Consider the following 72089-nt stretch of genomic DNA (forward strand, 5'->3'; position numbering starts at 1 on the left):
AGCTCATGCAAGAAATGTGAATTTGTATGTTTGCTATGAGTCAAAGTTGGGGCTATTTTACATTTCCTGATAACTTTAGCTTCCTTGGAGGGACGCCACTGGTGTGCACACAATGTGTGTCTTGACAATGAATGTCTCATTGTTTCATGAGTTTTCTTTCTGCCATGGAAGTGATCCTTAGCAAGAATGTGTGGACATAGAAGAAAAAGAAATAAAAGAAATATTGGGAGTAAGACTCCAGCAATTCCTACATAGTTACAAAAATGTCAGTAGCATTAAAATAAATGTTTTGTAGCTGAGGAGATGGCTTGGTTTGTAAGTGCCTGCCATACAAGCATGGAGACCTGAGTTCAGATCCCCAGTGCCCACTTAATACTGGTGTGATAGTGTGCATCTGGACTGGCGAGGAAGAGACAGGAGGATTCCTATAGTTTGGTGGCCAGATAGTCTAGTAATTGATGAATACCAGATTTAAGGAGAGACATGAACTCAAAAACAATATGGATGGACTGGGCAGATGGCTTAGCACTTAGGATGACTTGCTACTCCTTGGGAGGGCCCAAGTTCCGTTCCTAGTACCCACATCACAGGGCTCTTAATCATAACCCCAGCACGAGGAGATCTGATGCCTCTGGCCTCAGTGGGCACCTGCACTCCTGTCTCCATAGAAACAGGCACACCTACACCTTCATAGAGATACACACACACCTACACATAATTTTAAATAATAAAATTAAACATTAAAATAATAATAAGGTAGAAAGCTGCTGAGGAAGACACTTCATCCAGTATTAGCGATTGCTTTCACTGATGTACATTACTTTTCCCATGCACGCACATGCGCGCGCGCACACACACACACACACACAGCAAGCACTTTGCACATGGCTTCCCAAAGTTTCTCTTAACGCTCCACATTTGGCATGATGAGTGTGCTTGCTTTCTCTCCAGCACTTGCTCAGAATGATTTTCCAAAGGGAAGTTGTGAGTGCCTCCAGTGCTCTTCTTTCTGCATCGTCTTTTGTGAACCAGACACTTTACGTGGAGATTGCTTTTTATAACGGATTTTAATTACTGGTGACAACTACAGATGTCCTTCTCTCTGGCACAAAGACTTGGGTGGGGTAAAAAAAAATCACAGCTAGTAGCTGATAAGAACACCTGGTTAAGGCTGCAAGTTAACAGTTCAGGAACAAACGAAGCTGTGAGCTTACAATGCGACCCCGTTTATTCTTTTCATCCGGTTTCGGCAGCATTTCAAAAGCGATTCATTCTACAGGCAGGTGGCACGGCCGTCATGGATTATGCAGCATTTCTTTGTCAGCTTTTGAAACCTTTAGGGAATGTCTTTGTTGTAGCCAGTGGTGAGTATCGCATTGCATTCAGAATTGTAGCACTTGATACATTAGCTATCACATATTTTATTCCCCCAAATTACACTCTAGGCTTTTTTTTTTAATGTTAAGCCTGTGACTATAAGGTTTATCTGTTAAATTGTTCTTATAGTGAAGTGATGTATGTCCATCAGAAAGCAACCGCCCTCAGAGCCCCCATGGCTCACAGTTCCATGCTATGTGGGTTGGAGATAGAATCACATACTCTTGATGTGAGGTGCTACCCCACTGGTGCCCTGCTCTTTTTGGTGGGCCTCCAGGAGGAGGGATGATGTGGTCCTGTAACCAGCACACCTACTGGGCCATGTGAAGACCAATCATTACCTTTGGCTGACCATGGTTATGGATCTTTCATGTTTTCTGGTGACTCTAACTTCTCTGTCTCATTTCTTAGCATAATGTCATTGGCATGCACACAGAGTAGGCCCAGTGTGCATTTGATGAATGAATGTTTTGTGTTGTTTTCCTTCCTCCAAAAAAAGTACACTGGTTTAGTGCTTGTTGACTAATGATGCCTGGACATAGATTTAGAAAGTTGTTTCTTAACTGTTTCCAAACAGAGGCGATAGGTTGGTAAACCCCTAACTACAACTCTGAAATCTGAAGCTTTCTACATGACAAGTAGAAACCTCAATACCTTGACACGTGGTATATTTTTCAATTATTGAAAATAGTCTATCAAATCACTTTAAATTTGCATGTATAAGCTGTAGGTGAAGCAAAGGAATTTTATGTTTGGACTTAGGTTCTGTCTTCAAGATGGTATGTACAAATATTCTAAAATATGAAACTGGAAAACATCCCTCCTCAACTTGTTTCTCAGATCCAGGTGGGGTGCATGAAGAGTAAAGGGCACGCAGTAAGTTCCTGCTAGCATGCACTGGAGAACTTTCTTCATAGAGGTCGTATTTGTTTCTCCTCTGAGCAGAAGACACTGCTAAGGATTCTGCTGAGAATTTAAAATCTGCAAAGTCTTGGTTGAGTGTTCCATGTGCCCAGATTCTGATACCTAAACTGACAACCAGACCCATTGAAACTCACTGTCCAGACCTCATATGGCAATTTCCTTGATCTTAAAAATTATGAAAGTCATATTTACCAACTGGAGAAAATTGCAGCAGAGAGAGCTGTGAAGGGGCACGAGTTTTCTACCTTCATCTTCATGTCCCTAATACAAGTCCCCAGAGACAACTGCTACCAATGGTTTCTCCTCGCTCTCTTTCTTCCCTTTTCTCTCTTCTGAGAAGGGGTCTCATGTAACCTAGGCTAGCCTCCAACTTGCTCAGTAGCTGAGGATGACTTTGAAGTGATAGGATTCCAGGCATGTGCCACCGTGTACAGATCAACATATTCTTGATAAGTACGTTCTATATATTTTCTGTGTATGGATGGGGACAGCCTGCCCACCCCTTTTGTCTGCTCCCCTAACTTTGCTAATATAAAAAGGGATCTATTTATTCAAACTGCCCCTAATTATTTCTTCTTGAAATTATGTTTTCTTGTATCTTGAACACAATTTTCCTTACTCATGGTTGCTGTAGGAGCTCTTTCACTTATCGCTCACTTTTTCTCCTTGGTTTTAGGGAAGAGTTTAGCCAAAGGGCAGCCTCTGGTTCATTCCCCCCCCCCCCACCACCACCACTTTGAGGCAGAGCCTCTTTGTGCTGTGTGCATCAAGTCATTGGCCTACAAGCTTCCAGGGATTCTCTGTGGCCACTTCCTGTCTCACTACAGAGACTGTGGATTCCAGACGCACACTAGGGATTCAGACTCAGCCTCAGGCTTGCACGGCAAGCACTTTACCCACTAAGTCATTCCTCCATTTCTTACTTCCTATCTTTTCATGAACTAGTTATTTCTCCTCTGCTCATTCCTTTAATAATTGGGTCCCTTGCCAGGTGGTGGTGGCTCATGTCTTTAATGCAGCACTCAGGAGGCAGAGGCAGGCAGATCTCTGAGTTTCAGGCCAGCCTGCTCTACCGAACAAGTTTTAGAAAAGCTATGGCTACACAGAGAAACCCTATCTCAAAAAACAAAAATGAAAACAAACAAACAAAAAATGGGTCCTCACAGTTGCACTTTTGGTCCCTTCTTCTTACCCTACTTGCCCTGTGCAGACGGTCTTTTCCACTTGCAGTTGATTAACGCCCATAGCTCCTCATGGGACAGAATCAGCTGCATCAGGAACACCGTGGCCTCCTTATATTGTCTCCGACATGAGACTGCCGTGCCTGTTCTTTGACCCTGACACTTACTACTTCTATTTGGAAGTGTCTTCTTGAGTTTTTTTTTTTTTTTTTAATTAAGAATACTTTTCCACTACCGAGGTCTCAGGTTTTAAATAGCATTTCAGAGAGAGGTTTAGTCTTTTTCCATCAAAACATCTGGCTGACCTGAGTAGGTACCGTGGCTGACAAGGAGTCAACAGAGACTTATTCAAGCCAGTAAATCAAAGGGCATCAAGGGATACTCAGACAGAGGGATCATGGTGAATCTCACCTCTCACCCCATTCCTTTGTCTAGGTGGGAATCATTGCCCAACTTCCCCATGAAATGGTCTGTTTGGCATATAGATAAAAGCAAGAGAACAGTAAGGACTCCATGCTACTTGGTCACACATACCTCGAAAAAACTCTAGTTAGTTTATGCAAAAAAAGATAATATGCAAAAAAGATAATTTTTAGACTATCTGAAAGGACCAGAGAGCTAGGTTGAGAAGCCCTGTGACACCATAAACTGGTCTGGTAGAGAGCTTACAGCGGTTGGACCCGGCACAAGTGTTTGAGTTACCTCACAGACGCTGCCGATTTCAGCAGCAGGCTCTCCACCCCATCCGGATGCTGCTTCTTGTGAACCATGAATCTCCTCTCCAGTTTTTCATCAGACTGGATTCCACCCGCTGATTTCTTCCTTTATGTCACCCTCTTCTGAACTGAGACCTTGCTTGGATGTAACTTATCACCCAGATAATGTCCCCTCCTTTCTGTTGTCCTTTGAATGTGAAATGTTCCCTAGGGACTCGTATGTTTGAATATTTGTTCCCTGGTTGGTGCTACTATATTGCAAGGGTGTAGATGCTTTAGGAGGTGGAGTCTCGCTGGAGGAAGTCCCTCTCTTGGGGCAGGCTTTGGGGATTTATAGCCAGTCCCACTCCTGTCCACTCTCTGCCTACTGTTTCTCCAAGATGGGAGGTGGGGTAGGGTCTCAGGGGTGGGGTCCCAGCTGTACGCTCCATCCCCATGTCTTCTCTCTTCCATGGTAGACTTAGTTGCTCCTTAGTAGATACTGGGTCACAGTGACAACAAAACAGACAGACACACCTGTTTTCTAGCTGGAAGGGATGCAAGGAAAGTACATTACTGACTTCTTTAATGGGGGTGGGGCTCCCAAAGAAGGACAATTTCCTAGCCCTGTGAAGAAATATCTAGAAGTACTAGGAGTCACAGAGAATAGGAGCCACACAGAGAGATGCTCCTCCCGTGGAGGGGGCACTGACTCCACCCCAGCCCTCTGGTCTCATGTGTAGCGTCTTTGCTACCATCAGAACACTGAGCTAGCTCATGCTTAGATCCTTACTAATTAGGACTGGCAGATCCGTTCTCCATTTGGTATCAGTCAGTACGTATCCTGGCTGTGGTAAGCATAGCCATCACACATACAAATCCAGCCTCAGGCGTGTGCCAGAAGAGTTATGGAAGCTTTTCTTTCTGAGAAGCTAACGTTCACTGAACCGGGCAATGTGCTCTGCACACAGTGTTGAGGAAGCGCTGGGTTCATTATGTAAATTTACCAGGACAACAGCTTCATGCAAATATTGTAGGCAGGAAAACTGAGGACCAGAAAGCTTAACTAATGGATCCAGATTCTGGGCAGACGGTCCGCTCCCAGTGCTCTTCCTGATTACCCCATATGTCATAATTCTCTCTCATGAGGTTATTTGAGGATAATAGAGGCTTATTAAATATTATGAATACAATCTGGCAGAATTGAGTGATACCACTTATATTCTCCAGGCTCCTTAGGGGAGATGTGTTAAGTGAGCCTGGCCTGGGTGTTCTGACACCGGGACAAGTGACTCATCTCTCTGCAGGTCTTCAGTACCCTCAGGGTCACAGTCTGCTCATGAATAGTTCATCACTCTGGTTTATACATTTCCAAATGTATTTTTCCCTTTGAGCTAAGTGCCTGAACCTTGTGTGGTTTGCAAATGAAGAACCAGGTTGCCCTTCTCCGGTAGACTCTATTAAAGCCTGCTGTGTAATGTCCTCACTCATCTGTCTGTTGCTTTTGGATTTCTGTAAGCTCTTGAGGTACTTTGGTCTTGGGCTCAGGGTTAGAGGTGCATCACCATTCTGGTGTGACACATTTTTTTTTTTGTAATAACTCTTAGAGACGCATAAGCACTAATGGGAGGACTTAGGAGCAAAATTTATCAATTGTAAGAGCTCTGGGATATCTAATCTGTGTATCCCAGGTACCAAACTCAGTTCCTGTCACAGTAATTAGGGAGCATTCTTATCATAAGGAATGTAGGCATCATTTTCACTTTCAAAAACAACTGTCAAGTCCTAATAACCAAATGAGAGTATTGTCTGTTTCTGGAAAGACATTTCTGGTCCCTGCTATCATTTATTTATGCCAGAGCATAGGTAATAAGACTGGTATTAAAAAGACACTCTGTCAGACTGAGTGTGGCTATGTTCTTGTTTCATATAAAACAGACACATTCGTAGAGTTAAAGAAATTCAAAACTGAAGATCTATGTGAATCTGGGAAACCCAGGCCTACCCTGAACCTGAGACTTGGATATGCAGCTATCCAAGAAGGATATTAATATAAGGCTATTAACACAGGCATAGTAACAGCCAAGTCTGCTCAGATGGGCAGCATTTTTAAAGATTGTGCCGCAAACACTGGGGTCTGTGGATTGGGTTTCTCTGGAACTGGGCCAGGGATTCATGGATTTTTATTTCTCTGTCTTTTCTAATAATTGGAACGTAGTAGGTACTTAAATGTTGATTAGGTGCATTTGTGAGGAATAAATGAAAGAAAGTAAAAGGGAGCCCTTTTATTTTTAAATTGGAGGTAGGAGATTCAGTACTTGAATCTGTGCTATTTACTTCTTCAAGTACCAGACTAGCTGGCATGTTTTGGGTAAAGTTTCTGCCCCTGGTGGCATGGGCATAAGTGACCCGAGTGCTCTCTGGATAGGATAGGCTGCTCTGTCTAAATGCATCCTCACTCGGCTGCTTAAGGACTACTATGCTGTGGGTTGAGAGCTGATACGTTCCATTTTACTTCCTATTAAATTCCAATTTATTAATTTTGACCAATTTTAAGTACATATTTTCCCAAATACCCAGTATTTTATTTTTTTAAATTTAATTATTTATTATGAATGCAGTGTTTTTTTTCTGCCTGCATGTATGTATTCTGGGAGAGGGCACCAGATTTCTTTACAGATGGTTATGAACCAACATGTGGGTGCTGGGAATCGAACTCAGGACCTCTAGATGAGCAGTCAGTGCTCTTAACTGTTGAGCCATCTCTCCAGCCTCCTGACACCCAGTATTTACATGGCTATCACATCCTAGCTTTGGTGGAGGCTTGACTCCCACTGAGATTTGCATTTGATGAGGCGGGTACTGTTAACATCCAGTAGGTTTCCAGAAGAGTTGCATAGGAGTGGCTTAGGGTTCATCTGGCCTTGGGCCATCAAATCATTGGCCCCCAAAAGCAAGTTGTTCTTAATGCTGCAAAAGAAGATTTCAGCATGTCAAGAGGAATAGGGTCCAGAGATGCTGTATTGGATGCTCATCTCTGTCTAAACTAAAACCAATAGGAATTGAGAAATGTGTCTGGACTCCTTCTTTCTATTCAGTTGACAGGTCAGATTAAAAGGCAGAAGCCCCTGGCCCCCAGACAGCTATTGGTTTGAGCTTATTAATCATTTTGTTCAAATCATCGCTATCAAACAATGTTTATCTTTATCAAATAATGCTTACTCTTTAAAAAACTTGGTTAAGTGTTTCTGAAAGGATTGCATAAAACTCTTCAACTATAACTTTTTTTACTGTGTAGGATGACATTTTATATACTTATCAGACAGAGTCTCAGATACATGTATGTTAATTATTCCAATATCTTTTGTTTTATTCTTTTTAATATTTATTTATTTATTTATTTATTTATTTATTTATTTATTATGTATACAATATTCTATCTGTGCGTATGCCTGCAGCCCAGAAGAGAGCACCAGACCCCATTACAGATGGTTGTGAGCTACCATGTGGTTGCTGGGAATTAGAATTCCAGGACCTTTGGAAGAGCAGGCAATGTTCTTAACCTCTGAGCCATCTCTCCATCCCCATTTTATTCTTTTTTTGTCAACATAAAATGGAGCTATACAGAATAGAAAGTTTCTAGAGAGGACTTAGTGACCAGTTATACAGGAATGGGATTGTGGTCCGCGGATGACTCTCTAGATTTTGACCTGGAAATCCTGGTGGATGGTTTCTGAACTAGTTAGCATTTTCTCACCATGGTGACAGAATAACTAATAGAACTAAGGAGGAAAGGTTTACATGGCTCACTCTCTCAAAGTTATCAGTCCATCATGGTGGGGAGGAGGTACTGGAGCAGGTCTATATACCTCATGGATGATGACAAGCAGAACCAAAGAGTAATACAGGAAGGTACCAGTAGGATATGACCAACTGACCTACTTCCTCCTCCCAAATCCCACCTCCGAAAGTTTTTAGAACCTCTCAAAATCATCTAAACTAGCAAGGGATCAAGCTTCCAAAAATATTGGCTGTGGGAGTTTGATGTGGGAAGTCCTTCTGTATATGTGTTGCTTTTATTGGTTAATGAATAAAGAAACTGATTTGAGCCTATAGCAAGGCAGAAAAGAGCTAGGTGGGAAAACCTAAACTGAATGTTAAGAAAAAAAAAAGACAAAGTCAAAGAAAGCTATATAGCCCCATCAGATACAGACGTCAGACAGAACCTTGCTGGTAAGCCACAACCACGTGGTGATACACAGATTAATACAAATGGGTTAAAGTAAGATGTAAAAGCTAGACAATAAAAATCTAGAGCTAATAGGCCAAACAGTGATTTAATTAATACAGTTTCTGTGTAGTTATTTCGAGTCTGGACAGCCAAAAATAAACAAGCGGCTCCTATAACAGAAGTTGCCTTTGATATCAAACCATAGCAGATTCTGGAACAAAATAAGGGAGTAAGTAATTGCCAAAGAAGTAAATTATTTTCTTATAGTCTAGAGGCTGTGAAGTCCAAAGTCAAGAAGCCAGCAGATGGTTGAGTGAGAAAGGCTGCTCTTTGCTTCCAAGATGACACATTGCTGCTGGGCCCTCTGTAAGTGATGAATTCTGGGTCTTCTGATAGGATAAGGTGGAGGGGAAAGTGGGAAAAAAAGAAGCCCCTTTTATAAGATTTTTAATTCATTCATGAAAAGAGCCACCTTTATTACCTTAGCATCTCTGAAAGCTCCACATCTTAGTATCACATTGACTCACTGAGGTTTAGTGCTCGAGCTTCAGAGGGACCACAGCAGGGTGGTAAAGTAATTTTTTCACTATGTCAAACTAAAATTTATAAGGGAGGAGAAAAGATGAAGTAAGCTGACATTTATCCATTCATTTATTTCTTTAAATAAATATTTACTAGTTGCTTTTTCTGTGGCAGGCACTAAACTAGACATGCTGTCTCTTGTAGGTTCGGTTTGAGATGCATTCATCCCGAAGATCTTCAAATATTTGTTTTCAAAGCACCAGAGTGTAGGGACAGAGCATGATGTCCATATGGACAAACCTGAACGTAGAAGGCTTTGTAGACTATGCATGCATTGGACATTCAATTTAATAAAATCTCTAACCATGTTTGAAAAATTCCCCAGTGGTAGGTGGGCTTAGGACAACATGCGAGCATGATTTACAAATCCCCAGATTTAGAAAGCTATGTAATGTCCCCTTGTATCTGGAGCATCTTGTACATTAGACCTGGCTGTAACATAGCACACCCTCTTTAAAGGTGTAAAATAGTAGTTTTCGGAATTCACTGAAACCATGAGTTAACTTGAATTCTGAGACTGTCTCCCCATTTCAGGAGCTCTGGGCTGGTTACAAGAATCTACATTTAGCAAGCTCCTTGGCTGATTATGATACTGCATTTTGAGAAATGTTTCTGTGAACTCTATTAATTCAAACTATAGTGTGTAATAAACAACAACCCCCCCCCCATAAAACATACCATCTCCCAGGCTGGAAATGGGAAATTGGCCTATCTCTGTTAGCTTATTTGGATGTGATTTTATTTAAGTTAGTTTCTTAAATACATTTAAAACACTGTTTTTATAGTGTGTTGTTCAGCTAATGGAAGTTGCCTTCATAGACCACAGACCAGTCCCCCCCAAACCTCTTCATCTTATATACCTAGGTAGCAGACAATCTTCTATAGTCTTGTATTTGTAATTAGGCAGTCTTCTAGCTTGTCTTGAGTACGTGCTTACAGTGTTGGTTCCTCAATCTTAGTGGCTCATCCTAGTAATCTCTGGATGGCCTCTGGGTTGTTTGATAGCTCATTACATTAGGGAGCACCGTATTGAAAAACTTTCTAATCTAGGAAAAGGGGTGATCATGAACAATATTTCTGGTTATTCTTAACACAAAAGCTATAAGCCTATTTATTTTGACTCTGCTGACATTCGTTTCTTTTCTAAGAACCATGAGGAGTCTGCAGCAAAGTATAATGTCCTTTGATTTGTAGAAGCATTTGGAAGTGTTCTGGGGGAAACCCCTATGACCAGGTCTGATCCACAAGGAGGTCCCCCCTTCCCAACTCAGGAAAACTGCCATTCATTTACTTCTTGTTGATAACTGAAACAGGGTTGGGAGCTAATCAACTTTTAGAATAACGGACTCAATGTAGATTAAGAACTGATCAAACTCAGAGTGGCTAGAATTAAGAGACACAAAACCGACAACAAGGCTAAATGGGGCCAAAGTGAATCCTGACAGTATGAACCCCATAACAAAACTCATTATGTGTTAGATTATATAAGCCCTCTGACTAGCACTAGAAGATTGTCCCCAAACTGGATATCCAATAGATAGTATAATGAGGAAGGGTATAATGGAACATTTTATTTAAGCCAGTTAAAAAATTATAAAAATTTATGGGCAAGCAACGCACAAGTGATTTTTCATATAAATACCCTGAGTTGACAACTAGATTAAATGGAAAAACATGCAGGAGGTTGGAAGAGGGCCATTGTGAGTGGAAAAGTACACAGTGAAACAGAAATTAGTGTCATGAAACATGAGGTGGTTGGAGGATTTGGATGTTACCCAAAGGCAAGCAAAGAAATCCCTGCTGCTGCAGAATGAGAGCAAGGAGACGCAGGGCTGGCAAACAAGGGCGGACCCAGAGGAGCTGGCTATAAGCACCTAGGTGCACACAAGCCTTTCTCATAACCGAAAGCCACTGCCAAATGCTGATGACTGTATTTAGTCATTATATCCTACATTCCCACTCTTATCTTCCTGACCTAATAATGCCTTAGCAAAATATTAATAATCCCTGCTCAGTATGAGCTGTTGAGACCGAGCCCTGGTCAGCAGCCAGCAACACTGGCAGTTTTTAACAATATTTACTAACTGCTTCCTTGATGTCTTGCTCTGGGCTTTTGACAGGGATTGCTATTGACCTGACTGGATTCTCATGTTTATATCTCATTTTTTCCCTTTTCTTCAAATACCAGAATAATACTGGCCACTCTTAATTTCAAGTTACTATAAGATGCCAATTGCAGCTATGAGAAACTCCGTAAGAGAGCGGCCATATCAAGTGTTAGAACTGAACCTCATACAGCTAATGGATTAAAACCACTTTGCAAAGAGTTCATCAGTGCCTTATAAAACATTTGCCATATGGTCCAGACATTCTACTCTGAGTTATTTACCAAGATAATTGAAAACATATCCCCAATACAAAACGTGTATACAAATGTTTACAGTGGTTTGACTTGTAACAGCTAGGACCTGGAAGGAATCCTAGTGTCCGTCAATAAATGAACAGAGAGACAAACAATAGCACATCTGTGCAAGGAAGTCCAACTAAACAGTATAAAAGAAAGAGCTACTGGTACTTGGCAACACAGGTGGTTCTCAAAACGAAGAAGGCAAAACCAGGGAGAAAGTAAAAAGCATTTCTGTTGAAATTCCCAAGAGCCGATCACCCCAGCAATTTCTGGCAATGTGGACAGGAAGGGGAGGAAAGAGTCACAAACATGCACAGACATCAGGGCAGACAGACATCAGGGCAGACAGATATCTATCTTGATTTTGGCAGTGGTTTCCGGAACATGTTTATATGTCACAAGTCATCGGGTTGCAGAATTTAAATATCTTCAGTTTACTATGTGTTAATTATGCCTCAATCAAGGTAAGAGTGGAAAAGAAATAACTAGAATCTTCCAGAATTAGCTGGAAGAGAGAATGCGTATCAGAAAGCTATGTACAATTGTTCGGCTACACCCCACTAGATCTAAGGTCAACTGAAAATGCCCTGAGACAAATCGCACTGAATGGTGACCTCACATCCCAGTTTCTCTCCACCTCGTGGCATCTCTGTTTTCTCCCTAGTGACGCTGTGGTTGACCCTGAGTGCCAGCTTCCAGAATCATGACACAGGACAGATCTGTGTCATTAGCCAGGCAAAACATCAACAGTTGAAATGCACAGTGTAGCTTCTACTGAAAGCCCATCATCTTTTATAGCGTCATAAAGTGGAAAAGGCTGTACCGTTATAAGTGGAGATTGTCTGCATGTGGGAGTGACCAGTACCTACAGAAGAAGGGAAATGAGGCCAAGAGTAACCCTTCTCAGACCGATTTAAACTATATTTTGACTGGCTGATGATGGTATAGTGCTGGTCACAAAAACAAAGGACCATCAACAGGATGCTTACTACATGCTGGACCAAGAGGGAGAGGATAGGAGATCCACCAGGCTCTTCTTTTTCAACTGCTGGCGTTAATCTGGGTCAACCACCTTCTCGACTCAGAAATCTGATGATTAAGTATGTAACTGTGCATGGATATAACAGAGCACTGGACTGAGCTCCCAAGGTCCCAATGAGGAGCAGAAGGAGGGAGAACATGAGCAAAGAAGTCAGGACCACGAAGGGTGCACTCACCCACTGAGACAGTGGAGCTGATCTATTGGGAGCTCACCAAGGCCAGCTGGACTGTGACTGAAAAAGCATGGGATAAAACTGGACTCTCTGAACATGGCGAACAATGAGGGCTGATGAGAAGCCAAGGACAATGGCACGGGGTTTTGATCCTACGTAATGTGCTGGCTTTGTGGGAGCCTAGCCAGTTTGGATGTTCACTTTCCTAGATATGGACGGAGAGGGGAGGACCTAGGACTTAACACCAGGGCAGGGAACCCTGACTGCTCTTTGGACTGGAGAGGGAGGCGGAGAGGAGTGGGGGGAGGGAGAGAAGGGTGGGAGGAGTGGGAGGGAAATGGGAGGCTGGGAGGAGGTAGAAACTTGTTTTTTTTTTCTCCTTTTCTTAATAAAAAAAGTTACCTCAAAAAAAAAAAACCTTGATTTTTACAAAACTTCCTTGCTAAAAGCATTTTACATTCATTGGGTGCTGTTTGGACCCAGAATATATTGCCTGTCTTTGGTTCTGAAACTTATGGTCATAGTTTTAAATGCAGATTCTGGTGTTCTAGCCAAGATAATCAAAAAGTTTGAGGCCAGCCCCAACAATATACATTTTTTTTTTTAAATAAAGGGCATGATGAAAAGGTCTGAGGGCCGTGCTTTCTACTGTAGTTAGGGAACAAAAAGGATGTCTCTATTCTTATACACGTTAATGAACGCTTACTTCTACTAACCATCCTCTCAACACTACACCGGCTTACTAAATTACACGCACGGGTCTGTCAGCCTCATTATCTGCACGAAGAGCACTTTTAAAGCAGTTTATATGGTTTCATCTGCCAGAAAAATTCAGAGACATACTTTTCATAACGTTTGCTGTGCTAGCTTCAGCCTTCGAGGCTATAGATTATTGAAGTCATTTTGGCACCAGAGAACGGTACCTGGCCCGCATCTGCTGTGCGTTCTTCTGCAGGCATAATGACCTTGATAAGCACAGGCACTCGCAATTCCTTTTCAAATGTGGGTTGGTTTAGGAACTAAGCATCCTAAGTACAGATTCCAGAACATACTAGAAATAACCACTACCAGATGTTCTGGAACCGAGCTATGATATTAGACGAGCAGATATTGGCTGGCCTCCTTTTATTTGGTGAAACAAATAAAGCACTGAAATTTATTACACTGTTTAGTCAGGTTGGAGGAGGGGGCAAAACCCAACTAGAGAAAAGCACTGTTTCATTTTTATGTTTACAGAGGCATGAAAATAAACGCTTTTAAAAGGGTCCCTCATCATCCTGAACAATTTCCTCTGCCTTCCTCCAGCCAATCAGTTGTATCATCTGAATGAAAAAAAGAAATAAGAAGAAAAGGCCGTGACTGCTCCTAGAATATGATTGAGGAGAAAGTTTATTGTAGATAAAACGGAGAGCATAACCAGAGGCAGGGACATCTGGGAGAATCCAGATGGACATGACCAGACTGAGCTGTACTGTGTGAGGAGGAGGAGAGAGAAAAGAGGAGACAGGGAAGCCAGGTGCAGCAACCAGGAGACCCAAAGGTAGAAAGAGGGCAGGTAATCAAAATGGTTGGATTACATAGGGAAGGGCAGCCCAGTCCCCTGGGCTGGAGAGTTCAGGATAAAGGGTATGGTATGTCAGCCAGGAGGTCCTGTAGCAGGTAGGGACTGACGGATGCAAGGGTACCAGGCTGGCAGGTCCACTGTAATATGTTAAATAGGCACCCCAGCCATTGTCTTAGGTTTGAAACCTACCACCACCCAAGGTCCTGGTCTTACCAAGACATAGTCTCTCAGCCTGTTCCAATCTCTCTGTGCTCCTCACCTGTTTGCCACAGCTGGCATCATAGGTCTCGAAGCACAGCCTGCTGGTCATCAGGGTGGATACCCTGGGGAATGTGTAAGCAAAGCAAAGCCAAACGCTCCTCTTCAACCCGCTGAATCTAATTCTGGAGGGTGGAGCTCAGCAGTCCGTTCTAACAGCCCCCTTCCTTGGTGGCTATGATACATGCTGAAGATGGACACACTCCTCTGGTCATTCTCACAGGTTGTCTTCCAAACGACAATCACCTTGCCTACTTCTGCTAGACGAAATCCCTAATGCACAGGTATGGGCATATACCTCTTTAGCACAGGGTCTTTGACTCTGCTCATTGCTAATACAGTAAAATTTAACACTGGGCATTTCATGCGCTGGGCTCTGAGGCTTCCACCACCCACTCATCACACATTTCCCAAATATTTATTCTGCCCAGCTGGTCCATGACCACTTGTTCTCTCTGTGGCCTCAGATGGCAATGGTCTCCACCCGTGGTTATGAACCTCAGCCGCACTTTAGATTCACCTGGGGACTTAATAAAAACATTCCATCCTAAAACACTGACTAGGGATCTTTATGGGCTTGGCCTTGCATAGGGTCTTGAAGACTCCCTGACGTAAGGATGTGAAAATGAGTTGAGAGTCAGCCTGTGGCTCTGGCCTTCTTGGTTAGTTTGTCTCACAGTTGGGGTCACTTTGCCCCCAGCTGCAGCTGCCAAGGCCCAGCCCCAGGCTCTGTCATTAATCTTGTTCTTAGACAAAGGAATGCAGGGAGCAGGGATGGGTGGTGGGCAGTTGTTGGGCTGAGTCAGCATTGCATCAAAGGTGTTTTTACATCTATTCCTTGACATTAATCTTGTGTTCAGAGGGCTTCTCTGTAGGCTCCTTCCTAAGCAGCTGGAAAGAACAAGTTTAAATGGGACATCGCAGCAACTCCCCTGCTTCCCACCTCCTAGAGTTTAAAAGTCAACTGTCAAGAAACAACTTCCGCTTCCTCCCCTTCCCTCTACCTGCATAGCCATTCACTCCTTGGCTCTTCTCCCTTCAGATGACTGGGCTCCAGCCACATGGGGTTCATCGCTGTTTCCTAGGTGACCATGACCTGCCATTTCTCCTCCCTGTAGCCATCCTCACCTCTGTAGATAACTCAGACGTCACCTGACTAAGGCTTACTGAGATTATTACTTCAAGTCCCCAGCACCTTCTCCATGCTCCTTCTTCCTTTTATTTATTTTGGGTGGTTTGTTGGCTATCTTCAGGTACAGACTCCATCAGTAAAGGAGTGGGGTCTCCTGTCTTGCTCATTGAATCTCCAGTGCTTAGGATAATACTTAAATGTAAGAGTCTCCCAATAACCAGAATGATCAGGCTGCCCAACTTATAGTCAACTTTAGAAGTAGAGCTCTGTTTTGTTTCCTGTGCCCATTTTCCTCCTAAGGCGGTATGTTATCTTCCCCATGTTAAGATGAGTGTTTATCTCTGGCTACATTGTATAGGGATTGGCGAACTCTTCCAAATGTCACCACAATTGAGATACTCATACTGACTGCCATCCCTGCCAGTCCTGTTTCAACCCCCTCTGCTAGTCCTCACTAGCTCTTTCCAATCTTGGCTATTTTCCTCAACAGCTACTGATTTCTGGGAGTCAGAACAAGGCTACCCCATTCCAGTGGAGGACACCTGGTGATCAGGTTTCCAGTTCATCCCAATTATCTCTTGAGCTCTAAACTCTTATGTTGATGAAGAAATGCATTAAAGGTAATCTAGATCAATTATTTATTCCATTCACTTGTCTATCCATCCATGCATTCATTCATCCATCTCCCATTGCCCTTAGATACATTCTCTAAGGAAGCAGGGTACCTCTATTTTTTTCTTTATTTTATTTACTCTAGTATGTAGAAGAGTGGTTGATATGTTGTAGCCACACAATATATAACTTTTTGTTGGATGAATAAATGGCTTTTACTCTGTTAAGGTCTTTCTGTCAACAAGTTTCAAATGTAACTGTAAGAAAAATACAAATGAATAGGGTTCTCAAAAGAAGAAACTCAGATGGCCAAGAAATATGTTTAAAAGTGTTCAGCATAATTGTTAGCCACAGGGAAAGAATAAAGCTAGTGTGAGATTCCATTTCTCTCCTCAGACAGAATGGCTGTCCTCAAGCAAACAAAGGGCAACGGATGCCGGCAAGGATGTGGGGGAAAGAGCAACCTTATCTGCTGCTGGTGAGAGCGCTAACATGGGCAACTACTATGGAAATCATTATGGGAGGGTCTCCGGTGGCTAAAAATAGAACCTCCATGTGACCCAGTTATGTCGCTCCTGCCTGTATACCCACAGGACATCATATCCTAACACAGAGATACTTACACATCCGCATTGACTGCTATGCTAGCCACAAGAGCAAGGAAGTGGGATCAGGCCATTAAGAGAGGAATGGGTAACGAAGCTAGTACATATGCACAGTGGAATTTATTTAACTGCAAAGAAAAACAAAATTATGACACTTGTAAAAAAATGTATGAATCTGGACAGTATTGGTATAATACTAAGTGAGGTGTGTATTCTCTCTTACATGTGAGTCCTAACTTTTAATATGTACTAAGAGAGGATACACACACACACACACACACACACACACACACACACACACACACACACTATATACACACCAAAAGAGGCTCCATCCAAACCGGAACACTCTTAGAGGAGTAGGAAGGGACTTTACTGGGGTAAATCGCTTGTGGTGAGATGAGCCTTAGTCTGAGTAGAAAACAGTTAATTCTTAATATCCCCAGTTCAGTATTTGGAATCTTGTATACTGCTAAGGCTTACTACCCCAAATCAATGCTCATGACATTTTCATGGTCATTTACAATCAAATACAGAGATGCTAAAAGGCTGACTTACCCAGTACATGTCCAGTGGAAGCAGGCTACTCTCATTCTACAAATACCTCTCTCTCTCTCTCTCTCTCTCTCTCTCTCTCTCTCTCTCTCTCTCTCTCTCTCGTGTCTTTCTTCCTTTTCCAGTATTGGTACAATAATTGTTTGCCAGCACACCCAGATTTTTTTGGGTAGTTGCTGGAGATTGAATTCAAGTCCTCATGTTTTCAGTTTTTACTGACTGTCTCCCAGCCCTACCTACCTTTTAAAAATGCATATTTAGTTTCATACTTTTTGTGTGTTTTTGTTGGTGATTTCACCCTCCCCACAATGCTCACCATTGTAGAGTAGAGTTTTTAAGTACTGTTTGGTATTTCTAATTGTAAGTCGGCTGTGATATATCTTTCATTGAAAAAAATATGTGTTTGATAAACTTCATTCAGGCATGTGTTATAGTATAGTACTGCTGGCTATGAATCCAGTGTAAATGAGTCAATAATATATTAAATTAGACATCTTTACACTCACACACACACACTCACACACACACTCACACACACACACTCACACACACACTCACACACACACTCACACACACACACTCACACACACACTCACACACACACACTCACACACACTCACACTCATACACACACCTGCCAAGGCAGCTTATGTATTGATCTACTCATAAAAGCCTGACCACCGCATCAGGAGGAACCTAGTGTGTTTTCACTAGAAGCCTCAGTATTTTCCACCTGGCCATACCTAGCAGACTGGAACTCACGCATGTGCCCTTTATAAAACATAACTTATGAATAATATAAATTGAACCACAATCTTAGTGATTTCTCATTTCATCAGGCTGGTATGGATAACTTGGAGGTCATGGGGATAGATTACTGCAATGTTTCTCTAAAGAAGAGGAATCTGGCAGAGTAGGGCCACAGGAAAGAGGGCAGGGAGACACGAAGACGGCTACTTGGGACTCATCACAGGTGATTCATTTAGCGAAAACAGCAGCAGTGGCGGGCTTCCTGCACCTAGAATGCTGTGCCTTTAAAGACTTGATTTTCATTCTCGCTGTTCAAGAGGGAAGGTTCTTGGCAGGTACTTGGTGGTCCTCTCAGGACTTCATCCTGGGATCAGATAATCTCCTTTTCTCTTAGAAACCAGCACCAGGGAAAGGGCAATGGGTTGCTGCAGAGCTCGCTCGACAAGCATAGGGTTAAGATGTTTTGTGCCACTTTTATTAAGACAGCTAAGGAAGGCCAGAAAGAGCCAATTTATTGACGTCAACTCCTTTAACCCCGTTTCACCCAAATGGCTTAATCATCGACTGGGCTGGATCTTGTTTCTTCTGGGAATTCTGAGGGGTGTTAGAATTAAATTACTACCACTCAAACATTTTGTACTTGTTGATATTGAAAGAAAACCTTGTCCAAATGTCCTCTCCTCTCCTGGAGTAAAGCACAGAGATCCTTGAACTAAATCCAGCTAGGTGGGTAAGAAGCTATCATCCTCCCCCCCCCCCCAAACACACACACCAATGATGTCCTCCATTTTAAAAAGTATTTATTACTGAGAAACTGGCTCCTCAAATCCTGGCTTGCTGCATATTTAATTACCGGGAGTTTCTCAGCTCTTTCCTGCTGGGTGTAAGACTCATTGGTCCAGTCAGGATAGGGGTGGTAGGCTGGCTTTGCCATTGTTTTCTTGCTTCTTTGTCCTACATCCCCCATCAAGGCCTCCGGGTTTTACTTTTTGTCTCTTACACTTTTATTCTCAGGAAAAATTACTCACTTAAAGATTGTCCAAAAAGATAAATTTGAGCAACCAAGTTGTACAACCAACTGGCAGTGTCAGTTAAATTTCTCAAATGCACTCACACTTTATTTAACCCAGCAATGCCACTTCTGGAAATGTCTTCTACCAACGGATACACAAAGATCTAGTCATAAAAATGCTCACAAAATGCTATTTCTAACAGTAAAACAAGAAAAGCCACAATCGTCTTAAGAATTGTATGCCAGGTTCATTAGGAGATGACGGCGATCTCTCTTGATTGACTTGAAAGATCAGTAATTTCCTGTGGACTAACTACAATGAAATGCAGGAGATGCGCAATATTTGCCAGTGTGCAGAAAGGGAAAGAGTATGTGTACCATCAGAGTGGGCAAAAGACTAATACTATTTTGTGGCTAGAACGACCTTCAACGCAATAGGAAGTGGGCGTGGCTATTAGGAGGAGGGAAAAGACGAGGCTGGCTTTACATTTTAACTTTATGTGTTTATTTTATAACAAACAATCTTGCATAAATTTTATAATTCTATAAAAACAATTTTTATGAAATGTGCCTCTAAGTCTTATTTTCCACCTCGGGAACTTCTGTGGAGAGGCAAAGACTGAGCCATGAAACATCCACCCTCTGAGTCACCCCACCTGTCAGTGATGCGCTGTTATAACCAGGTGTGCTAGCTCAGTCACCCATTTTAGTGCTGCTTGATCCATTTCCGTTTTTACAGCTCATTTTTGGGCTACCCGCTGCTATGAGTTTGCTTATTGTGGTTGCTTCTCCTGGGTACCCAGTTTTAGACAGACGGAAGTTATCTGAAATGCAGAGATAACCTGATCACCTCTGTCCTGCGTGAGCAGTCAAGAAACTATCCCCTTCCTGGTCTCACTAACCCACAATGGCACACTCCATAGCTGGTGTGCATGAAAAAGCCTCATGGCCAATGCCTAAGTCTGCTACACAGCCCCCAATCCGCCTGACCAGTGTGTTTCCTTTAAGCTGCCAATCCACAGCTTGCTTGGGAAATCCTCTCAGAGAAAGCCCGTTCCCTTAGACCTGCAGGCTTTAGTGTAGGCCTGTGTGGGTCCTTTTGCTCCTGTGCACCCTCTCCTGGCTGACTGAGCTCCCTGCCACTGGATTTTATCAGCTCCCCATGATCTCTTTGGGACTGGTAAGTGATAAGTTTCTTGTTTGTGACATTTTGGTTTTGTTACAAAATGTTTCTCCGGGTTCTTCTGCTGAACTAGAAGAGGAATCATGCAGGCAAGAGCTGATCCCTTTGTGTTGATTGTTGTGGGTTCTATGGGTTCATGGACCCAACTTCCCAACCCAAAGGCTCTATGTCTTGACACCTAGACTTCTAAAGAATTCAGAGGACTAACACCTCAAGGCCAGAATTATAGCTCTTGAGCTTCAGGTGTCAAAATCCTTGGCTAGATTTTTATCCCTTGGGCATCTCCTTTGAGCTTTCCAAGGGACCTGGCCTTGTGGTCGTTTGAGCATTTGTCTTGGTTCTTCACAGCTTCTTACCTTCTCTAATCTCAGCTCCTTCAGGTTCTATTCTAGGTGGGTTTCAGAATCTCCTCAGCTGCCTTCCTAGTGTCACAGTTTTGGGGTGTTCAGGTTCTGATGATGCTCTGCGCACTGACTGCTTCAGTGAGTGGCACAAGAGAGGGACATGATAGCTGTCCATCAAAGGCCCAAGTGCTCTGATCCCAATAGCTTTGGTGATTGAAGGAAAATGAAATGTTCATGGGGCTTACATGTTTATGGCAGTAGTGTAGTGTGTGTGTGTGCATGCGTGTGCATGTGTGTGTGTGTTTGTGTGTGTAGCAATAATAATTTAAGAAGAAGAGGTATTTGAAGGTTAGTGGGGGTTCACAGGAGGAAGTGGAACGGGAGGGGGAGGAATGGCACCATCCGTCCATGGGAGGTGATCCAGAGTTGATATAAAAGCAAGTTGAGAATCTAGTAAGCAGCACTCCTCCGTGGCCTCTGCTCAAATTCCTGCCTCCAGGTTCCTGCCTTGAGTTCCTGCCCTGACTTCCCTTAGTTAGCTGCTTGAAGTGTGTATGGCAAAGTCATTCAGGAAACTCTTACAGGTACCTTCCAGGGAAAGGCTAAAGAAAATAAAGTCTTTATATGTCAAACCCACAGCCACATCATACTGAATAGGGACAGACTAAAAACCATTCCCTCTATAACAAGAGTAAAATTCGGTGCCCGCCCTCACCACTGCTGTTAAAGGTATTGCTAGAAGTCTTAGCGAGAGTAGTTAGGCAAGGGTATGAAATCAATGGGGAACAAATAAGAAAGGAATAATCAAAGTGTTTTAGGTGTTGTAATTTTAGAAAAACAAAAGACTCTACCAAAGCTGGGTGTAGCAGGGCACAACTATTATCCCAGTACTCCAAACCTACAGGAGGATGAGGAGCCCAAGGCCAGCTTCAACTACACAGTGAATCTGAAGCTAGCCTGTGCTACCTGAGACTCTATTCCATCACCCTACCCCCAAAGACTTCCAGAGTTGGTAAACAAATTCAACAATATATATTGCTATGAAAACTAACACCTAAAAAGCATTATTCTCTATACACCAACAGAAAATTTTATAAGAAAGAAATCATGAAAATCATATCATCTACAATAGCTGCAAAATCAATCATATATAGGAATGGACTTAACTAAGAAAGTAAATGATTTCTATAATAAAAATTATAAAACATTGAAGATAAAAATTTCAGATACACACATAGAAACGCTTCCTATGTTCATGATTGGAATGCCCAGATTTCCCATAGCTATCTACCTATAGGTGCAATATAATCTCTATCACAATACCAAATAAATTCTTCAAAACTAGGAAAGAAATTTGAAATTTTATATAGAAGTGAAAAGGTCATGAAGAGCCAAAGAAATCTCAAGCAAAAAGAACAGATCTGTTTTTAATATGAGAATTACCATGTCTTGCCCAGAGAACAGAAACCTACCCATATATTCCCTCATAAAAATGCATGTGAATATATTTGGTGTCTAAGAATCCTCCTTGCAGGTGTTAGCCATTACTCAGCAAGCTCTGATAACATTAGTTATCCACCGAGTGAAAATGTAGGGGGAGCTATGCAGGCTTTGTCACGTTGTGGATGTTATTGACATAAGACAGACTCTTTCATAGGCCCCGTACATAACAGGGTCTAGAGAAGCAGCCATTGTGAATGTGATGTCACTACTTTGTGGTGTGGGAGGACCTTCTGTCTCTGTGTTGCTTTTATTGTTAATGAATAAAGAAACTGCCTTGACCTGTTGATAGGGCAGAACTTAGGTAGGTGGGGGATGGGGGAGAAACTGGACTGAATGCTGGGAGAAAGAAGGCAGAGTCAGAGAGAAGCCATGGAGCCGCCAGAGATACATGCTGGAACTTTAGCTGGAAGCTACAGCTACATGGTGATACACAGATTAATGAAGATGGGTTAAATTAAGATGTAAGAGTTAGCCAGTAAGAAACTAGAGCTAGTGGGTCAAGCAGTGTTTTAAATAATATAGTTTCTGTGTGATTATTTTAGGTCTAAGCTAACTGGGCTGCCAAAAACCAACAAGCAACCCCTTACTACAACTTTGAGTGACAATGGTGAGCAGGTATTTATCTCTGTTGATCATTGAGTCAAGTACTTATCCTCACTCCTTTTCACTCATCAAAGATAACCCGGAGAGCAAGTTTTATTTTCAAAACGTTATATGTTTGCTTGGGATTATTGTGTGAGGGTGGGTATGCATGCACACGCTATGGGCTGCTGTGGAGTTTAGAGACCAACTTTCAGGCATTAGTTCTCTGCTTCTGTTGTGGACTTAGGGTCTCAAACTCGGGTCATCTCGCTTATACCTCAAGTGCTTTTATCCATTGAGTCAGTCGTCAGCCCCAGAAAAAGCTTTAGTACAGTTGCCAAGAATGAAGTGGAAAGAGGATCGTCTCCTAATCTAAGAAAGCAAGGAGAATACATTTTGGACAGTCTCTTCTGGAAAGCATTCTTTAACAAGTGACAAGTTGGGGGGACCATTCAGTATAAGATACTGTCATCAGGAGCTGTGGTTCATATACATATTCACTCATTAATGCCCATGAAGGGGCTAATTAATAGCTTGCTCTTGGGGAAGAATTTACATAGTCACTTGACTGAGGTTTGATAAGTTATAGCTCTGTGGTTTTCATAGTAATTTTTTTGTGATCCCTGTGGAAAAAAATAACAATCTTGTTGGTTTTAAAGAGATTTATAAAAGCTTATACCCATGTTTTATTTGGGGTATTATGGAAAAGCTCTTATAGCTACTTTCCAGGGTAAAGCGTCCAAAACCATTCTTTTCATAAAGCTATTTTTTCAGGTCCTGGGGGCATGGAGGGTGACATTTCTGTTGCCTGTTCCACGCCTCTGGAGTAGGGGCAAACCATCCTGTTTGATATTACTAACGCTCTCCAGTTTTCCTTCCTGCTGGGAAGTTGGTCACATGAACTCACTTTCAGAAGGGGAAACCATGGGGCCACCTCATTAGATTTAGCCAGTTGATCTATGTACAGGAATAGTGCTGTTTACTCCCAGGCTGAAATTTGGTAGCAAGTATGAAATATCTACGAACTTTCTTCCCCACTAGTGAGGAGAAAGCCTTGTGGAGATTGGAGACTTGATGGACTCACAAGATTGATGTGACCTTGGGGGAGAAGAGCTGTCATCAATGGTCACTCCAGCCCAGCATGGATGTTACAGGAATAAGAAATAAACTTCTGTTGTGTTAAGCACCTGCAATTTCAGTTAATTTATTGTCTCAATGTACTATGGCCTATTCTGACCTATATAACCTCCAGCCAAGCGCTTCCAAACTGCAGGTGACCCCAAGGGAAGTGGCTGTGTCTGCCAGGACTTTGTTGAGATCTTCCCAAGAGAAGAGCTCATTTTGAATGTCAGCAATCTAGTTCAGTTGAGACTGCTAAGCACACCAAGGAAAGATGAATATATGGGCTCAGAGTCCATTTCACCAAAGCTGACCCAGTTTTTACTCTCTAGGAGGGGTGCTCAGTATCTCAGACTTAGAAAGGCTGACCATGAGAAGAACTGAACTGATGGCTGTGTGGTACCAGTATCTAGGGAGTGACTCTCAGGCCTTTCACATTATGATGCTGATGGAGAGAAAACAATGGAGCACTTGCATACCTTACCAGAAAGAAAATACTTCTTTGAACACTATTAATAACTGACATTTATCACAGCGTGTATACTGTGGTATACTGTGAAGTATACCATTCTTTTTCAACTTTTTGGTGAGCCCTTCTCTGACCACACTATTTAAACCAGAAATTCTTATTATCTCCCTTCTCTGTTTTTTTGCCTTCCTTAGCCACTCCCTATTCTTAACTTATAGGACCCTCTTTGCTTGGTTTGTCTAGTCTGGTTTGCTCTTTCTCTCAAACAGAAGCACCACAAAAAAAAAAAATGGTTGCCTACTTTTTACTCATGCCTTGAAGAATTTGTAGCCTATGGTGGGTGTTTGTTGAATTTATTGCTCTATGTAACCAGATGGAGAATGTGCCATTCATTGGAATTCTGTCTATTGGGTGAGGCTGTGGGTCAAGCAGGGAGTTTAACAGGCCACTTCCCTCAAAGCAGAAAATAGTGATTGACTCGCTGGAACCCTCAGATAGACAGGGGACATAAATCTTAGAATGAGACAAAGAACAGACTGACTCCTTGCAAAAGCGGGGGAGATGAATGAGTAATGGGCCCTAAATCCAAACTCAGCTTTATGTTGTTCCTGTGCTCTCTTTGGAAGTATTCTGTAGATTTCTCTCACTCCCTTTGTAGGTGAATCCCAACCAAGAATGACTCATGGTCTTAACAACTTGCATTAGTATCTGTGTAGGGAGACTGGTATTATTGGACATAACACCAATTGTTAATTAAGATTCTAGGTGACTGCTTAGAACCCGTATAACTTCTGGGGTTTTGAAATTTTGACTCTCTTATGTTATTCTCTGTTCCCTTGAATCTAATATGGACTGCCTTACCTCAGCTTTCCAGCAGTCTGATTCCTATTGAGTTCACTCAATGGAAGGTATCAACAAGACAGAGATTGGGAAGAGAGTAGCTGGGAGATAGGAGTGTTGACTCCTGGACACCTGCTATCTGCTGTTGCTTCCTAGCCTTCCTGGCATGGTGGTGGGTCCTGTTGGGTAGACCCTTTTCCATGGTTCTTGCTCTCCCTGGAATATGATAACACCATTCCACTATGGTAACTCGTCTCTAGCCTCTTCAACCTAGAGATGCTAACAGCTTTCCACTCTTAATTCTGGGTATGCCATCATCTTTTATTGGATAGCTCTGCTGTGTCTATGGAGCATTGCCTGACTTAAGGGCTCAAATAAGCCATGTATAGTCTCAGAGCTTTAGTTTCCTTTTAGGTAAGATATAAAGTATAATTATGTTTTACTTAAATGAGTGTCACTTACCCCAGTACAGACAGTAGCATTTGATCATTTTTATTTTGGTATGAAGTCTTTGCCCTCAGACATTGGAGCATTTTTTGCTAGTGATTTGCCATCTTAAACAGCAAGAAATCACTATTATTCTCAAATTCTTAGTAGCCTCTATGGGAAGACTACAGTAGGGTTCAGTGAGATCCCCAGAAAATGCTTTGCTGTGCTCTGAGGTTGATGACTGCAGTGAAGGCATGGCAGCAGGCGAGGGAGGTGGGTGGGCACACGTGATCCTCAGTCAGGAAATGAAAAGCAGATAGGAGGTGCAGCCAGGCTATCAGAGGCCCACCCTCAGCTATTCCTTTCCTTTTGCAAGGCTCTATGTACCAAAGGTTCTACAACTTTTCAAACCAGCACCCCTCAATGGGTACCAGATGTTCAAATACATGAGCCTATGGGGACATTTTACAGTGGAACCACACCAGCTATGGTACTGTGTCAGGTCATTCACTCTCACAGTGGCCATCATGTGTGGTCACCAGTCCTCACATCTGACAGAGTGGCTGACCACAGTCAGTCTCAGCTAGGCAGAACTGGGATCTGTCCATGTCTCACTCATGTCTCTCTATCCAAAGCCAGAACTGTCAACATGGCTGGGGCTCAACCAGGGCAGCTACCCCCATTACCTTCCAGCAGTGTTCTCAACTGTCTAAGTAGTAATATAAGAAATTGTAGTTTCTCTTACTTTCCACCATTATCTTACTATTCTGTCACACATGAACAAAAGTCTCTGGACACTTATAGGCAGAATGGGGCTTCCCTATATCTTGGTGTAGGCATGTTTGATTGAGATGTGTGGACAGTGAGACCATGGGTCCATGGGTCCCATCAAAGGTAGGTTCTTGCCAGGAGCCACACAAAAGGATGACTGAGATGAGAAGAAAGGCCTGCGGAGAGGGAGGGGGCCTGGAGAACGTGTGTGTGGCAGGAAAACAAAGGTGCTAGCAGAAATGAGGCTTCTGTGTCTCAGTGAGTGGTGGGTTTCTAATAACAGGAGACTTGGAGAGGGAGTGGACCTCATAAAATTGCACAGGAGTTGGCAGCGCCCATGCCAAGGGTTCCGCTAGAGAGCAAGGCTGGAGAACGCCTGATGGAGTTCAGATCAGCCTTTTCAGCAGCCGAGATGCTTGGAATAAATAAATAGTTGGCTCCCTGGCTTCACATTCAGAGTCATCTGTCATTAGGACTTGGAGGAGGACATGTGTACCTCTCAAGAATAAGCATTTCGCAAATGTTTGATCATATTTGAGCACATAAGGATAAGAAAGGGCAGTTATTTAGAAGTTTTCCCTTTCTCCCACCCTCAAACAAACAAACACTCTGTGTATATGTTAGTTTTGAAGAAGGACCTTAAGTTTTCTCGCTGACTAAGAGACACATGGAACAGCTGATGGGGTAGCTGCCTCTCTGGGAACTGCTTAGGAGAGCAGTGGAAGCCCAGATACAGCTGCAGGATACGCCGTGCAGGGTTTATTTTTTTCCGCCTAACCTGTCCTAACTATAGGCTTTGAGTTTAGAATTTTGTTCTGCCTCTTGTGTGCTTTGAATGTGTTCACCCCATCCACTAACTCTTCCCAGATCCATGCCCCTTCTCCACCCACCCAACTTTGTGCCACGTTCTTTTTCCCCATCAAGACCAATTTGTGCTGCTTAAATATTTTTGGATGTGTGGTCTTCTATCAGAGCACGGTTAACTTACCAGGGACTATACTCTTAGAGAAAATGGACTCCCCCTTTCTCAACAGCTAATAACTGCCAGGAGCGCTTGGCCCTGGGGTGGGACTGTGTGCCCACTCTGCTCTTCATTCTGGGATTTGGTTTGCGTAGGCTCGCATAGATCTTGTGGCTGCTGTCCTGTTGCTATGCTCACTGTGTTTATTGTTCAATGCTGTGAGTTTGTATGTGCAGCCATCCTGTGTGTTCACAAGACACTGTTTCCTGGTGGCCATGTACTGCCTCTGGCTCGTACACTCTTTCTGCCGTCTATTTCACAGTCATCCCAGAGCCTTGGGAGGAGGGGTGTGGTGTATATGTTCTGTTTGGGACTGAGAACTGAAGTCACTTGTTTTCTGATCGATGGTTGTCATGGGATTTTCAACTGTTGGGGATGATTTTGCCAGCTTACTTATATCATCTCTGGTTCACAGAAGGCAAAGGTTTAGAAGTATGTCCTTTCCTTTAGTACCACAGTTAGAATTGCTCCACAGAGCACATTTATGTGCTGCAGAACCAACTGGGACTTTGAGAAGCAGGGGTGAGTGGGAGGAGTGTTCACAAAAACAAGCGTAAACTGACTTAGACTTGAATGTTAGGCAATTCCTCCATTAAAGACTTCTGGCATCCCATTCAAAGGAATGTTTCTCCAGTTTGTTCCATTGTCTATCTCATTAGCTGGTCATTCTCTCCTTGCTTCTCACATTTTCCCACAGTTTGATTTCTTTTACCCTCCAAGCACATCACTACTAGTCCACCACTGAATCACAGTTCTGTCTTAAGTGCTAAGTCCCTTCTACTATAAAACAGTTTAATGGTCAGTTTTAATGTCAACTCACAAGTGCCCTTTGAGTCTCTCTGTTTCTTGACAAATGGCTATTGTTGTGAATTGAATTGTTAGCACGCGTCCTCCACCACTTTCAACTCAAAAATGGAAGCTCTTATTGTCTTGCGTAAAAGTATTTGGAGAGGGGGCCCATGGAAGGTAACTAGATTTAGATGGAGTCATGAGCTTGGGGAACCACATGTTAAGATCAGTACTTTTATAAGAGGAGAATCCAGAGAACTCTCCCTCTCCTTGTCCTCCTTCTTGACCCATAAGGACAGTAAGACGACATCCATCTTGCATTCAGGAAGGGTCTTCTCTCCATGGCCCAACTGTGCTGGCACTGTGATCTTGGACTGCTTGACTTTACAACTATGATGAAATCTATTTTGTTTAAGCCACCCAAATTCTAGTGTTGTTTATGAAAGTGGACACAGCCTAAACAGGCTATGGTGTTATTTATGTGATTACTCAAGGCAGTCTAGAGCATTATTTATGGGAGATGTGCTGTTTAGTTTGTATTAACTTGACATGATCTAGGGTCATCCAGGAGTAGGGAACTTCAGTTGAAAAAAATGCCACCATCAGGTTGCTTGTTGTAGGCAATCTTTGGGAGCATTTTCTTGATTAAAGATTGATATGGAAGGGCCCACCCAACTAGGGGCAGTACCACATTTGGGCAACTGGTTTTCAGTTGTGTGAAACAGAAAAAACAAAATACACACATAGCAAACAAACAAACAAACAAACACACAAACACACAAAACAAAACAAACAAAGAAATGGAAAGCTGAATTAGCCACAGGGAGAAAACCAGTAAAGCACTGTTTTTCCATGGCCTCTGCTTCGGTTTCTATCTCCAAGTTCTTGCCTTGAGTTTCTGCCTTGCCTTCATAATGGAGTACAGGTATAAACTAAATGAAGACTTTCCTCCCCAAGGTGCTTTTGTTCATGGTGTTTTATCCCAACAATAGAAAGCAAACTATAATAGATGCCCCCCTCCAGGGATGACAGTTTTTCTCTCCCAGCTAAGGAATGTTATCAATTATGAAGGCAAGTTTTCTCTTTCATCCATCTTCAGTCCAATCTCAAGAGATCCCCAAATAAAACACTCAAATATTAACAAAATAACAACCCTTATAATGATTTCCTTTATTATCATGTGTTACAATGCGCACCCTGTGCTTTCAGGGACAGGGCATGTTTCCCGATGATCCTGCAACTGGGGAGGCTTATATGACTGCCCGTCAGATGCAGAGATTGGAACACGTTTCTTATCAAGTCAGTTCTTGTCTGGGCATGTAATTTCTTGATCGACAGAGATGGCACCATGCAGCTCATTCCCAGATAGTCTGAAAGCTTCTGGTTGAAAATATCAGAAGGTGAGGGTAAACAGCATTGGCATCTTCTCACCGGGCTCTATGAACCCAGATAGATGGTTCTGGCAAGACGCCTTACAGTTCATCCCTCTTGTTCGATAAAGGAGCTAAAAGTATACAATGGAAAAAAAGAGAGCATCTTCAACAAATTGTGCTGGCAAAACTGGATGTCAATCTGTAGAAGAATGAAAATAGACCCATATCTATCACCATGCACAAAAATCAAGTCCAAATGGATTAAGGACCTCAATATCAATCTGAACACACTGAACCTGATAGAAGAGAAAGTGGGAAGTACCCTACAACAGATGGGCACAGGAGATCGCTTCCTAGGTACAACCCCAGCAGCACAGACTTTAAGGGCCTCATTGAATAAATGGGACCTCCTGAGACTGAGAAGCTTCTGTAAAGCAAAGGACACTGTCACTAAGACAAAAAGGCAACCCACTGACTGGGAGAAGATCTTCACCAACCCCGCAACTGACAAAGGTCTGATCTCCAAAATATATAAAGAACTCAAGAAACTAGACCGTAAAAGGCTAATCAACCCAATTATAAAATGGGGCACTGAGCTGAACAGAGAATTCTCAATGGAAGAAGTTCACATGGCCAAAAGACACTTAAGGTCATGCTCAACTTCCTTAGCAATCAGGAAAATGCAAATTAAGACAACTTTAAGATACCATCTCACACCTGTCAGAATGGCTAAAATGAAAAACACCAATGATAGCCTTTGCTGGAGAGGGTGTGGAGAAAGGAGTACACTCATCCATTGCTGGTGGGAATGCAAACTCGTGCAACCACTTTGGAAAGCAGTGTGGCGGTTCCTCAGGAAATTCGGGATCAACTTACCCCTGGACCCAGCAATACCGCTCTTGGGAATATACCCAAGAGAGGCTCTATCATATAACAAAAGTATATGCTCAACTATGTTCATAGCAGCATTGTTTGTAATAGCCAGAACCTGGAAACAACCTAGATGCCCTTCAATGGAAGAATGGATGAAGAAAGTATGGAATATATACATATTAGAGTATTACTCAGCAGTAAAAAACAAGGAATTCTTGAAGTTTGCGTACAAATGGATGGAAATAGAAAACACTATCCTGAGTGAGGTAAGCCAGACCCAAAAAGAGGAACATGGGATGTACTCACTCATATTTGGTTTCTAGCCATAAATAAAGGACAGTGAGCCTATAATTCGTGATCCTAGAGAAGCTAAATTAGAAGGTGAATCCAAAGACAAACATATAGGCATCCTCCTGAATATGAACCTTCATCAGGCGATGAAAGGAGACAGAGACCCACATTGGAGCACCGGACAGAAATCTTAAGGTCCAAATCAGGAGCAGAAGGAGGGGGAGCACGAGCAAGGAACTCAGGACCGCGAAGGGTACACCCACACACTGAGACAATGAGGATGTTCTATCTGGAATTCACCAAGGCCAGCTGACCTGGGTTGAAAAAAGCATAAAACCGGACTTGCTGAACATAGCAGACAATGAGGACAAATAAGAACTCAAGAACAATGGCAATGGGTTTTTGATCCTACTGCACATACTGGCTTTGGGGGAGCCTAGGCAGTTTGGATGCTCAACTTACTAAGCCTGGATGGAGGTGGGCGGTCCTTGGACTTCCCACAGGTCAGGGAACCCTGATTGCTCTTCAAGCTGATGAGGGAGAGGGACTTGATCAGGGGAGGGGGAGGGAAATGGGAGGCGGTGGCGGAGAGGAGGCAGAAATCCTTAATAAATAAATAAATTAAAAAAAAGAATTTTATTCAGTATTTGAGGCCATGGTGGAAGCATGAAAGAGGTCAGTGGGGGACTTCTTTCTGGCAGGCTCCTCTCAGGTCATGTGCTCAAGGCTTGGAGTGAAATGCTTGAGATGTCTCTCAAGGGCTCCCATTAGTCGGAATCATTTTGTAGGGGGAGGGAACTTTTCTGTCCTGCATCATTAACGTTATTTGTCATTCTCTAAATATTTATGAAACCCTTAATAATATCTCCTATTGCTCTTGGTAACGAGATCATGGATCTAAAAAATGTGTTCTGTGACTTATCTGAGGATCTTGATAAAATAAATTCCCCAAATCCCTTTTTAATTAAAGAGGACTCAGAAACCCATTGCACCCCACGCTAAAACACACTTCCTTCTCGGCATTTGCTGCCGTTCTTAGAGTCCAAAGGAATTTAAGAATCCAGAGGCAGGGCATTTAGTTTTATCTAGGTCAGGCCCGAAAGACTCCTCGTGGGAAGCATGAATTTCCTGCCTTGACAAAGACAGAATGATCACCAACTCCTCTGAATCTGTAAAATATGGGAAAAAAGGGTTTTGAGACAGCAACCAGAGAAGTCCCCAGTTGGACAGCCCCTTTTAGAAAAACAAAAACACAGGATCTTGAGTTAGGAAATGAGAGTTTGGGTCTTGGCTCTGGGGCTTGGGCATGGCTTCCTGCTGATTATATAGACACTGACTGGAGATTGCTGTCCTCATGAAAATGTCCTACAGGCTAATTGCAGTAGGACAGGTTCTTTGGAAACCCTTAGGGGACCCGATTTGGGAGCTCTGACTGCCTTCATGAAGCTCTGTGCTTGCTGATAGTGTCAACATTGCCCAGGCTAGTGTAAGTTTTATAAGTTTGGATCTTTTTATAAATAAGATGTTACTATGAAGGACCAAGGAATTAGTTATCTGATTAAGAACACATTTTAAAAACATGTTCCTTTCACAGTGAAATAACTAACACATGTTCCTTAAAGAAAATCTTAAAACAAGGCCAAAGTCACTGATGGAGCTACAACTCAGCAATACCACAATCAACTTGGATTCTGGTTTCAAGATGGGGCTGGGTCATGAAGGAAGCTGCCTCAGGAATGGGGCTGGGAAAGCCTGGAGATGGCTTTACAATGAGAAAGACCATACAGGCTGCAGATTTATATTCAGATCCCCAGGGTCTCTGAATCTGGTCACCTCTAGCCGTGCTTCAGAACCACAGTTACTGCTCCCAGATGTCAAACACCCACCCCCACTCCATAGTGAGCAGGTAAAAGGATCTTAATTTTCTACAGTCAAGAGCAGAGGTGGAGTGAGAAGTTGAGTACTAGTTCACCTTCACCTCCCAGTTTCCAGATGCAGCCTAGTGATTGGTTCAGCTTATTCAAGACAAAACATTTAAACAGTGGCCACTACACAGCGCCTCTCAGTAATGGACAGCCATTGCTGTATCCACACAAATGACTTCATTCATCCTGGCTGGCGAGGGTGTGCTCTGGTGCTGGTGTTGGGCAGAGATGCTCAAACAATACCTGCTTAGGTCGCTGGACCGTGGATGTTGGGCAGTGATGCTCACAGAACCGTCATCATGATTGTCAACCTGATGTTACCAGATGCCACTACTGGTCATTGGGATTGTTACTCATTGATCCTCAGCCCTGCTCAATGCAGAGACAGAATGGCTCTCTCTCTGATGGAATTTATGACACGGTTTGGCCTTACTTGCAAGCTAGTGTGATTCAGGTAGTGTAGGGGGTTTTATTTCTTTAATTGAATAACTAGTCAATTAATTTTGTGGCTATGGAGATTGAATGTAGGACCTGATGAGCTCTGGTCAAGCATTCTACTGCTGAGCTCCTTCACAGGGATCTTCTCATCTTTCATTTGGGACAGGGTTTTACTAAGTTTCAAACTAGTCTTGAACTTGTGATCCTCCTGCTTCATCCCTCCAGGGAATTATAGGCATGGATCACTAGACTGGAGTAGTGAGAGGTTTTTAGCTTCTGTCTAGTAGGGCATGGATTCTGCTTCATACCAAAAGTGGAAAGAGAATCCTGTTCTTTGCCAAATGGAAGCACCATGTCTGCCACTTTATTTTCCAAGTGCTCATAGTCCAAGTACCTTTTGTACCTAATGACAGCTGGGATGTTATCCCGATGGCCTGGATAGGGAATTATAGGGTACACAATTGAACCCATAACTGCACCCTGAAGATCTCTGGCTGAATGTTCTTCTACCTCAGGCTGAAAAAGTAGCAGCTCACAGTTTCTCATCTTCATTTTCTTCCTACCCTCTACTCATTATTGAAAAGAATACAAGTGATATGATTTATCACCTAGCTCTTCATTATAGTAACTTGAGAGGTTTGAATGTAACTTGGTGAAACAGCTTGTAGAATTCCTTCAGATGGTCAGAACAAATGTTTTTAATACAAGGGAAAAATGTACTTTAGCTCTGTAAAGGCATTGAGCTATTACCTGATAGCTAAACACATTGGACTCTTTATCTTCACTGGGTAGTTGGGATTGACTGTCTCAGGTGATCTCTGCTGGGAGACAGATTCTGTTACTAATACTGTTTTACTACAAGGTTCTCATAACCAGTGCAGGGTGAAAATGAAGACCAGTGATAAAGAATGCCTCTGTTTCCAGCCACAATAGTGACTTAATAAATTGCTTCCTACTTAAATAATATCCAAATATCATGAGAATAAAAAAAAACACACTAAACTGTTTTATAGAATAAAAGGTACAACTCCACGTGGGCACAGACATGTTTGTGTTGCTCCTCCTCCTCCTCTCCAAGCCTCATTAAAATGACAGCAGAGAGTGTGTTTTTTTTTGTTTTGTTTTTTTGTTTTTGGACATGCATTTACAAGGACACAAGGCCATGAGTTATATCAAACTTATTCTTTCTTAGGTTGGAAACAGAAATTTGGAGGGATTAGATGTGAACTGACTTTACTGACCTGAAAAAGCAGCAATCTAAGCTTGCAGCCTAGACAGCCAATAAAAGCAAACAGATTCAAGTTGCAGAACCCCAAAGACTCAGGAATTTGAGATCTGGAAAAGTAGGAAGTGTAGGATCGGGCTAACAGATGGATTGGTTGGAAACAAACATCCTCTATCCCCTAGTCAAGGGATTTGAAGTTCAACATCAAGAAGGATGAATCACAGGGTTCAACAAACCAGAAAAACTGTGTTCTTCAGGTGAGATAGAGTTCTTCACGCTGAAAGAAAGTTCTAACTTAGTGTCTCTCAGCTTCCTGGGTGGGGTCAATGGAGCTGGGAATAATCTCCTTATCTTGAACCATGAGACTGGAAGATTCTGGTTTGGAAGACACAAAGCCCTCAGCTGTGAACTTCTAGAGAGACCGACCACTTTTGTGATTTGTCAAAAAGATAGCCCCATTTCTACCAATACCATCTGGCAGTGAAGCCCAATGGTCAAAAACTCTACACAGAAGCATTTAATTTTATTGGTATTCACAAATTATCAGATGTTTGAATAAAGATTCAGTTTAATAAATATAAAAGAAAACGAAAGACTTAATATTCTCAGAATAAAAAGAAAATGTGCTCACAATAAGTTGCTTTACACAAAGTCCCTTAAGTATTAAAGCTAATAGCACAGATTAAGGATTGTTAGCATGGGAAGCTTAGGCAACAAAGCTAAGAGATATTTCAGAGTATTTTCCTAAAATTGTGGGGGAGGGGGTGGGGAGTGTAGGGGACCACAAGAATATGGATGGGCAGTTAATGTGACATGTGCGTGATAAAAGAAGTTGTAAGAAGGAGATAAAGAAAATGCGATTAAGGGAAAATTCAAAAGATATTTTCCAGAGTTATAGGCATTAACTTTCAAAGTTGTCCTATTGGGTGACAAAAATACATTTAAATAAAACATATAATAAATATTTGAGGATATCAAAGGTGAAAAAAGCTTCTGAAAATCTCCGGAGAGGGAGATAAACAATTATGTCTTGCTCCATTTTCTGATACTGTGTCAGGACACTTGAGACTAGATAATCAATAAGTAGTAGATGTTTGGTTCTGGGGGCTGATAAATCCAAAAGCATGGGGGAACTTTGTTCTACACCACATCATGGCAGAAGGGCAGTAGGGCAGCAACAAATGAAAGTGCATGTACAAAAAGGGACTGATCTCTTTGAACCATTCTGTGATCACTAACACCATTCCAGAGTAACACTAATCTGCTACAGAGCCCTCCTTACCCGATCATTCATACGGCCCCATTTCCAACACTATTGAGTTCAAGGACTAAGTTTTCAGCACATAAAATTTGGAGATGCATTCAAAGTAACAGTCAGTCACCTGGAAATGATCAGGAGTCAGAATCACACTTTAGAAAACAAACAAAAACATTTAAAAAGTGATATATTTGCTTAGGGCTGTGGGTGTGCCCAAGAATTCGATTCACATGAGATAGATTAACATAAGAGTAGCATATTAATTTATGATCCAAGGAAACCGTAACTACATACTGAACTAGAATAAGAGGAGCTGCTATGAAGAGGCAACTGAATTATGTTGGAAGGCTTAAAATATAAGATCTATTTGAAAGAAGATTTATGTAGAATTGGTCTTCACCTCTCCTCCTTAAGACGGATACCATATCTTCATGCAGAGATTTCACTCTCTACTTTTGATGCAGTGTGATTGACAGGGTGATCTTTTTGGTACTATTCTTTTTCAAGTGTTTTCAATGTTAATCATCAATATGCCAGAATAACATGTTTTAAATATTTCAGTCTGGGATTCTATACCCAGACAAACCAGCAAACAAGCATAAAGGTAAAAGAGAGAATACCTTTAGGACTACAAATTCTTACACTGAATTCTTGAATGTCCCTTTCAGCTGGCTTCTGGAAGAAGGATTTCTCTAAATTTAGGGTATCACCTGAAAGAGAAGGTAAGATATCTGGAAAATAAAGTTTCTAACATAGGCATGAGAGAAAGGAAGAATTCCTGAGCATTTAGTCTGCAAAACAAAATGAAATAAAGTAAAAAAAAAATAGTCATGGGCTTCCTGTTGTACTGGAGTTTAGCTGTCAAGGTTGGAATGAGTCACAGACTGTAAACTGAACCACTGGATTAGGTGAGGAAACCAGTAATTCTGTAAAGCAAGCAAAATATTATAAACTAGAGTATACTCTTTGAGCTACACTGTGTTATTTCATGTGGTCATAAACCAGACAGCAAGGAGCTGGAGAGATGAATCAGGCTTCAAAAATGCTTCCTGCTTTTGAGAGGACTGAAGTTTGCTTCCTAGTTGCTGTTGCAACAGCAAGAGCAACTCTGGCTTTTGAGGATATGGCGCTCCCTTCCGGGCTCCATGGTCACTACACTCCCCCCCCCCCTCTCTCTCTCTCTCACACACACACACACACACACACACACACACAATAAATAAATAAATAAATAAATCTTTACAAATATAAATAATAAACATTGGTTAACAAAACAGAGTGAAAAATCCTAGAAGACATGCTCACAGTGGGTCCTCGATTTCCATGAATTCTGCTTCTGCACTGTGTCCAAGTTGGAATCAAAAACCTTTGAAAACAAACACTGAGGTTTCTCTTGTCACTGTTCTCTAAATAATTCAGTAAGGTGAGTATTTCCATGCTTAATTTTGACATAATTTAGAGTAAGGGGAGGGATGTATACAGGTTATGTTGAAATATTTTGCCATTTTATAAAAGGTGCTTGACCAGCTGCAGGATTTCATGTTTTGGGGATGCAGCAACCCATTTCCTGTGGATACTAGGAGGTATTTATATATATTTATGGGTGTGTGATGTGTATGGGCATAATAATTCATATCTTACATAGCAGACTCAGTAGATAGTTTACATCTTAAAAGAGTGTAAATAAACAATATAAATAAGCTAGTTAGAAGTCTGGAAGGGAAAGCTGGAAAAACAACAACAGCAGCAACAACAAACTGAGTCGTTTCAAGGGGCAGTTCCTGGGCAGTGCCAATGGGGAAGCAGATGGCTGGGGCCAGGAATTTGCTTTTTAGCAACACCACTTCAATAAAAATAAATATAAAATTAAAAATGTCAAAATACTCTCGATATTCCATCTTGATGAACATCTTGCTATATAATTCTTAAGGAATTAGCCTTTTCGCTTATTTGCCAAATATCAAAATGATGAGGAATCAGGAACTAATTCCAAAGTAGCAAAGTAGGACACCACTCCCCATTCCTTTAAAAAAACAACGTGAGGACACATGCTCCTTGCTCGGTGTATTCTGAAGGACATTCAACAAATGTTTTTGAAGTAAAAATCAGAGCACAAGCCACAAATGTTGCAATCTTTGAAAATATTGAAGCTGCACTTTCATAAAGTATAAATGTTTTGGATAATGTACCGTCTGCAAGTTCAATGCTACTTACCCAGGGTCTGGCCATGCATATGGGAAATGCTTGTGGAGTGTTTGGAAGGAATTGGAATTTTTAAGTGCCCTGGAGACCTGACGGAGCCAAGAATGGAAGGTGGGGTGCTTTCTGTGGCCTTGCTGCAGCTTGATTTGTCACTCTGCCGCTGGAATGAAAATGAAATTCACAAATTCCTAGAGACTTTTACTAGGAGTGAAATTCCAAGCTTTTATGGTCCTCATCCATAAAGGAGCTTGCTGGACTCCGTGGCTTAGATTACTGACCCACATCTGGATTCGTGATGGATCCATGGTTTTCCTCATAGACTGTAAATCACATCCAAAGTGAAACTTCTTTTAATCTAGTCCAGTTCCAGCCACTTGTCAGTGTTTTGTTAGCAACTAAAGAATGTAACTTAGACATGAAAGTCCACAGGAATGCATGTGTGTGTGTGTGTGTTTTCATTATTCCTGTTTTAAATTTCAATTCCTTTTGTTTTTCTGTAATAGAAATCTTCCTTTGTATGTATTAGTGACACCCATGATAAAGCTTTCTTCCTTCTGGTAGTCCATCCCTGCTTATTTTTAAAGGTGAAATTTAATTCATACATAGCTACTTGTTTTGTTGTGATGTATTTGTGTGTGTTGGGGGTGTACATGTGTGAACACATTGGTACACCTGTGTGAGTGTCGAGGCCAAAGATCATCCTCAGTTGTTATTTCTCAAAGTTACTGTCTACTTTGTGTTCTAAAGCAGGGTCTCTCCCCGACCTGAAGTTCCCCAAGACTAGGCTTGCTGGCCAGCACACCCCAGAGATCCTCTTGTCTCTATTGCCCCAGTGCTGGGTTTACAAGTGTGCACCTCACACCTGGCTTTGTTCATGGGTTTTGATGACTCTACCAAGGTTCCTGTGCTTGCATGGCACACTCTTCTACCAATGGAGTCATCTCTCAGGTCTGCTTAAATATTTACCAGAAGATATGGGAGGAAACATCACCTTTTGTATCATTGAAGCTCGTGGACTGATGAACATGTGCCAGGTTCTATGTATTTCACTCATAAGAACTGACTTGGTTCTCTTGCATTTATTTTCTGCTGGTGCTCTAGGAAGTGGTCATGGGCTTAGGGCATCACAACAAGATGTTCTTTAGTTTGGAAGTCCAACATAGTTGAGTAGACCAAACTCAAGGGATGTATCTTGTTTTAGTTTTATTTTAATTGCCTCCTATTGCTGGGCTCGTGGCTCCTCCATCTTCAAAGCCTAAACCAGCATTTTTCTGCCTCTGCTTCTGATGTTTTTGGTCTGAATCTCTCTCCCCTCTTCTATTCCCACCTCTCACCCCCTCTCTGTTCCTCTCTTTATTCCCCCTCTCCCATCCCCTCCACTTTTAAGAAGCCTTGTTCTTCTCCATCTGCAGCCTGTTGCCCCTTTGTGGGGGAGGTGACAACAGGTTCTGGAGATCCAGAGTCGGCTGTTTAGACCCATTGTTCTATGAACTATATGCATCTTCACAATGATACAGAACCAATCCGGGATATTGTTACTATTATTCCTACTTTACAAGTAAGGAAGAGGCTGCATAGAGTCCAGGGGAGGAGGTGGTCTCTAAAACGATGCTCACACAGCTTGTTAGCAATGTGTTGTCGTTGTCATACCTTTAAATCCTTTAGGAGGATGTGTCAGTGTCCTTCTCCATCCTTTTGTTCAATTACGGGCATGGTTTTGTAGCTTTTCTTTCTTACGCCATTTTAGCTTAACATGACGACATGAACCCTACATAAACATCCATGTGGCATCACACTATAGGGTCTAGGCATGCGCTCCGTTCCAGTGTGTGGTCCCCCAGATCACGTAGCTTACTCACTATGGCTCCACTCTGTGCTGCCATCTCATCAGGGAGACTTCCCTTGGCCATTGTTTCTAAAAGTGCAGCCCCCATCCTTCCTTGTACCTTTGTTCTTCTTCATTGCATTTGCTGTCGGCCAAGTCCGTGTAATATGTGCATTATTATTTATCTCTTTTATCAGACTGTCATCTCTATAAAGACATAGCCTTCATTTTATACATTGAGATAGGCCCTCAATAATAATGTCTACTACAAACGGTGGTGGCACATGCCTTTAATCCCAGCCCTCAGGAGGCAGAGAGGGCAGATCTATGTGAGTTCAAGGCCAGTCTGGAATACAGAGTGAGTTCCAGGACAGGCTCCAAAGCTATAGAGAAACCCTGTCTCAAAAAATCAAAAAAAAAAAAATAGATAGATAAATGTCTCCAATGAACTGATGAACAACAGAATTTTTTTTAATTAAGGAAAACTACTACCTTTCATAAATATGGGCTTTCCTCATGCCCATTTATTGCCCATTTGTAAATATAACTTCACACAATCATGGAATAGAGTTACATATATATACATACATACATACACACACACACACACACACACACATATATATATATATATGGTGTGTGTGTAAAAATTAGATTTTATCTTTCCATTCTTCTTTATGTTCTTCAGAAACATTAACTTTAATAACTATACAAAACTACTATGCTTTTGCATATTGCACTGTTACACTAACGCTGTCCCATTAACTACCCTTCTATTTCATGTCCCTCAGAGTATACTTTTCATCATCTTTTATTGAGTGATTAATCTTTTGCAGGTAACCTAGCCTCTTTGAACTCATCCTCTTATTATAAAGAGAATACCTAGATTATTACTGTTAATATACTGTTGGCAATGTATCTAAACGATTTGGTGGATTTTTATTTTCCTATGTTTTTGTTGCATTTTTAAGAGCTTACTATAAAAATAGTGTTTTATTGGACATTTGTTGTGACTGATACTTTTTTCAATTGAAAAATTTTTTTCATACAATATATTTTGTGCAAGTTTTTTTTCTTCTCCAACCGCTACAAGATCCTCCCCGTCTGTCCATTTACTCAGCTCCATGCCCTTTTCCTTGCTCTCTCTCTTTAGAGAACTAACAGGAAAACAAAAACAGAAACAAATCAGAATAAAAAAAAACAAAGAAAAAGCACAAGAAACACACACACTCTCTCCACAAAATCAGAAACTATGATACATAAACAAAAGACCAGTAAGGTAAAATGATAAATAAATTAAGTTTAATCCTTATGCAACAGTTATTCCTATTTTGTTTTTAAGTATAAATTTTCTTATAAACTATATTCTTTAGAATAAATTATTTGCTTATTAGCTATTGTATTATTTCATAAATACAGTTCTTATTGTTTCAGAAATACTTTCCTTGGTTCCAAATAATCCTATAAGCCTTTCAAGACTTAACTTTTTCTTTGCTTTTACAACTTAAAAATGTTCATAATTTTAAGACTGGGAAGTGATTCTCTTGGTCCCTTTTGGAATGTGAGATTGCTCATTCACCCTAACTCCAGTTCTCCTTTGAGTTTCTTAGAATTGTGACCAAATTATTTCCTCTGAAGATTTTTTCTTTTTTTTTCTAACTTTGAGAACTCTTTCTAATTTAACAGTTTCCCTTAAAAATAGACATATCATCAGTGTGTTGTTACACTTGTCTCTGTCTTTCCTGGTCTCAATTTAGCTATTGCATCTGTGCAAAGTGGCGTGGAAGCTATTTGTGTCTCCACTATCCACAGGGAATGCATGATTCCTGACATTTTAATTCCCTTAAGCATAAAAGCAGATAGAAGAGGTAAAAAAATCAAACTTTATGCTGTGGGGATTGAACAGATTGCCTACCACGGTTAGCAGCAAATGCCACCCCCGCATCTTCTTTCTGAATTAGAAATACATTTTTTAAAATGGATTGTGTCCCCAAACGACCAGATATTTTTCTTTTAAATCAAGTTTCTAAGTATATTTTGCACTGGAGGTTAAAAGATCATAATTGGTTTGGAGAATGGTTATGCGTGTGTGTAGGTGTGTCTTGGAGGTCTGCAGACATGAGTTGGTCAATGATAGCACTATGACCTCAAGCCTTTGCTTTGCCCTTATTTATTAATAACTGAGCTGCCAATGGATGTAATCTTTAGCTCAAATGTTTATGTAAGGATGGAATAAACTGAGACATGCAAAATATGTGCCAAGTGTCAGGCACATGGTAAATGCCAAACTGTTACCCATTAGGATAGTTACGGCAATGTAATGGGCTTTCCATGTAAAAGCACAGACATCTTGATAATCACTGCTGCCGATTTAACAGATTTTTCTCAGTCCTTCCCTGGCAGAATCCTGGTCCTCCAAGGGCTTGAATGCTTAATTGAATTCAGATGCATCACTCAGTAGTGGTTTTAATGTCTGCATCAAATTATGCCATTTAAAAGATCTCTTAACATAATAAAGAAGATTGTAACACAGTTGCACTGGTAATGTTATAGAAGCAAATGCAGAGTTCACTTGGCCAAGATGATTTAACCATGGCAACTTTAAAATGTAAGTTAGGAGGGATCGTTACCATCTCATCTGTGACACATTGGCCTTGGGAGGTAAAGTTGGTTGACAGTGAATTCAAGCTATATAATCTTAGTCCCAAACCACACTTTAGGGGGAGGAGATATGTGAGATTCTAGAATAGGAGAAACATTGTACACAGAGCCTCTAGGTTATTGAGATTGGGGTGCACAGCTGGGGTTGTTGAGGTACCCTTCTCACTCTCCTGGATTTGAGTTCTGACGTGTAAGGAGTGTCCTGAGACTTGTCATGATGGATGCTGACATCTGTCAGACATCGTCATCCTCATTTCACTGCCTATAATTAGTCCCTGCTTAGTCGACTACCATTGGTATCAAGTCACCGGGAGCCCAGCAGGTTGTTATGGATTTCTAAAAAAGCTTAGCTTTAGGTTCATGGAGTCCTATTCCTTTGTCCATATCTCTCTCATCTGCAGGGGAAACATAGGCCAGTCTTTGCTTACAGAGCATGCCACCTTTCCCTTTCAAAGTTCGAGTTCCCTAAACTCCTTTCCTCTCTTAGAGCACCCAGCTAATCTATGCATTCTGGACAGACTTGCTTCACCTCAGCCTTTTGCTAGCCGACACCAGGGCTTCCTTCCAGATTTCAGAATGCCACGCTTTCCTGGAGTATGTTCTCTAAATTCAAGTTCATACTTAGATACTGTATAGGGCTTTTGATTCTCTTCATCCTTGTAATATTAAATGACTTTTCAAAAATGATAATCATGTATAGATTTTCTATAAATATAAAAGTGTATGTGTATCTCTCTCTCATACATATATACAGGTCTCACCTGTGCACGTGGAGACCAGAGGTTGATGTCCCATGTTATCTTCCATTGCTCTCCTCATCCTTTGAGACAAGGTTTTTCAGGGAACCTGAAGCTTGAGGCTAGATTACCTGGTTAGAAAAGCCATGGGACCATCTCTCTCAGCCTCACTGGCACTGGGGTCATAGATGTGTGTCACAACACCCAGCTTTAAATGGGCACTGGGTCTAAACCCAGGTCCTCATACATGTTCAATAAGTGCTTCACCCACTGAAACACCTTCATAGACCAAGGAAACAAGTTTTTGAGAAATCAAATATGGGTGTATATAGGTGGAAGTGGTGGCGATAAGGGGGCATATTTTTTTCAGAGTAAATATTCTAAATTTCTCCATGATTTCACACTCATTCTTTGTTATGCAGTGGTTTTTGTGAACAAAAACAAAAAAGTACCCTGTGACTGGTTTAACACTGTCCAAGATCTGGGAACTCCCTAAAAACTGTGGCAAGATGTACTGGAAATGTGGGCAAGAAACCCGGAAGGATAAGGTAATCAGAAGTGGTATGCATTCAGGTGCTGCAGCTGATGTGTTAGGAGTCGTATAGAGGATGGGGCAACATCATTAACTAGTTCATTATCATCATATCTAGTTTTAAATCGTAGAAGGTGAGTTTGAACAGTAGAATTCTGTAGCCTTTCTACGTACTGCCAACTCCCCCAAAATGATACAGAGACTTTTTATTAATTATGAAAACTCTGTCTTAGCGTAGGCGTGTTTCTAACTGACCTTTATAACTTAAATTAGCCTGTGTTTTTTTTAATCTTCCGTCTTCCATGTGCTCATTACCTCATCTCCATTTCACTCATCTCACTTCATCTGTGTCTGACTGGCTACTCCACCACTGTCTTCCCAGAGTTTTCTCTCTCTCGGCCCAGAAGTCCTGTCTATACCTCCTGCCTAGCTATTGGCTGTTCAGTTTGTACTACACCAATACTTTTTCACACAGTGCACAGATATCCCACAACCTTTCCCCCTTTTGTCTCAATAAAAAAGAAAGGCTTTAACTCTAACATAGTAAAACTATGTACAACAGAACAATTATCAAGTAAGGATTACATTTACTATGTCCAGCACATTTGCATTTGTTTGTAGAGAGATGAGCCTGCTGGCCACTGCCTGCAGCCTTGAGCTGCCAGGGTGCCAGGAGCTAAGCTGTGTGGCAGGTTTAAGATTTGACTCACGTGGTCAGAGAACACTTCAAGCACCCAGTAAAGCAAGGGCCAGACAGTAAAAAATGATGAGAGAAAAGGCTGGATTGTTGAGTCAACTTTTCAATAACTACTAGCCTCAAACATTTTATACTGGGATGGATTTTTGTACATTGATACAAATTTAAGGTTTTTTTTTTTGTTATATTGAACACAGCTTCATTTGTTAAAGTTAATACCTTTTCTTTCTATTTAAAGAAACCTGATAATTGTTCTTATTGTTTATAGGTTTACTGTGTTTGAGTTAGAAACCTTCTTTTGTATTTAGACAAAGGGGGGAAATGTTGTGGAAAAATATTTTTGTTCAAAGTATAAACTTGGGATTCAGAAATCCCATTCTAGGACAAATGACAGTATACATCTAAACCTCTTGATACAAACCAGGGAATAGATCAATATATAGAGTGACAAAAAAGACAAACAGGTTAAAAATATTATGTTGATGCTTTCATGAAATAAATGAGCTAGCATGTGAAAAAATATTTTTTATAGTGTGAAGATGTGTAACTCTGATTTGTTTAATAGAAAGATGAATGGCCGATAGTTAGGGCAGGGTTTGAAGGCACAGAGGACACAGGAGGAAGGGTGGAGACACCAGGATATACACAGGAAACAGCATGGGCAGTACAGAGTAAAGGTAACAGAGCCACATAAAAAAGTAGATAAAAGATAGGAGTTAATTTAAGTTATAGGAGCTAGTTAGAAAAAAGCCTAAGCTATTGGTTGAGCTTTCATGACTAATAATAAGTCTCTGTCTCATTATTGGAGAGTTGATGGTCCCTATGACAAGGTCCTGATAAAGAATTCTTTCTGTCACAGTTACTGAGTCAAAGACCTCAAAAATTGGGAAGTAGCCCTTTCACTTACAGTTATCCTATTTATTCAGGGTTTTAGGTAATGTGTGTGTGTGTGTGTGTGTGTGTGTGTGTGTGTGTATACACATATATATCTGTATATATACAGAATATATATATTCTGCTTGACAGAAAATGTCCTTGAATGGCAGGTCCCCTGGCTCTCTTGGCCACACTGCCTCCCACAAAGGACTTGGGTTTGATAGTGACTTCGTCAGTCTGTCTATATTGGGTCTTCTCTTCCCCTTCAGATGTTTTGCTGATCACACACAGAACAGAGGCAATATCCTGAAAAGCCCTTCCATGCTATTTTTGTTTTTGAGAGCCCCTGCTTGACCATATGGCCAAGCACAGCTAGGGAAACAGACAAGGACAATGAAATGATCTTGGAATGGGAATCAGAAAACTTGGGATTAATTTCTGTTTTGCTATTCATATCGTCTGGGTTTTCAGCAAACGAGATTCCAGACCCAGAACTAAGTTGTGTGTAGTGTCATCATCCTGCCACACTGATGCTTAATATTTAATCAGCTGCAGTAAAGGTTTGTATCTCTGTGCCTTTCATTTGCTGTCAAAACTGTAAAGTCAGTGGTTGTCAGCAATCTTTTTGGGATATTGGAGTCACAACTCTTTGAAATGCTTTTGTGACAATATTATCTCAGGGCAAAGGACATTTATCTCTCAATGAGGCACCAAAGGACAGGGATTTACATCCTGCTTTTTTTTATGTTTAAGATTTTGTTGATAAAGTTTATTTTTTGCAAACGATTTTATATCAGAACTTAAGTATTTAACCATTTAAAGAGTACAGCATTTCAACTAGTTTTATTTTAATGAAACAATTTGCTCTTTTTTAAAAATTTATTTATTAAAGATTTCTGTCTCTTCCTCGCCACCGCCTCCCATTTCCCCCCCTCCCCTAATCAAGTCCCCCTCCCTCATCGGCCCAAAGAGCAATCAGGGTTCCCTGCCCTGTGGGAAGTCCAAGGACCACCCACCTCCATCCAGGTCTAGGAAGGTGAGCATCCAAACTGCCTAGGCTCCCACAAAGCCAGTACGTGCAGTAGGATCAAAAACCCATTGCAATTGTTCTTGAGTTCTCAGTAGTCCTTATTGTCTGCTATGTTCAGTGAGTCTGGTTTTATCCTGCTTTTTGATGCTTGTATTTTATTGACTACATTAAACCTTGCATTTAAACACAGTCCACGGCTGCAATTTATTAGAAAACTAAATGACAGTGACATTTAATCCTGGCAGATGAGATGGAAAGGTTACATTTGCATGAATCCATGCCTCGGCTTTTAGTTTTAAGTTCTGAATGGCAGCAGAGCTTTCTCTAGTCATTAACCTGTTCGGGGTAAGCATGACTCAGAACATAATCTATTTGGAACTAGGAGCAATACTTGTTTCTCATAGTTTTTGATGAATATCCTATAAATGGCTGAATGGAAAAGCACTGGGGAACTTCTCTTCAGTCACGTGGATAGAGGCTGCTTCCAGCTCATGCCTTTCTCTCAGTCCAGCCTGCCCAACTGGACCAGTTCTCCAGGGCTGTTAGTTATTTCCTTTAGATACTTCCCCAAACCTTCATCACCTGTCTTCAGCCACCTATGCAACCCTTGCTACCTTTGTCTTAAGTAAGAGGCTCTCATATGTCACTAAGAGACTGAGGCCACTCTAGCAAATGTCTAGAAGCACACACTGGCTTGGTGTTAAGCATAGTTACGTGATTTACAGACAGGAAGCCTTCCTCGATGTTGTTAGGTGGGACAGCCAGCTTGCCTGGAGGTCTGGGAACACATCACCTGTCATGTTGTATCTGAACCTGACTATGGTTGGTCACGCTATTGAGAGCCAGTCAAGAGTTGTATTCTCCTTCTGAGCTGTCACTTTTGCCATTCTTTGCAACTAGGAAGCGTGCCTGCATACGTACCCATTCTTTCCCCTCTGGGCAGGACTTCTATCTCAAGGGCTACTTTTCACCAACACGTATGATCTCATACCTCGACTTCCCCAGAGTCTTGCCTTTTCTTTGGGGTTTTAAATTTCTAACTCCCTATTGGATCCCCTTTCCCTCATTCTCATTCCAATTTATGAATGCACTCAGCCACTCATTTGCCATTTAACTCTTGAGTGTTTTTTCATTCTCTTTTTTTTTATCTGCATCTGATTTCCCATGTGCAAAATGATTGGACAAAACATTTCTATTTGGATATGTGTTTTTAATTTAGTGTCATCACCATAAGCAATAATGGAAACACAATACTTTCTCACTCACATCACTAAGATTAATTTCAGTCATGTGGTTTTCTTTGACCAATAGAAATCACACAGAAGTAATGGCTTGCCACTCCCTGTCCAGCTTTCGAGAAGCATGGCTTGCTTCTGCTACTCCCTGCCCCTGGGAGTTTGCTGAAAGAAGAACACACACCAGGTAGCTTCTAGCCCAAGAGCACAAGAAAATGTGTGGTGTGGGACTGAATGCAGATAAGCCTGGAGCCATGCTCCACTGAGCTACCCCGTATCATCTTAAATTCAAGTTGATCTCTACAGATCCCAAGGCAGGAAAGATGCTTGTTTGAAGACATCAAGGCTTTAGATGCTTAGCTGTACAACATTAGTTCATAAAAAAAAAACACAGCCCCACCCACTTTTCTAGTCAGCAATTATTTATTGCCCAGAACATCTATGTTGACATTTGTAATACAAGCCCACTACAGGTCAAATGCTAGGATAAGACAAGATAGGATGATGTGATAGTGTTGGGGCTGTAGGTCAGGGTCCATTTGGTCTGGGTGATCAGAAGAATTCTCTAGGAAAATAATGAATGACACATGAAAGACAAGGAGGCAGACAGAGTTTGCACAAGAGCCAAAAGGGCAGAGTAGGGCACTGTGGAAATAAATTTGGCTCATTGGTCTCACAGATTACCCAAAGCTATATATTGGGATCTAGAAATAGAACCAAGCCCAAGTGAAGCAGGGCAGCCAGACCAAACAAGGTGACAGTGAGGAGGGCAGGTCTGGGCTAGCTTTGCTGGCTACCCATCTCCAGCCTCCAGGGTAGGTGTGGGGCAGGCTGGTTGAGCATGTGGCTAGGTGGTGAGCTGCATACTCCAGTGATCTAGTTGGAGACTGTCACTGTTATTATCATCATCCTCTCTTTTCTTTCTTGGGCCAGTGTTTTTCTATCTCAGCAAAAGATGTGCTATGCATTGTTTTCTCTGGATGCAAATAATTTTATTTTCCTCTGCCACCACCACCCCCATAAGTGAGTGTGTGTGTGTGTGTGTGTGTGTGTGTGTGTGTGTGCGAGAGAGAGAGGGGGGGGTGGAGGGAGGGAGGGAGGGAGGGAGGGAGGGAAAGAGAGAGAGAGAGAGAGCTCAGACATCAGACCTAAAATCACAGGGATGCAAATTCTATCAACACCTTGAACAAGCCTGTAAGTGGAAACTCCCTAGTGTCTTCAGGTAAGAGACCAACCTGGATGACACTGAGTTTAGAACCAAATTCTGAGACCGCCTAGACTTCTGGCCCTTGAGATCCTGAGCTACTGTTATGCTGTGACTTCCTCCAAGACTGAAACATTCCATCCTGCAGAGAAGCTTCTTAAGACAGAAAGTGAACAACTCAAGATAGCTTCTGGAAGTTCCTGAAACTAACCAGACTCACTAGGCCTCTCCCTTCCAAGAAATAAATGCTGCTGAGAGCTGCAAGCCAAGCAGCCTGTAAAAAGCAGAAACCAATGAGTGGCCTGGAAGAGGCTTAGGACTACTGAGCCAATTGGAAAGGACACCCTCCAACCTGTAGGCTGGGTAGTGTGTTCCAGTTTTCAAGCTTTTGTGAGCCGTCATCTAGAAATGTCAAGCTCCCATTGTGATCAGGTGATGCAATTGATTGAAAATTCTCATAGAATTACAAGAGAGATCATGATGCTGAGCTAATGTTCCTGTTTTCATGGAACAGACCCTGGTCATAGTAGTACATACATGACTGTTGATTATTTTGTGTACTTATAATAAGGAGGGGGGGTTCATCACAATTTAGTGCAATGCTTTTAGGAAAATTCCAAGATAATTTAGCAAGCATTAGTAAGTTGCTAAAGCCCAATTCCCCCATGCCAAATGTGTGACCGACACATGTTAGGTGAAGAGAAGCAGCTGAGCATTGCATAGCACATATGCTCTGTGATACGTGCAAAAGGATGGGGCAGGTGACTGAAAGACTAGGTCTGGGTTTCTAGAACATTTGTTAAGGTGCACATTTCTATTTAGCAAACACTAGCCTTTTCTTTCATTCTCTGAAAATGATAAAGAAGACCACTGCCCAGCCCCCTTCATTTCTGATTCCAGGACAAATCCCAGGAAAAGGTAAGAATGCATTACCCTTGAGCAGTGTCTAAATTTTTATTTATACTCATAAAGATCATATTAACTATTTGGCCTTGAGCAGGACAGATGTGTTTGCTCAGTAGCAGAAGATTAAGGTCCCCTGAAAGGCTTCATTGCTTGTTTTCCTTTGTTCTCGAGCCCTGTGATTTTCTGACATGTGCGATTCCCAGAGTAAGCTTTCTGCCATGATTCATTCCCTAATTTACCGAGAGACCATTTGCTCAGAGGAACCCTGGGTGGGTTTTTAAAAATAACTGCGCATTCAAGTTTCCTTGATCTTATAAGAACAATAAAGGGTTTTATTCATAGAAGTAACTGATTTGAAGTCAAGGCCATTTCCTTTATATTTATATATGTGCATAGATGTTTATAATGTGCTCTGATATGCTCCATGCTTGCATGCTGTGTTTTGTTTTTCTTTTTTTGCCAAATATTGCTGCATCTGTGTTTCTTCCAAGGAGGCCAAGAGACCAGAAGCATAGCTTCACATTGATAGCTTATTAACCAAATCAATAATGAGCTGCCTTCTACCTGCTACCATGGGAACTCTTGAAGATATAGAGGTGAGTGTAAGAGAGACCCTTCAGGTCACTCGTTTGGTTGAAGGGGAAACATATAGCTAGTTTTTGGTGGTTAAGGAGAAGAAAAGTCCTTCCATTGAAAGCAGTTGGAACATGCTATATCAGACTCTGTAACAAAAATGATGGGGGCAGAAACAAAGCTTGCACAAGGAATAAAAGGGCAACAGAATCACTGCAAACAGTCATGCACCAGGATGAGGCAGGTAGGAACTGGGTATGAAAACTGGTTGGGAATTCTGTGTAAAAGACCTTGTATTAGGAAGAAGACCAGCTAATTTTAGAAACAGATACCTTTTAGTGGTTGGTAAGTGTAAGAATTGGGTGTTTATACCCTGAGCATCATGTACCTTCCCTAACTCTTACTACAATGTGGATGTGTTGTTTACTGTATGAAGAGAAAAAGAAACTGAGCAAAGGTATACATCAAACATGAAAACAATTTATTTCTCAATGATGCAGAGCCCACAGAGTTGCACCTGCTGGTTGGAAACATCACCTGCTCAGTGGCTTAGGGAGGGACGGAGACACTTTTCATCTTAATGGCTCTTTCATCTTCATCACTGGCCTCGGGGACTCTGCCCTGCACCAGGTGGTGAGAACTTCATTACATTTGTGGGGCTCTTAAGGTCCATGTTAGAAGCAGCACCCAGTTAAGTGTGCCATTCTAGTAATTAGAATGTCTCTATCTTCAGGAAAAGCCAAAAGTTACTGTTTGGCTGTGAAGGTAGAGCAAAGAACTATTCATCTCTGATGCAGAAGGCTTGAGCCAAATCAAAAACATTTCAGGATTAGAAACCTGAGGGTTTTGTATCTATTTAGTTTTTTCTCTGATTGGAGCATATATCAGCTGCTTATTAAATGGCATGCATTCCAACATGTTTGCCTTTCTGTATTTTTTTCCTTTTATTTCTCTTTAGTATTTGGAGCAGTTGTAAGTCTCCAGTGGGGCAATCTAAATTTTGTATTAACACATGCTGGCATCTGCAAGTTCTTTGTTCTGTCCTTGTTAGTGCTCTTTTGAGTTCATGCTTGGTGGCATTAATTAATTAATTAATATGGGGGCTCAGGTGGGAAGTAGGTGGGGACACCACATGGAATGTTGGAGTTCTTCCTATGATAAGGATTTGTGCACAAGACACCATTTGGATCAATTTTACCACAAGGTTTCATTTTAGAATCTGTACCTTGAGAGGAGTAAACATTGAACTACACATCCATTGGCAGCATAGCACGGGCAACAGAGTCTGAAAGATCTCAATCCTCTTCGTGGAGCTGAAATTGTATTCTCTTGAGGCATGTGTCTTTGTGTTTCGCCTTTCAGTCCTTTCTCCACTTCTGGCATCTGTTCTTGCTTTTTTATGCTTAACCGTGTATTAAAAACATCTTAAAAATATATTCTCCCCACATTTCTATGGGTTTGGAGCAGGCACTGGGATTTCCCACTGTGGAAGACACTGTGATGCATGGCCCAGAAACCCCTTCACTGAAGGATTTGTTGATCCAGCTGCTGGCGGTGTTGCCTGTCGATAGGTTCAGCTGCCAGCCCTTCAGAGTCTGCTCAGCTGCAAAGATCTTCCTCCTCCAAGGTCATGTCCCTTTCTTTCCCTGAGCAGTCCACATCCAACAAATGCCAGAGTATAAAGCACTTACCATCTTCATCCACTTGGGGCAGTTGTGAGAATCCATTCTAGTTCTGATCCGACCTCGACTCCACTTCTCTCTCTGCTTCTCCTGATCTCACGAGCATTGTTTCTCGGGGCACTCCTGATGGATGAACTACTCTGTACCACATGCTTCCTGGACATCAAATCTGTGACGTCACACCAGTCCCCTCTGCACCAACCTCGGTCTCGTATTTTAGGGTGTGCAGGAAGCGTTTTGTTGCTGATGCTGAGTCCTCACTCTCCTCAGTCTATCATTGTGGGACCCATCTCCTCATGCAAGACCTCACCCATTTTCCCAGTTTAATAGATTGATACTTTGTTTCAAGCTATTAAGATCATTTAGCCTTGTTTTAATTTTCATTTTTTATTAAAAAATTAGACACTATTCTCTGATTATGTTTTTCCTCTTCCCCAACTCCTCTCATATTCTCCCCACCTTTTTCTTCCTACCCACCCAACTTTATCCCCCTTCTCAATTTTGATAAAATTTGGCCATTTGGTTTCTTCTATCTCTTAAAACTTTGTGGCATTTTGAAATTTAACATGTATATCTTGTTCTATAAATTGATTAAAGCATCTGATAGAGAACACTAAGATTCTTTCCTAGGAATTCCTGCTTGGAACACAGAACCACTGTTCAGACTGAATTTCAACTAGACATATTTTATAGCCTTAGAAGAGTACCAGGAGTGACGTTTCCCAAATAAATGAACTCGTGAAGTTAAGATTCCCTGTCTGTGGAAATCCCCTCATCTAGTAACTCTAGCCAAAAATAAAATAGACACATAGTGATATCGGCCTCAGTTCCAAACTGTTCGGAAGACTGAATCATAGTGAAGCATTTGCCTAGCATGTGAAAAGCCCTAAGTTCTATTTGCAGTACCCCCTACCTTTATTGTGCATCTGTAATTATGTTCTGACCAGAAGCACTTTTTTGTTTTCAATGCTAGGTAGTTGTGGGTAGGGCACCGTGACCCTGCCTGGTTGCTCTGCCCAATCCAACATGGTGGAGGAATGTTCACTGTTTTTACATCTGATATATAGTACATTTGAGCATGCCCAAAGTGGACCAGTATATTAAAGACTATTGGCTGAAGGAGTTACCACAGCCAGCTGGTGTCTGGGTGCAACCGGGGGCCACTTTTTGGTGTTGAGATGGTCTGGTAGAAATATTTAAAGGTAACTTCTACTTTTTATCTCCTGGTATCCTGTCTCTGGATGAGAAAAATGAAACTCGGTAAGGTAGTGGGTTTTCAATCCACAAGAGAATAAAGTTATTTAGACATTAAGTGTAAGGAAAAGGTACACTATTACATTGAAATAATGTACATTTAACGACAGATTATGTTTTTACTGAATGAAATATCAAAATGACACCTAAAGTTAATTAACATGCTAATATAGTAAAAATTAGTGTTATAGATGATGTCATTATTACTGATGGGTTTTGAAAACACCTTAACTGAGATTATAATTGAGAAAATATCATTTAAATGCTATTGCTAAAGGATTATTCAGCCAAAAGTTAGTAAAAAATGAAAAATGTAATAGAGAAAATGGTGTATGCCCATATATGTGGCAAAATATTGCTCAAGTATGGAAAATCTGTAATGTGAAGAGATTCATTGCAAAACTGACATAAAATTATGTTCTTACGGACGGAAAAACTGTTTATTGAAAGGAAGTGTCTACTGGTTTCTAGACATGTACCATCACAATTCTTCAATGTACTTATAGAGAGAAATAGCACCAAAGTCATCACTGACTGTTCCGTCTTTAAATTACATTTTTATTATTTTATTATATTGCCTTGTACTTCTCTGTATTTTACAGTTTTCCCATATATATATATATATGTATATATAAAGCAATAAATAAAAAGCTATGAATCCTTAGGCTATGAGCACCACAAATCCTCTTCCAGTCCATCACTAGTTAATGAGGTGTAGGAATAGAGGGGGGCTAAAAACAAACAACAAGGGAAATGGAGGCTGGCTGCGGTAGAAGATAGTAAGGGTTACATGAGGAGAGTGTTTTAAAGAGGGCTGTACGGCTTCCCACTGAGATTCTGCAAACTGCTGTATGTTTGAGTTCCCCCAAGAGAGCCTGGCTGCTTAGCAACTACCACATAAAGTCATCTTTCTCTTCTTAAAAAAAAAATTCCAGGCTATGCATGACTTAAATGAAGATGTTCTAGTTCACTGGAGCCTGGAGAGCAATTTACTTGTAGCTGTCTTTGGCATTTGTGCCAGGCACATGAGAAAATAGAATGAAGATGTTGTGTACTCACTGTGTGTTTATCTCCAACATGTGCCGGGGAGCAGTGAAAGGAACAGCTGTTCTCCCCAGGACTCGCTTCTTCTCGCTTGCAGCAGGAAGCCCTCTTCACAGAGAAAATGCCATGCAGAAGGACAGTCTTGGACTTGGTGACCCTGCTCAATTTTTCATTGTGACAGCTAAGAGCAGAAGGAGAGTGAAGGGAAAGAGGAAGGCAGAATTGTACATCTGGCTTTATTACAAGACAACCCCCCGCCCAGAGAAATTTTCTGACTGTCTTCAAAGTGAATCCTTATAGAAAAATTTTCAGAGCAAGCCCCAAATAACATCTCCTTTGTACTGGAGTCATCTAACCCCACTGGTTAGATAGATCCTCTAGAAATAATCCTGCCCCCAGATCCTTCTCAGTCTTCATATCTGCTCCTTATACATACCTGCATATGTTGTGTTTTTTTATCTTTTACTTTTGTTACATGTGTGTTGCATATACATGTGTGATTGTACGTATTTGTGCATGTGTGTACGTGGGCATGATATATATATATATATACATACATACACACACACATATATATATATATATACATACATGTACATATAGAGGTTTGCGGTTGGTGGCACAATTCATCCCGAATTGCCCTTTTACCTGTTCATTGAGGGGGAGTCTTTCTTTTTGTAAACTATTTTTGAGTTTCAGACATTTCTGTAGTAAATTTTAGTTATTTTACCCCCATCCTTTTCTCTCATTCCCATTCCTCTTCCAGGAAAACCCTACTTCTCAATAAGTCCCATGTCTGTTTGGTGTGTGGCCCACTGGGTTTAATTAGATTTTCTTACCTGAGCACAGATGAGAGGTTAGTGGGTCAAGGGTAACTTATCAGTAACTACTCCACTGGAGAAAGTGACCCTTTCAATCAGACCATAGCTTGGGGATAGATAGCGATAGCCTTGCTAACCAATCCCTTGGGAGCAAGGATGGGGATTCCCTGCCTCTGCCTTCTACAGCTAGAATTACAGGAGAGCTGCCTTTCCCACCTGGTATTGACATAGCAGTGATTGCGCCTGATGTTCCCTTGGGAGGGCAACACATCTATCTCCAAGACTGTCTTGTAGGACTTCACAGGGTAGTTCACAGTAATGGGTCGTCAGCGCCTCTACTTGCAAAATGTGCAGACATGAAAAAACATGGAGAATTGTTTCCCAATAGCCACTTGTGATTGCTGGATATGAATATTAGTGTGTAAAAGTGACCTGACAGTTGGGAATATGGTTCAGTGGGAAAAGGGCAAACCTGAAGACTTGAGTTCCAATCCTCAACATCCACGCAAATGTCAGAGCTAGAGTTGTATGCCTGTAAACTCCAGTACTGGGGGGTGGAGGTTGGTCAAATCTACAAATTCACTGGCCAGGTGGTCTAGCCTTGATTGCAAGTTCAGTAAGATGCTTTATTTCAATAAATAAAGTGGATTACTATAAAGGAGGGTATCAGAAATTAGCCTCTGTCTCCATATCCATAGGTGAGTGTTTATTTATGTATCTGTGTGTGTGTGTGTGTGCGCACGCGAGTGCGCGTGTGTGCATATTTGTGCACACATGCACACATACATCACTGGTCACAAAGGAGTTACTGAACATCATTTATTTCAAAATGAATGCTGAGGACTGTCATGTAGCCAAGCGCTTACCTAGTACTCATGGGGCCTGAGGACTGGCATGTGGTAGAACGCTTACCTAGTATTCATGAGGCCCTAGCATCAACCACCACCACCACAAAACCAAACACTCAAACCCAGTGGAAGCTGAAGTGTTTTTTTTTAAAGAATCTTATAAAATTTCCAGATTCCTGCACAGTTCCCATTTTTATTATTTTTATTTCATCTTATCTATTGTGTGGAACTTGTGTAGTAACATTGAGGATATACAGATTTCAGTTAAGAAGTAGAAAAAAACAGTGGGGTTCTCCAACAGCATCCCTGAAGTGCTAAGAGAGGCAGGCCTTCTCTCCAGTTACTTCCACAAGGGCCCAGCGCTCTTGGCTAGGCTTCGCCAACGTCTCTCCTTCAGTGCTCAGGTCTTGTTTCCCTCCAACACTTGGAAAAGGGGGTACATATGGAGACCCGGAGATCTAGTCTCTGTCCACACTTGCATCTGGGCATTGTCTGTGCAAGTGCTTCAGTAATCTCATGTAGCAATGAGTATAAGAATGAACTAACCCAGGCTGAAAGGTTTGGTCTGTAAGATCAGTCTTTTTTTTTCTCTCATTTTTTAGTTGCTTTTATTGAGCTATATATTTTTCTTCACTCTCCTTTCTTCCTCCCTCCTCCCCTTCTACCCTCTCCCATGATCCACACGCTCCCAGTTTACTCCAGAGATATTGTCTTTTTCTACTTCCCCTGTAGATTAGATCCATGTATTTCTCTCTTAGGATCCTCTTTGTTGTCTAGATTCTCTGACATTGTGAATTGTAAGCTCGTTTTTCTTTGCTTTATATCTAAAAGCCACTTATGAGTGAGTACATATTATATTTGTCTTTCTGGGTCTGGGTTACCTCATTCAATATAATGTTTCCCAGATCTGTCAATTTGCCCGCAAATTTCAAGATGTCATTATTTTTTTTCGCTGTGTAGTACTCTATTGTGTAAATGTACCCCAAATTCTTTATCCATTCTTTGGTTGAGGGGCATGTAAGTTGTTTCCAGGTTCTGGCTATGACAAATAATGCTACTATGAACATAGTTGAGCAAATGTCCTTGTGGTATGATTGAGCATCCTTTGGTAAATACCCCAAAGTGGTATTGCTGGGTCTTTTTTTTTGCCATATTAATTTCCAAAGTGACTGTTGTAAGGTTGATGTGGGATTTCTCTCTGTATGCTGTGATTACCATTAATGAAAAAAAAAAGCTGGCTTGATCCTATAGCAAGGTATAACAGAGGTAGGCAGGTAAAACTAAACTGAATGCTAGGAGAAAGAAGGCAGAGTCAGTGAGAAATCATGTAGCCCCGCCAGAGACAGATGCCAGAACTTTACCTGGTAAGCCACAACCTCATGGAGATACACAGATTTATGGAGATGGGCTAATTTAAGATATGAGTTAGCCAAAAATATGCTTAAACTATTGGCCAAACAGTACTGCAAATAATATGGTTTCTGTGTGATTATTTCAGGGCTGAGCAACAGGGAACAAACAAGTAGCCTCCTACTACATAACTTGTTCAGAAAAGCAGACATTCCTATGGATTTCCAAAGCATTGCTCTTGCATGATCAGTTCCTGTACCAGTCAATTATTAACGACAACAAACAAATCATTCGGCTTTGCTGGAATTCTAGCTCCTTTTAAAAAACGTCTCTTTTAAAGATGTTCTACTTTGGTCACTTGTTGTCCACAAGCTTATAGCCTAAGAATTCACTTTATTTTGTAAAGAGTTGGGATGAAGACTTGTGATCCCTGCAAATTTCTGGAAGCTGACTCTTAGAAAAGAACAAATGGTCAGGGAATTCTGAAAATGACTTAAAAAGGACCAGTCCCTTTTTTTTTCTTCTCTCTTATAAAGTGAATTGATTTTAAGTGTAAATTTTGGAACCTAATATAACTGGAGATGTTGTAATCAATGATAAAAATATGAATACCCAATAGCTATTCAGTTTAATCAGCAGTATCTTCTGTGTATAAAGCGCCTAATACTGAAAGAAAAGTAGACAAAGGAAAGTTTCATGGAATTTCCTTAGACCTTTCCTAGATGGAAACTGGAAATGAATTCATTCAACTGGAACTTCTTACTTGGAACAAGATTAAGTAAGAATGTAATGTTGAAATTTGCTGCACATAAAAATATATGATTCCATTAAGGGACGTTCAGCATTGACTCTGTCCTATTAAATTTGATCCTGGTAAAATCTTTTTTAACATTTTCCAGGATTACCAATGGTCAATAACTGTAGACTGACAGTTATCCTTTGCAATGGGATTTGGATGCTCTCTCAGATGTACAGTTAGTGGGATTAGTGAAGCTGGTGATCCATATTAAGGAGCCAAGTTTGAGTTAAAATATTGTTGAAGTAAATTCTATCCATCTTGATCAGTGAACATGGGCTATAGGTCATAATTCAGCTTAAGCAAAGGAGAATAACTGACTTGGCCCAAGGCCATAAGTGCTATTACATAATTAGGCCGAAAATATCTGCCCTTACAAGGTGGGACTATGCAACATTTATTTCTTATGCTTAAGACACTGTGTCCTATGAATGTGTATTCTGTCCTCACTGAGGTGAGTAGAACATGGTAAGAACGAAAAGAAAGAGAGAGAACAAGGTGAGGGGGGAGGGGACAACTCAAAGTACAGCTATTTATTCCCTAGTCCTTATTTTAGGTTTCTTGTATCTTAATGATTAAGAAGGAGAAAAACCCTAATATTTCAGAGCTCACAAAACTGATATATGTAAATTGGATAGCACAATGTTCTACATCCGGTGTCTAGTATCAACAATAACTTAATTTTAGCACTTTTACCTACTGGACTAATACTCAGCAGTCTTAGAATAGACCTGTAGTGATGTACATCAGGCACTCTCAGCAGCAAAGGTTGGGACAAGAAAACAGAAGCAATTCTCGTCTTGACCCTGAATCAACCAGGAAGTGCTAGTGCTGTATTGTAGAATAGTTAGCCTTATAACTTAGAAAATAATTTTATGTAGGTCTTGTTTTCGGCCTTAGGGCCTCGCTGTCAGTTTGTTGAAAGCCACCAATGGCCCTGGCAATATCCTGAGTTGTTTGAGGATTCCAATGGGATCCCTTTGGACAACAGCTGAATTATATGTAACCCGTTCCTGTTACTAGAAGCTTCATTTGGTGACTAGAGATATCCAGTTGGGACTCTGTCTCTACCATTATAGGAAGCTTCTACTGTATTAGGTTACCACATGAACCCTCAAATGGTCCTTAGTTTTAGCTGTCCCTTCCTGTACTCCCTTCTTCACTCCCTTGTACCCCCCTGTTTGATACTCCAATTCCAGCCTCTCCCCCCACTGTCCACTCACAATTATCTATTTTCTCTTCCTGGGGAGCACCATCCCTCCTCCCCATTTCCTTACTCTCTACCTAACCTCTGTAGTTATATAGCTTGTAGCTTGCTTATCAACGATTTAACAGTCAGCATTCACATGTAAGTAAACGCATACCATATTTGTCTTTCTGGGCCTGAGTTACCTCATCAGGATGACTTTTTTTTCCCTAGTTCGATTCCAGGATGATTTTTTCCCCAGTTTCAGTCATTGAACTTGAAGAAGTTGAGCCGGTGACTACCTAGACCCTTCAACCCTACAGACTTGTTTGTATTCATGGTGTTGGCAGAGTTCTGCATGCTACTAAAGGAGAAAGGTAAACACCAACTCAGCTACCAAACCTTCAGTCTATAAGAGTGACCTACCTGCAAGATATGTTGGTGCAGTAGTGGTACAAAGCTTACGGAAGTAACCAACCAATATCTAATTTGAGTTAAGGTCCACTCCATGAGATGTAACCCATACTCAACACTGCTTATGTGACCAGGAAGATAGGTCAGGGACCTGGGGGAATTCCACATCCTACTCTTCTGCTAAAGGAACATAGCAGGAAAATGACTCCTAATGACATTTTGTTGTACTCACAGATCCATGCTTTCCTGAACCACCATCGCAGAAGCTTCCTCCTGCAGCAATGGCAACAAATACAGAGACCCGCAATCAAAACAATATGCAGAGTAAGAGACCATGGAACACCCAGCTCTAAAAGGGATGTCTCTGTGGATGAAAGGCTAGAAAAAGTGTAATAGCCAGAGGAGATACAGGACATCAAGGCATCAAGGGATCAAGGGATCAAGGCCTTCTGCCACAAAATGGCTGGCGCACAAATGAGCTCACAGAGACTGAGGCAGCATACACAAGGCCTGCACAGGTCTGCAGCAGATGGGGTCCTAAAGCTGAAAGGAGAAGAGAACACATGTCCCCATCCCTAACCCAGAAACTGTTTCCAATTGGTAGCCACTTGCAAATGAGAAATTAGTTTTCTCCAAGAGAGTCTCACTGAGGAAACAAGCCACTCCTTTTCTTTCTTTCTTTCTTTCTTTCTTTCTTTCTTTCTTTCTTTCTTTCTTTCTTTCTTTCTTTCTTTCTTTCTTTCAAATCCCAACTGCAGCCTCCCCTCCTTTCTTTCTTCCAATTTCCTTCCTCTTCCCTTACTCCCCCCTCTACCCACCCCTCTCTGAATTTGCTCAGAAAGGGACACGTATGTCATAGGCATCAACAAAGCATAGCATATTAAGTTGCCATAAGATCAAGCATATTTAGGCTGGTCAAGGCAATCCAGCATGAGAAATAGTTTTCCAAGAGTCAGTCAAAGCACCTGAAGACAGCCCCTGTCCCCATTGCCTGGAGTTCCACAATAGACAAAGCTACACAACTGTCACATATATGCAGAGGGCCTAGGTCAGTCCCATGTAGACTTCCTGGTTGTTAGTTCAGTCCCAATGAGTTCCTATGAACCCAGTTAGTCATTTCTGTGTGTTTTCTTGCAATGTCCTTTATGCTCTGGGCTCTTATAATCCCTTCTCTCTTCTCAGCAGGACTTCCAGAGCTCAAGCTTGGCCAATGTTTAGCCTTGGGTCCCTGAATCTGCCTCCATCAGTCACTGGATGATGGCTCTCTGCTGACAACCAGGGTAGTCACCAGTCGGATCACAGGGGATGGCCAGTTCAGGCTATGCATCCACTGCTGCCAGGAGTCTTTGCTGGGGCCTCCGTTCTAGACTCATGAAAGTTTCCCTTGCATTAGGCTTCTAGCATACTCCGTTAAGGTCTTTCTTTCCAGTAATCTATCTCAGCTATATCCCTCCTCGACTACCCTCAACCTTATCCCTCAAGTTTCAAGGGTAGGTTTCATGCCCAGTACTAGATGCCTACAGAAAACAAACTTAGCAGCACCTTTGGAGATTCCTTCTCTCATAAATTAAGTCAGAGTGATTTCCCACTCTACAGGTCCTTTGCATATATTTTATGGGATTCTTGAGTGCGAATGTGTTTGTCTCTGCATCTATACGCATTTCTTATGCCTTTTCTTTGGTTCTTTTTCTTATTTTGTTGTATTCTGATTTGTGTGATTTTAATTTATCTTATTTTATTACATTTTTTGTTCTGTGAATACCTGTTTGTTTTCTTACACGAGATCCAGATCAGAGGGGAGGTGGGAAGGAACGTGGAGGAGTAGGGGAAGGGAAAACCATAAGCAGAATAAATTGTATGACTAATATCAATTTCAATAAAAAAAGAAAGAAAATCCATTTGTGATGGAATATGAAATTAGAGACAAAAAACAAGAACAATTTAAAAAGTCTTATTGATCATTTCATTCATATTTTTTTATTCCATAGTGTTTACGGGCTCAGAACTCCCTGTGAGCAGATAATGTCAAGAAAATACTGGCAATTGATTGCTCTTCACCCAAGATTTTATGAAGAGAAGTTGTATGGAATTAATAATTATTTATTTAAAATTAATGAGAATCTATTTATGTAAACTTTCTTCTACTCATACTTCTTCACGCTTCAGAAAATGTGGTTCTTGACAAATGATAGTTTTGCTACCTAACTGCTCATGCAAAATGACATCATTGCTATGTTAGAATAGTCTGATTAATCCAACCAAGATACATTACCTAACGAGAATAAGACCTATTCATCAGCTCCTAATTTCGTCATCTCTGTTCTCAGATTTGTCATGCTAAGATCTATGCTTCTAATAAGCTTCAGTTTGAACAAATTTACAGTCACTTAAACCAAGCATCCCAAATGAAAGAGGAGCATTCAAAGTGACCCTAGAAAACATCTTTTCTCTTCTGGGTCTGGAAGCTTGTAAGAAGGCTCATCCAAGCATGAAGTCAGCACCAAGATTCTTATTTCTACTTTCCAGGTGCTACAGATGACATTTGGTGGAGGGGGGCAAGGATATCAGGGGTTTCTTCCCAAGGAAGGACTCATTAGATGAAATGTACCAGAACACTTCCTGTGTAGGAAGGAATTTGAGGGGCTTTAGATAGGCTTATTATAGTAGGGTGAGAAGAGGAGATTCGGCTTTGAACATGCTCCATGAATCACTTTCTAGTTAATGTACCCACTTAGGTACTGAGATACCAGAAATGAAGCCAAGGGTAAGTCAATGATCCTGTTTCGTGACTGAGAGGCAGAATTGGAGGAATACATATCCTAGAGTGTATTACTGTCTACTTGACTGGGACTCTACTCACGCTTTATCAAAGGAGGCTTAAGGGAACTTGTGAATGAGGCTGGTTCAGAGAAATTAGCAGAGCCATGAACAATAAGGTAAGCCCTTACTTGTCTGGAGGAAGAGCTGGTTCTAGAATGAAAAGCTGAACTAACTCCATGGGGTTTGGATTCGCTATAGGAGACATCTGGTCTGCATTGGATGCTTTGAATAGGGGATGCCTGAGATGATCAATATGGTTCTGGGCTTGGTGATCCAGTGGTTCAAACATCTGGTCTTCCCAGGCTGACCAAAATCTTGAATACCCTTTCTTTCTAAAAGCTCAAATGGAACACCTACTTTTGTTAACTTTGGTTTATTTTGTGCACTTTTTCCCCAAGTATTAGCCACATGTATGAGGTTTATTATCAGTGACTGTAATCTGCTATTTAAAGGGACCAGGAGTCTGTACCCTTCTTCTCTTAGCATTATCTCATTTGCCAAATGCTCAGCTCCAGTTTTCATCTGCCGGGACACCCTCTAGCTTTACCCCCACCCCCAACACACACTTTATCTGTGAGACGTATTTTTCATTTCTTTGTTATGGTTTAGTCATTTTAAATATCAGTTTTCCAGCATTTTAATCTTCGTGTTTTTTGATTCCCATGGCATTACCTTCCTCTAATGAGTTCTGATAAAAAATCTTTAAGAGTTTCTTATATCTTCTTTGTTATATTTAATGCAGCTTTGGTGATTTGGAGAGTTTGTAAGGAAAGATGTAATCCAGAGATGCAAACAAGCTTTGCAAAACCCTAGTCTCAGTGATCATTATAGTCCCCACCAATTGATTTATAAAATACAATGATTTTATTATATTCTTTTCAGTATTTATATTTCTTTTTCCTGAATTATTTAAATCTGTTTTTATTACTAACAGTAGAATCTAGGCAGTTCTCTTTTGCTTCTAGGCTCAGAGTTCCAATTGGTTGATTTTAAGGAGGAGCCCGTCAAAGACCGTCCTTGTTGTTTACAGTCGTTCTTGTCAAATGACATGACTTTACCAGAAATTGTAACTTCTTAATCAAGGGTGGAGCAACCTAATGCCAGCTTTTCTTTGCCTATGAAATAGACTATTAAAAACCTCCTCATGCCACAACCCTGTAATTTATCCATCTCCCTTCAAATACACCCCACTCACACCTTCAGGCAAGGACAGCATGACCGTACACAACATTTTCTCATATAAATCTTCCTGGTTATGAACAAGCTACATGACACCAGTGGCTGCCACAATGTAGCATTAGGTTTCCAGGGTCCTGATGGCTATAATGTATTGCAAATGACATGTAAGTCAACCCTGGATGGTGAAAAGAATGGCAAAGCATGACCTCCATACCCCTCCTTTCTTGTGTCAGATTAAAAAAACTGGGTTAATACTGGGTAGTCGCTGGGTGTGAACAGCAATCCTGTTGAGTGGTAGTATGTGACCCACTCTCTGGAAGACAAGACAAATTCAACACTGTTGACTGGTGGTATACGACCCACTCTCTCTCTCTGGAATAGATGATGAATCCATATTTTAAAAATACCTGTAACCAGAGCACATATCTGGTCATGAAAGCAATCTACTATAGGACCTACCTGCCACATCCCCAGGTAGAGTTCCTTCTGCTTGTACTGAATCTCTTAACTACAGCCCTAAGGATATAAGCCATTTTGAAAATGTCCCAGCGATTTCTGTACCTCTGGTAGTGCTTGTCCAGTTCACTCTTAGTATATATGTGTAAAAAGCTGGGATTAGGACGCTTGTCTTCTCTATTGCTTCTTCATTCCTGAAAAGAGGGTTAAGAAGCATTACATGAGACAGGAAGGTCAAGAGCCCATTTAACCCAACATGGAGCTTACTGTATCTCAAGAGAAGAGAAATATTAGCATGGATTGGAACAATTGGAAGAGGCCTCATGGAGGAGCTGACATTTACTATAGGGCTAAAAAAATGATGACGACATGATCAAGTGGAAGCATCCTGGTTTGGCTGCATCATGTCTGCATTTTTGTTCCCATTCGACTAGTCATACATCCCACTTCACTAGTGTGATGTGTCTTAGGACACATCTGCTTCCTTTCAAAATAAAATTGCTTAATCTAAGATTTAAAATAATTTTAATACATAATGGGCAGATATAAATATAAACAGATTTGTGTATATTTGATGACGGCAAAAGTGGTTAGGAATGAGTTAAACTCTCTGTCACTATAATCCCAGCCAAAAATGTCTACTGTGTTTTCTCTCCTAGTTTAGAGCTTGCTGCTGATGAAATGTCCTTTAAATGTGAATTTATTTGATGTTAACATGTTTCACTGAATTTATTCCATTTAGTAAACATTTATTGAGTACTTGGTGTATGCCAGAATCTTTGTTAGATGCATCAGGCACTGTCCACAGAGGGACTTGCTGTTTTAGAAGTTAGATAGCACCATATAAACAATGATATTTATGTGCAGAACATAGAAGAATTGGGTATAACAAACCTGGGCAGCCTACCCAGAATATGTTTTTTGAACAGAGCTTTTAAAAATCATAAAGAATAAATACAAAGACACAAAGGAATTCCAGGTGGAGGAGGAACATCAAAATGTCTTAGGTCAGGGACCTTCTCTGAGCAGGTGCAAGTGTGGATGAACCATGAAGAGAACCATGAAGAGAACAAGCAGAGATGGATGCTGGTAGGGTGGCAGAGGGACAGATGGAGAACGATGAGGCAGAGAGGTGGTTGGGTATAAAATGCCAATGGCTTTTATTTGCACAGAGATGTAAAAATGCTCCTTCAGCTGTGATGAGCCTGAGACTAGGAAACTGTAATATATAGGGAGCATACTGACTCTCCTAGCATTGCTGTAACAAATTGTCATAGACCGATCAACTTAAACAATAGAAATGTGTTCCCTCACAGTTCCGGGGGCTATCGATCCAAAACCAAAGTATTGACAGGGTAGGTTTCTCTTAAGATCATCATCCCCTGTAGATAGGCTTCATCTTTCTCAGTCTTCACATTCTCTCTGTGTTCACATTTCTTCCTGTAAAGACATAGGTCATAATGGATTAAGGTCTGCCATAGTGACTTCAATGCAACAAAATTTTATCTTTGAAGATCTGATATCTAAATGTACATGCAAACAAAGCACAGAGGTTAGAGTCGCAATACACGCAGAGAAGTATGAGTGAGCCCGTAATACGAAAAGTAGTTTAGGCATATTTACTAGAGCCTGGGTCCTTGTAACTTACCCAGCAATCCAGAAGCACATAGCAATGTTGCTCGGTAATATGGCTAAGCCTTTCACCCTCTTTCAAAGGGTCTTCAGCCCTTTGTTGAAAAGTTTTCCCTGATTAAGTGCAAACCATATGATTCATTCTATAACTGAAAATTTTGGACTGGCACCCTAACATGGCTGCAAATGTCAGCTATAAGGAGTTGCTGAGCCCTTCCTGTCTTGCGGGGCTGCATGCAAGCACAGCTTCCTTTGTGAACTCACCTGACGGGAAGACCTCATCCCTTTCCCTGAGTTATGATGCCCCATGTGTGTTTTTTATGGAATTTGACTCATTTAGGGTCTTGAGCCTTCGTAGACATGTTACCTCATACCTCTTACCATTTGGTAACCACATTTTACATTTTTGTCCCATATTACTTGATGGGTTACACATTTAGTATATGGTCAACACGGCATAAAGGTTGTATTTGGCATTGGAGATTCTGATGTCCTGGGGACATCTTTGTAACTGTGTTCCTATGTCTCTTCTTGTGTTAAATTTAGATAACGCTGATCTCTTATGGCGTATGACATCTCAGCAGGGAAACTGCAGAGCTCACTTTAAATCTTGAGATGGAGTTCGGCATCCTAAAAACAATTGTTTATTGATGGTGTGTATAACAGAATAGAGCATTCCCGAATGCAGCCTATGTAGAGATGGTGGCTAATGCAAAAAGAGGCAGGCTGACAGCAAGCAGTCTTACAGGACTCTGACCAAGACACAACCCTTTCCTACAGATACTACAGTGATTTTTGTTCTTTGAAAAAACAAAAAACAAACTAAAAAGAAACACAGTGCACTGTGTCCTTGCTGTTTCTCCTGGTTCACAGTGACTTCAATCTGTGGGGGTAGGACTCCTGTTGGGGAGCCAGTGTGGGAAGAAAATTTTCAAAGGCCTCTACTTATCAAGTCAGGCTGCTTATACTTTAGACCAAGCAGAAGGGGAGCGGGGCTACGCATGTTCATTGGTCATTTGCAGTGGGCAAATCATGGCACTGTTATGATGAAGAGAATTAAGATTCCTCTAAAAGTCCTTTTTTTTTTTTTGTAATTGCTGATGTGTTTTTATCATTATATTTTCCTCTGGTGCTTAGTAGTGATCATCTGTTATTCTGAATTCCTGAAATTAGTTGAAGATAAAATGGGGACTTCCTTAAAGGGAAAATAGAGAGCTAATGACCTTTGGTATAAGTGTTTTTTCTACATGCCAGCATGCCAAGTTTTGCTCCAGGTTTCTCAATCTGCTGCTGCTAAGACCTTTAAGGCTTTGTTTCCTTAGCTTTGGTTCAGTTTTGATGACATTTTGTTTTCAGGGTAATTCCCTGGGTGGCTCTAGCTTAGGGCTAGGAGCCAAGAGTTTGTTGATCTTTCAGCCAGTGGAGAGAAACTCCAGGATTCCTCCACAGGACACACGGGGACTAGTGCAGAGTGCAGACAAAACAGGATATTACTTTCTGATTTAGTTACAAGTGAGAATTTCCCAGAGGGCTCTCATATTGCTTCTCCTAGGAAATCTGCATGGCAAAAGTGGCTCCAGGACCTCTTGGCATATTAGCATGAGCACGTGTTTCACAAATAAGAGGAGAAAAAACATAGAAGTTTCTGGAAGGAGCAATGATGAAAACATGTATTCATGAAAAGTGTTTGAGCACAGCTTTGAGTGGAATGATGTAAATTCAGAGATGCAAGCCACTTCTTTGACCAGGAAGGAAGAAGTATTATCAGCGCATAGTAAAGGGAAATGGACCACATGGTCTCAAATATGTTGCCAGGGATTTTGGCACCATGCTTATCTTATTAATTATGTTAGACTTGGACTTCTTAGTTACTTTATGGTTGCTGCTATAAAGCATCTTGAGTAAAAATGACTCAGAGAAGGGTTTGCGTCAGCTCACAGTTTATGGATTATCATCCTGGGGAAACCATAGTGGCAGGAGATTGAAGCCAGTTGGCTGCATTGCTTCCATAGTCAATAAAAGAGGAATAAAAGTCATGCTCAGCTAGCTGCTTCCTTTTATGCAATCTATAACCTAGGCTTAGAGGAATAGTGTCAACTCCTTTAGAGTAGGTATTCCTAGCCCAGTATTTTAAGCCTCACAGCCATGGCCACTGGCCAGCCTAATCTAGACAGTTCCTCACAGGCATGCCCACTGGCCATTCAATCTAGAAAATCCCTCACAGGCATACCCACCAGCAATTCAATCTAGACAATTCCTTATAGGCAGGCTCACTAGCTATTCAATCTAGAAAATCCATCACAGGCATACCCACTGGCCATTCAATCTAGACAATCCCTCACAGGCATGCCCACTGTCATCCTAATCTAGACAGAGCCTTACAGGGTCTCCCTTCCTGGGCAACTTTAGATCTCATCATGTTGAAAAATGATACTGACCCATCATACAGTCAGACCCTGATTTATTATAACACTCTTCCTGATTTACAATGTTGTTGACTTTACAATGGTGCAAAAGTATTCAGTAGAAATTGTACCTTGAGCCAGGCACTGGTGGTGCATGCCTTTAATCGCAGCACTCAGGAGACAGAGGCAGGTGGATCACTGTGACTTCAAGGCCAGTCTGGTCTACAGAGAGAGTTCCAGGACAGCCAGTACTGTTATATAGAGAAACCTTATCTTGGGAAACAAAAACAAAACAAAACAATGAACAAACAAAAAAGAAAGGAAAATTTAAAAAAAAAAGAAATTATACTTTGAATTTTTCTAGGTTGCTCAGGTGTGGCATTGCAGTCCCTCACCATACTGAGCAGTACAGTGAGATGCAATTCAGCCAACCTCATAGCCACAACAGGAAGTAGCTACTGTTACTCAGTGTACTGTGTACTGTGCTGCAATCACCCCTTTATTAAAAAGCATCGGACAGGCTCCAAAACCACAGAGAGACCCTATCTCGAAAAAACCAAAAAAAAATAAAAATAAAAAAATTAAAAAAGCATGTTTTGTTAGATTATATTTCCCCATTATTATGTAGGATAATATAAGTGTTTTGAATGTAGTTATAATAGGCTATAATGTTTATGTAAATAAAATGTATTAAATTCATGTGGAAGGTGTTCTTGTGTATGAAGGTATATGTTAAAATGTTACTCAACTACAAATAGAATTATAAGAATAGGTTATGCTATGCTAACTGAAATAAATACATCATCAAAACAAAAGTACTCTTAAGATCTAACTATTTAGTAAATCTAAAGACATCAAATCCATAACACAAAAAGTAGAACGGTCTTGGCCAGTGGTGGGAGATAGAACATTGGGTGAGCACATTCTGGGAACCTAAGGTCGAACACGAATGCATTGGTCAATTTGATTGTAACAATCATTATTCAAGCTGTATAGAGTCATTTTATTGTACACTCTTAATATATATCATGATTAGCATCATCCAAATGTTTTAAGATTAAAAAAAAGACATTAGATGCTATGTTGGCTGTAAGATAATAACTCTGGTCCTTGTCCTCTAAATGGGTACATAGTCCCTTGTCTTATCCTAGGCTCTTGTGTAGCACAGGCTGCAGCCATGCCCTGGTTTCCATGAACTCTATTCACCTATATATAAGACTTTGATTATATAACTTTATCTAAAATGTTTTCCATCTGATGGTTTTCCTAGTCTTCCATGTTTACTCAAATGAAGCACTCCTGAAAAGCCCTCTCTGTCTCCTAAGGCCAAAGACTTGGCATATAGTGACTCCTGAGTATGCTATAGACATAATTACAAAGCAAGAGGCCCTTTCCTCTCTCTGAGTTCCCAGAAGCACTCTGTTTGTCAGAGCCCTCAAGCACTGTGCTCTTCTTTTTTTCAGATTTTTCTCCTTTACTCTCCTGCATTGTAGATCTTCTGCCTAGCAGAGTCCCTGAAAAACCATTTGTTATGTGAGCCCCATTTACACCCAGATGCCTAGAGGTTCCAGAATTCACAAAGATGAATTATAGCAAAATGGGGAAGGGAGGCTGGAGAATGGAGCACCTGCTGTCTTGGGAGGATACTGTCTACTCTCCCATGAGCAATCGTTGTGTGGCAGAAAAATATAGACTAAGAAAAGAAGCCATAAACTTGAATTTTCGTGTGAACTCTGAATTTTTAAATATTTGCAGCCAATATGAATTTTTAAAACCATTGTGTGGGCCAAGAGAAATATGTCTGATACCTCTCAGTTTTCATCTTGCTGGCAGTTCCGGTGACAGATGTGCACTGGCTAGCTGCTACAATGACATCCTATTTTTTGAGTGGCCAGGGTGGCCCTCACAGGACTTCTGCTGACACTAAGAATAAGGGGCCCCTCTGTACACTCTGCAAAGGGCACTGCGATTATCTGCAGCTTTAAGCTGCCCTTCCCCAAAATTCTTGGTTTGTGTTAGGGATTGGTTTCAGTGCTACTCAAAACTGAGAGTGGCATCCATTTCTTGTACATGTCTATCTGGAAATCAGAACATATCATTTTAGGTAGGACCATGATGAAAAACCACAGATGATACTGTAAAGGACACTAAGAAGAGGTTTTAACCCAAACAACATCAATATTAAAAGGGAGTTTATTGATTCTATAAATGGATAATTCCTGGAGAGGAAGGGCTAAGGTATATTTCTCTTTGTAAGATTTTCAATAGGATAGCTCCAAAGACAAAGTATGAATGCATCCAGAGCCAGAAGATTGATTAGAATATCTCAAATTTCTTAGAAACCACTTAACTTAATCATAATTATTATTGGAACATCTGAAAAAGTGAGGACAATAGAAGTAAAGGGGTCATGTTAAACTTCTAAGTAATTAATGCTTACCGAGTTATGCTTGGGTCCTCTCAACAAGCTTGCTCTGGGTACTGCTTTATTCATTTGATTTTTCCAAATATAACCAGTGATTGTAGCAAGGGCCTTCTTCTTGTAGTGATAGGTCATTTGATGAAAACTATAGTCATTTCCTTTAGGGAGCATGTCTGAAAAGAATATTCACCCCAAACAAAGTATGATGTAGTTAGGATTAGTAATCACAACAAAACAAATTCTAGATTCTTTTAACTCTATGACATGTCATAATAAAGAATAAATATGCATGCTTGGGCACCCTCCACTAAGTAAAGATTTCACGGTTTGTTGTGGCGTGACAGGTCATTAGTTAGGATAATTAGGCTAGTATTTCTGTTTCTAGCATTTTCCTGGCACAGTGGGAATAAGCAAAGTAGTGGCTAAAAGAAGGAGAGGGTGTTAGTTCCTGGGGCAGCTGAGGATAGGGAACCTGAAATGACCCTATCCTATAGCAATACTGACGAATATCTTGCATATCACCATAGAACCTTCATCTGGTAATGGATGGAGATAGAGACAGAGACCCACACTGGAGCACTGGACTGAGCTCCCAAGGTCCCAATGAGGAGCAGAAGGAGGGAGAACCTGAGCAAAGAAGTCGGGACCACAAGGGGTGCACCCACCCACTGAGACAGTGGAGCTGATCTACTGGGAGCTCACCAAGGCCAGCTGGACTGTGACTGAAAAAGCATGGGATAAAACCGGACTCTCTGAACATGGCAGACAATGAGGGCTGATGAGAAGCCAAGGACAATGGCAAGGGGTTTTGATCCTAATTAATTTGCTGGCTTTGTGGGCGCCTGGCCAGTTTGGATGTTCACCTTCCAAGATATGGATGGAGGGGGGAGGACCTAAGACTTACCACAGGGCAGGGCACCCTGACTGCTCTTTGGACTGGAGAGGGAGGGGGAGAGGAGTGCGGGGAGGGGGAAAAGGGTGGGAGGAGGGGGAGAAGGGTGGGAGGAGGGGGAGGGAAATGGGAGGCTGGGAGGAGGCGGAAACTTGTTTTTTTTTCCTTTTCTCAATAAAAAAAACTGAGGAAAAAAAAAGAAGGAGAGGGTGTATGAAGCCCTCAGATCAGTTCATGCCTGGAGGCAAGTATATGTCCCCAACATTAATGAGACAGGGACCCTACATCCTAGCTATAGTGGGACAATCATGACAGGTGGTGAGTCATCCTCTAGCTTGAATAAAACTCATTATCTAATATAAAGTACGTGAGGGCCAGTTGGCATGGTTGGAAGTATATATACCTTAGCATTGTCTTCAATATCATTCAGCTCTTGCTCTGGTCTTGGTCCATAAAACGACATTAGTCTGGAAGAATCCCATAGGTTCTCATCATCTGTGGAAACAAAAGAAGGACCTTTTTTTCCAAAGCAGCATATCCTTAGACTCAAAGTTTGAAGACAACATACCTTTAAAGTATATATCCTGGTTTAGCTTAGCAACCCATACAATGAAATGTCTCTTTGTACTTAGTTCTTTCACAGTCAAAAAATTCAAACACAATAATATACATAGTCTAGATTCTCTGTTCATTTTTCATCTTTATGTAGCTTATGACTGTTTGTACTCTGTCTCTTTAACAACCTTGTTTTATTTTTTAAATAATTTACTTCTTTTTATAACTCTCTATAGTCTTTTTCTTCTCTTTCCCAAGCCTATGTACATTTATCCAACACTGTGACCCATTTAGAGATCTTTTTCTTTTTTAAAAAATCAGAA

This window comes from Microtus ochrogaster, chromosome 5 (genome assembly GCF_000317375.1).
Source record: "Microtus ochrogaster isolate Prairie Vole_2 chromosome 5, MicOch1.0, whole genome shotgun sequence".
In the NCBI taxonomy this organism is placed as follows: Eukaryota; Metazoa; Chordata; class Mammalia; order Rodentia; family Cricetidae; genus Microtus; species Microtus ochrogaster.